Raw genomic sequence first — 72,089 nt, 5'->3', positions numbered from 1 at the left:
TTTTTGATAAAAACAATGACCAAATGAATGTATAAAGGCACTTACTCTTCAATTCTTTGTAAAATGACCTGTAAAATAGCAAGTGAACTCTATAAAACATGTGAATTCTAAAGAAGGTAATTTTTTTTAATAAAAAATAAAGATCCATCTATATAACCATCAAGAACCACTACTTTTATCTTTGAGCATTCTAATATATAGAATATATAAATCCATATCATTGCCATGGAAAGTATGATTCAAATAAAGCATTTTTTGAATCATAGAATATCTTTCAAATACAATAACAATATAATAAAAATAAAAATAAAAATAAATCAATTACATAATATAGCTTTTAGCTACAAAATAAGATAGGTAAAACCATGCCATTGTAACAAATAATATGCAAAAAAGTAATTAGTTTTATTCAAAGAATTATTTGATAAAATAATAATAAAATATTTAATTATATTAAAAAATTAAAAATTACATTAAAAAATTCAAATATTTATCAAATTTAATATATTAAAAAATATAAAATAAAATAATAATATTTATCTAATTAATTTTTTTGAAAAAATAATATTTAGCATGGAATTTAAATATATTTTTTTTAAAAAATATATCAATAGAATAGGAGGAAGTGGATTAAAAAAGTGCTACATAAACTTGACTATGGAAAAAAATAGGTTGTCATAGATCCAAACTAATGTACTTTACCAATTTTTGAGTGTAAATTTTACTCCTCAACCTTAATTATAAGATGACCTCAATTAAGAGTTTCTTGTAATTGGTGGTATGAAGTGAAGTAAGAAATTGGTAAAAACCAAGAAGAACAACTACAATACAAGTGAAAGAAATGAAATCAAGTAAACACAACACCAAAAACTAAGTCACAGTTTGTTCATTTGATTTTCATCTAAAAAAAATAAAAGTAAAACATAAAAAATAAAATATTATATTTTTAGATAGATAATGTTTTATCTTTCCAATGACATAAAAATAATATAATTCTAAGTTAATATGAATAAGTTATGTTAGATTAAAGATAAAATATAAATAATAGAAAAGTTAAGTGAATAATTTTTACCTCAAGAGTAACTTGCTTAAGAAATCACGAATTCGAGCCTCACCAAGGCTCACAAGTAGTGTATATTGATTGTCCAAAGAGGCCTTAAGGCCTTAGTCTTATCTTCCTACCTATACCCAAGGTGCTACAATCCATATGGGAATTGTGCACCTCTCTTCTTACAAGGACTATACTAGCTGCTGATCCTCCTATTTTCTACTAGTAAAACTACTTTTTTTTCATTTTTGACTTCACCATGGTATTCAAAAACACCCAATTAGCCTAGAAACCTGATATAGTCTTCAAATCTTGCTTCATTTCTTCATAGTGGTCTCAACGTTGTAAAACTCAATTTTACCAAGGTCTTGAAATTTTCTCTAAATATTCATAAAAAAATCCTATAATATTTCTATAATACTAATATCTATATAGAGCTATATTTTTCTATCTTTGTGATTTTTTATAGTAATCAAATTAATTTAAATCCACTAAAAATCTTATTTTCTACATACATAACTTAAAAGACATGAAGTTCTTTTTTATGCTTCTTTTAACTATTAACTGATCATTGATAGGATTTTTGTAAGTAATACATATAGATATGAGGCCAATATAAAAAAAATCTCAATTACTAATCATTAATACTTAATAATGAGTGAAAATACTAAATCAACTAAGATAATTGCCTCCAAGATTTACTAAGACTCCATTTTTATAACTTTTCTTTTAATAAGACTTTTATACTTATAAATACTTCTAAATTCTAATAAATAATCAAAAAGACTCTCTAACCTTAATATTTATCTCATTAAATGATTCAATACTATATTTTTAACCAATCCACCAACTAAGATCCATTGGTGGGACTCACACAATTGTCCTTAGAAATTTATTTATCATTATTGTAAATATAAGACAAATTATAAATTACTTTTTATTTAGCATGAATAGAAGTTCTTTTATTTAGGAAGTAAATTCAATTTAAAAAATAAATACTAAATTTCTAATAAATTTTTCTCTAAGTATTCTTGCTTCAAAAACTTAATCTATTAGTTATGTAATTACCAATCAAGTTCCATTGCAAATTCCTTGACAAAGAAAAATATTTCTTAGTAGCATCACCAAAGTCTCAATCTCAAGACAAAGCCTTGATTTGACTATTTTAGATGGATTAGGCGACTTGATGAATTGGAATAGATAAAAATTATTATTGGTGACACAATCTTCTACAAAAACTTCATCAATGCTTAGATATTCTTACTTTTCTTTGAAAAATATGGCTATAATCTTCTTATTAATATCCTCTATATTATCATTTTATTTAGATAAAATAATTTTATTTCTTGAGAAGCCATCATTTGCTACATTATCTTTTGCTAGCCTTGAATAAATAACATCAATTAAGAATATTAATTTTTGATCAACAATTATATGATTAAAAAGCATAATCACATTATTAGGCAATAAGTTTGTACCATTTTCAATTTGACAAGTGGCAAATAGAAATATTAGTTAATAATAATATAATTATAAAGAATTCAAATGCACTACTATTAATATATATATATATATATATATATATATATATAGAATATGTATGTATTCTATACCTAATAAATCAATTTCCATTAGTTGTAGCATTCCAATTGTTTCTTAATAATGGCATTAGAGGAAACTATGTAAGTATTTTGTTAGAGTCTTGCAAAAACTTATTCATCAAAGGAAGTCTAAAATCCTTAATTTTTTCTTCCATTGGATTACAAATTTCATGTTCTCTTTGCAAATAAGCATTGAAATCATTCAATGTACTTTTTCAAAATCTTTTCTATAAGTTTAATGGATTTATCAGATTTTTGTGTAATAAAAAAATATCAAATAATGCCTTCATTTGAGTTTCAACTAATATTCTTGATGCCTCTTTCAAACATTATTGCTACTTTCTATCATCTTTAAAAAATCTTAAAATTTCACATGCATTTTTAAATGTTAGATGGAAATTCCATAAATAATCTTTAACTACTCAAATAATTATATACTTTTAATATAAATTAATTGAAGCCTCAAATAATATCTTTCTTTCATTGCCAAATTTATAAAATATAATCTTTCAATAGAAAATCCATATTTTTTTTAATATCCACGTCCTTCTTATCTTATGCCAAATAAAATGTTATAAAAACTATTGGTATATATATTATCTTATCACTGCCATAGTTGCATATTTTTTAAAAAATAAAGTTAATATTGTCTTTTTTCTTTTAGTATGTTTTAAAACTATAGTTGCTTTTTTATTTTAATCATATATCACTTAATGAATTTTTAGAAGATAAACATCTAAATAAATAATATTTGATATTTCTTCATGGATCTGTATGCAAAAAAATTTCTATGGAGTCTCTCAAGCTTTAATATATCTTACATCCAAATATTATTTGATCTCATCTTATTGATTTTAAAATTATATTATAATGTGATTATAGCCTTTATAGATGTACTTGTAGATATATTTGATAATATGAATAGATGTACATATTTTAATATTAATATGAAAATTATACTTCTAAAATAGCTTGGGCAAAATATAACAACATTTCTAATGTCAACAATTATTTCTCAAACTTCTAATGTTCTTTTATCATTTCTTTATTGATATTAAGGATATCCATTAATATCTATTATTGTTTCTTCTACAAACATCTTTAAATACTTCTTTATACAACAATCATCTTCCATACAAGGTATTTGAAGATTTTACATTTCACATGGACCATATACTATACATTGTAAAATAACTTCAAATAGCTCTTGGTCCTTATAACATAAATACCATGAATGTGATTGTTTAATTATTATCTATCTGCCAACTATAAATTCTTGTAATAGCTTTCTTTTACGTAAAATTATAAAATACTCAATAGGCCTTGAAAAATATCGATAACCAAAATAATCCATTTATGTAAGACTATTGTGTCTCTTATCCACTCATCCAATATCTTTTTTTTTTCAACAATATCCATCACTATATTTTGTATCCTTAGGTGAGGATGCCATTCAAAGGTTCCATGTAAAAAAAGAGAATATAATGAAGAGACAAATAAGCAAAATGAACCTTATGAATCCTTTCTAATAGTCCATTACTACATAGGCAAATAATAATATCACAAAGTGTATTATGCTTTGATCCATCTTCAGCCAATATAATAAAAACTTCTTCAAAAATAGTAGGAAGATTATATAGGCATCTATTATTCTTATAAATGACATATAAAGAAACAATAAGATTTACTTCTACTACTCATTTATTCTATGCTTGAGATAATGAGATAAGATTGAATAGTAAGAGCAAAAGATGAAAATTACTCACTCAATGCCATCGACACTATGTCTTGGATTTAATACATGGAAGAATATTCATATTATATTTTATTTTTATGTATTTTTAATAAATGTGTGAATGCCCTATAAATCATATTATCTCGCTTAACTTCATAATATTAACATCTTTTCTTGGAACTATAAAGAAAAAGAAAAGAATAAGAGAAGAAGAAAAATTTGAGATATAATAAGAATATTATAAAAAGAGGCACTTAGTTGGTATTTCAGCTTTGTGGTTGCTAATAAATCTCCAATCAACCGTCTTTGAGGATTGATTAATATTGATCTTTTATAGCTTCCATTTTGCTCTCCAACATACTATTTGACATTAGAAAATATAATCCATAAAAGAATTTTGTTCCTATCGTCACACTTTGTATTCCTTACAACGTTCTTCTGTTGTTCATTTAGGAAATAATGAGCCATCTAAGGCCTTCAATTGTATAGAGTTGTTGGTGGAGACATCTACCACAATATAAGGGCCAGTACATATAACATCAAATTTTCCTAAGAATTCCATTTTTTGTGCATCTTGAAGCATGATCTACATACTAGGCTCCAATGTCCTCTTTTTAATCTTTTTATCAAAAATTACCTTTCTTTGGAATTGAATGGCCTCAATATTTTGGATTGCCATTTTTCTAAACTCATCCAAAGCTTCTAATTGCTCCATCCTATCTTTCACTGATCTCAACCACTCCAACCTTTCCTAGATTGCAATCCGTAGTAAAGGTATTTCAAGCTCAATGGATAAAATGGCTTCTATTCTATACATCAATGCAAATGGTGTTGTCCTTGTAGTTACCTTATATGTGGTTCTATATGCCCAAAGAGCTGCTGTGAGCTTCACATCCCAATCCCTCTTATTGTCTATTATAGTTTTGTGTAAAATCCTTACTAACGTTTGATTCACTCATTCTGCTACTCCATTAGTTTGAGGGTGATAAGGTGTAGTTTTCCGATGTTGGATGGTAAAGATAGATGTGATTTTTTTGACAGTCTCATTGAGGAAATGAGTTCCTCTATCACTTATTAAGATTTTTGGGCTTCCAAATCTTGCAATGATATTTTCATATAAAAAAATTACAGTTTGTTTGTTATCTGAACACTTCACTGCCTTGGCTTCAGTCCATTTGGTCAATTATTCTATAGCCACTATAATAAATTGGTTTCTCTTTGAAGAAGTGGGTACTATAGGTCCAATATAGTCAATTCTCCATTGTTCTAAAGGTGCTAATGGCAGTAGTGGATGTAAAGGCAATTGCATATGTAGATCATTACATGCATATCTTTGGCATTCATTACAACGTTGAGCATGGGCCTCTATATCTATAAAGAGAGTGGGCCAGAAATACCCTACTCTTAAGATTTTTTGTGAGGTGAGTCTTCCTAAAAAATGACCACCACAAGGATTATCATGGCAAGCTTCTAGCATAGCAAGGACTTCTTCATATGTCACGTATCTTCTTAGAATTCCATCAATGCCCCTCGTGTAAAGCTTTCCACCTAATAAGATGAAATGTGTACTGTTCACCCTAATCTTTCGCCTCTCTTCTTTGTCTAATCCTTCAGGATAAGTTTGAAATGATAAAAATTTTGCCAAGTGGTTGTACCATATAGAAATGGCCTTTATCATGAATAATTTACTATCTGGAAACTCATCATCTACATCCTTCATTCCCAATTTGTTAGAAATTCTTGTCAAATGATCCGCTTGGAGATGCATCTTTCCTGGCTTGTAATGAACTGTATAATCTAACTCTGCCAATAGTAGTACCCATCGTGCAAGTCTTCCGTTTAAGTCTGGCTTATTTACCAAATATTTGATAGCCATGTGGTCTACAAAAAAGACTACACAATTCATTAACAAGTAATGTCGAAATTTCTTTGCCAAGAATACCATTGCCAAACATTCTCATTCTATAGTAGTGTAATTTCTCTTTGCTGGTGATAATTGCCTACTAGCAAATGCTATGGGATAGTCTACCTTCCTTCCATTAGTTAGTTGACATAATATGCTTTCTAATGCTATTGCTGATGCATAACAGTATATATGAAATGGTTTGGATCAATCTGGAGGTCTCAGAACTAAAAAACTAGTGAGTTTATCCTTTAATTCATCAAATCTTCTTTGACACTCCTCTGTCCATTGGAATTTAGTCCCCTTCTTCATTAGGTTAGTGATGGGGGCTACTGAAGTTGCATAGTCCTTCATGGTATCTCTATACCAATCCATATGACCTAAAACCTTCCATACTCCACTCACATCTTTTGGTGGATGTAATTCTAATATCACCTTGACCTTCTCAAGGTCTAATTCTTTCCCTGCTTGAGATACAATATGACCAAGCAATGCACCCCGTCGTACTGCCAAATAATTTTTTTTAGGATTAATGGCTATATCAATTTGACGACATCGAGTTAATGCCTCTTTTATCCAACTTAAGTGGTCTATAGCCTTAGATTGAACACTAAAGTTATTAATAAACACCATCATTGATTTGTGTAAGAGGTTCGAGAATGCATATGTTATTGCTCGTTGAAATGCAGATGGTGCATTGCAAAGACCAAAAGGCACGACTACATAAATGAATGTTTCCCATGGCATGGTAAAGGTTGTTTTATGATAGTCTTCTAGTGCTATTGAAATTTGATTATAGCCTGAGTAGCCATCCATAAAAGTATAGAGCTCGTGTCTAGCCACTTCATCTAAAATGGTATTAATGAATGGGAGAGGAAAGTGATCTTTGTAAGTATACTTATTCAAGGCTCTATAATCAATGCATACACAGAGTTTTCTATTTTTCTTCTTTACCAATACCATTGGAGACACCCAATCCGTGATTTCCACTGGTTTAATGAATCCAACTTGCAAAAGTCACTCCAATTCTATTTTTACTATAAGTTACAACTTTGGATTCATCCTCTATTCTTTTTGTCTCATGGGAATAGTACCAGGAAGTAAAAGAATGTGATGTTGCACAATGTATACTGGAATCCCTCTTAGATCTAAATAAGACCATACAAAGACATCTTTAAATTCCATAATGAAATCTTTGTACTGAGACACCTCTTCATGTATTAAATGAGAGCCAATCTTAATTAATTTGGACTCTTCTTCTTTTAGTGCCACGTCTGTTTCTTGCTAATGAGAAGGATATACATGCATAGGATTTGTAGGTCTATGGTACCAATCTTTGGGTACCGAAGGATAGATTGAGAGATTATGGCCTACTTGGATGCTACTTGAAGTCTTTTTGAAGTGCAAAGGGGATTAAATATCTTCTTCTTGCATTAAAGCTTTAAACTCTTCTAATTGTGTACCATCTATTTCTAATCAGAAGGCTTTTTTTTCTTCCACCCCCTCAATCAACATGGCCATATTCCAACAAAAAGAATCTGAGGGCTCTTCTATGATTGGTATTGCTTCTAAAAAATGTATTGATTGTTCTTCTTCCAAATAGGGATTCTTTACCAACCATTGTGTAAAAGTTCTATCATCTTCATAATCATATAAACCCGGTGTCGTAATGTGTAAAGTCTTGCTTGAGAATGCTCTGGGCACCTGGTTGTAGAAGGAAGAATAAAAATTATGATAACAAAATCCTAAATAGAATACTAACAATGCTCTAATTAGACTATAATAATGGTAAACAAACGTAATCCAATTCAAAACAACTCAAAGAAATTTCAAACAAACAATAAAATTCTTAAAGAAATATTAGAATGATCACAAATTTTACTCAAATATATGTCAATTCAACCTTAATTTAATTCTAATTAAAACCCTATTGAATTTCACTCAACTTTAGACCAAACCTAATTAAATCTTAAACCCTAATAATTCCTAAATCTTAAGTCAAATCCTAAACAAATCTTAAATTAAACCCTATTCCAAACCCTAAACCCTAAACTAAACCCTAAATCAAACCCTAATCCAATCCTAAACCCTAAACCAAACCTTAAATCAAATCCTAATCAAATCCTAATTCAAATCCTAAATCAAACCCTAACCAAACCCTAAATCCTAATCCAAATCCTAATCCAAACCCTAATCCAAACCCTGAATTAAACCTAAATTAAATCCTAAATCCTAATCCAAATCCTAATCCAAATCCTAATCCAACCCTAAACTCTAATTCAAATCCTAAACCATAAACCAAACCTTAAATCAAACCCTAACCAAAATCTAATCCAAACCCTAAATCAAATCCTAACCAAACCCTAAATCCTAATCCAAATCCTAATCCAATCCTAAACTCTAATCCAAATCCTAAACTCTAAACCAAACCTTAAATCAAACTCTAACCAAATCCTAATCCAAACCCTAATCCAAACCCTAAACCAAACCCTAGCCAAATCCTAATTCAAATCCTAGTAATTCTTATGACAGATTTAAACCTCAATATCTAATGAATAAACCGTCGATCTCAATTCAAAATTTGCACACTTCTTAAAAATCAAGTTCAAAACAAGCAAAAAAATTTTGAAAAAGATCGGAGTTACTAAATTGACGAAAACCTCAAAAATGTGTTTGGATGTTAGCCAGCCTCCTTCTCCAATCTTGTTGCCAACCTTCCAGAGCCAATTTCTCTTCTTTGCACTGTTCGATTGGTTTCAAATTTCTCATGGACATAGGAAAACAAGTCTAATATCCTCTCACATAAGTTTTACTCCAATCCAACCAGTTGATTGCATGAAATCTTAAAAACCCTCACTGGACCTAAAATTCTACTTTCTGAGACCTTGACTCACTTAAACCTCAATATCTCTCAGTTCAACCGTTAGATCAAGCTCAAATTCACAACATGTATTCAACACAACTATAACCATGAATCCAAAAAAATTCACCTAAGTCTGTAACAAAACTCTCAAAATCACTCAAAATATAAACCCTATTTTATTTCATAAAATCCAAGTCATCCGAAAAAAACCTCCACTTTGCAAAGCTCTTACAAATTCATATCAACTCCAAATCACCCAAAATCAATGCCTTTAAAAACCCTATCCAATCTTCTCTCAAACACCACTTTCCGATCTGCCAAAGAATCCCGAAGTCGTCGTCAAGACTCGGTTTTGTGCCTCAGGGTCTGATTTCGATCCTGGTTCATAACTGGCCCTCTCCGAGTATCAATGTCTAGTTTTTCTAAGTAATTTTTTTCTAGAATTTACTTTTAAATTTCTTTTAAAGATTCTTATATCATTTATTTTCCCAATCTACTTTGATTTGCCTTACTTATGGTACTACAAAGTAAGTAGAAGTCACCTTTCTAAAAGGCAGCATTGATACCTTTTAATTTTTCTACCCCTTTAGCTATTAACTATATTTCTAAGATAATTTGTTCTAATACTTTGAACTAAGATCTCTTAAATTATAATAATCTCCACACTCTTTTACCTATTAATTGTGTTACATCATGACACCGGTCCAATGCAATTAATAAGTCCTAGGTCTATGGAAGATCCCACCAACAAAGATCCAGAGCCTTTTTGTCTTACTACCTTTTCTTCACCACTCTTTATGAAGAATGTAGGCTTAAGAACCTTCGGCCTAATAATAGTAGATAACTGCCTTCTTTTTCTTTCATCCTCACTACTTCAAAATTGAGGATATAATCAACTCCACCAGTCCTAATCCTTAAGTTCTTAATCATACCGAGTGGCTTGCAACTTCCTTGGTTTGCAGTCTTTAGATTGAAAATGGAAGGGTGTGTGACTTGGAATCCCAACTACTATATTGTAGATAGGGGCATGATATTGACGTTACTACCATCATCTATAATAGTACTTGATCTGAATTTATTTGTAATCTCCACTTCTATTTCAACTGCATCATAATTCTCTTTTGAATTAAGCCAATCCAACTCTTCTTCTTCAATCCTTTAAGATTCTCCAAACTTCTTAGATTGCCTTGGCACTGTGGCACCTTCCTTCAATTATTTTTGCAATAAAGGCATTAGTTGGATGAGTTGTCCAAAAGATATATTTACCTTTACATAGGTTAGATCTTTCCACAAATCATAAGGGTCTGCTGGATTGTTTACCTTGGATTTCTTGGCTTTAGTCTTTGATTGGAGGGATGCTTGAAAATCATTGTTATTTACAAATTGAAATTCATCATGATGAGATAGCTCCATCTCATATACATCTTCAAATTGCACCTCTTTTGTTGTTTCTTTAGTGGTCTTATTGAATTCTTGGAACTGAAGCGATTCTTCTAATGAAAATGGGGATTCCACGTCTTCTACTTCTTCTTCCCTCAGTTCTAAGGGAGTGGTTCTAGTACCTCCTTGTGTAACCACCAAAATTGATAAGTACAACTTGGATAATAAGTTCTCAATTGATACTGCATATATCAAATTGGCACCTTGTACTGACAATTTTTGAGGCTCCATATAACAATTATCTTGAGAGTTTTGTCCATGTGATAAAGGGACCACACCTTGTAAAGTTTACACAACCATTGGTAGATGATATATTTGTTTATCACTCTCTCTATCATAATATAGATTAGGTGGTCCTTTTGGTTGTAATTCAGGCCCGAATTGCCTTATAACCTGTAAATTTTCTTTCGCTTGCCTTACATAGTCTCTCACTGGTAGTTGCAATAGAATGACCTTATCAAGTCTTGTACATTGGTCTGATGGATGAATTCCTCGACAATTAGAATACTTAACTCCATTTTCTATCTAGCATGTATCAGGAATATGGAATTTTTCACAAGTTCTACATGGTGGATATCTTCGTTTTTGTAGTTGAGAAGCCTCTTTGCCTTAGTGAAGATGTGGAGGCCTATAAGGTGGTAGTAATTAACTAGCTTACCTTACATCTTAAGATTGTTGAGTATAGGGACAATTTTACATTAAATGACCTTGTTGTCTACAACTTGGATACCATAATCCTGTTGTATGAGCTCCCGATTCATATTGAAATGATAGAGGCCTTCTTCCATCCTTCATCAAGCATAAAATCTGTTCTTCCAAAGTTTCTATGGCCTTAAGTATTCTATCTTCTCGTGCTTCCGTAGCCTTGTTAATATATGATCTCTCCAAAGTTACTACAGGATTATAAGCAGTAGGTGCTAAAAGAGGAGATTTTCTTGAAGCCAAAGGTTGCACAAAATTAAGCTGTGGTACTTGTGGATATGCATATTGACCATATCTTGAATCTTTCATAGGATTTTGTGCATAGACTGGATGAGGATCATATCTTATTGGAAGGTAGCTAGGGATTGGATCTTGTCTTTGACCCCTAGTCCTTTCATTTTCTTGTTCAGTCTCTTCAATGAATAGAGCAACTCGGATTGCATGATTCAATGTTTATGGCCTATGCATCCAAATTTCTCGAGATACTGAGGACCGATCTAGTCCTTTAAAAAAGTAATCTCTAATAGTAGTATCATAGAGCAAATCATCCACAAATCTACTACAAACTTCTTTAAAACGTCTTACATATGCCAAAATTTTCTTTGTGGGATGCTGGCATATACTGGTTAAAGCAGCAACTGCTTATTGTTGTCCTGTTCGAGGTTGGAATCGACCTAAAAATGACATTAATAATTCATCCCATGTCTTGAATGTTTGTGCATTGTAGGACCTATACCATGCATATACACCTTCTACTAATGTAGTAGGAAACCACATCAAATAATAACCATCGTTAGACACCATATAAGAGGTCATTAATTCCAAAAATCTTTTTACATGGACTGCAGGATCTTCATCTCTAGAGCATGTGAATTGTAATAAATTAAAAGGCATTGTCTTCTCAGGAAGTCCTCAAGGCACTACTATAGGTAGTCCTTGTGGTAGCATCTTTAGTTGAGAAGGTCGAGATGGTATAGTAGTCGACACCATTGGTAGAGAATCTAAAGCTTGCCCCGAGTTAATTACTACATTCACAGGTGGAATTGTAGATATATGTGATGGTCCAGCTTGTTGTATAAAAGTTGGGATAGGTAGTTGAGTAGATATATGAGGCTAAACTTCTCCACTTGCCATTCTCGATGAATCTACTCCAAGTCCTTGTTCTAATTCCATTAAGTCTTTATTTTCTTATTGTAAACTTGCTCTTGATCTAGTGAGCCTTCCTATTGATCTAATTGCCAAAGTAGCTGGATTTGTCTTTGGTATCTGAGGCCTATCGGTTCATCAAGGTTGCACTTTGATGAAATTGAGATAAAATAAAAGATGGTGAAGAATAAGGCCTTGCTTGATCTTTAGTAATAAACAACTGTAGAAGGAAAAGAAGACTCAACTTGTTTGATACATAATCAATTAAGCCTTTTCCATTACCTACTTGATAATGTCCAAAGAATAAAAGAAGCTCACTAAGGACTTTATACTAGTCTACTTGATGATGGAATATTTGCACTTTCTTGATTTTCCCACTCTCATAGGCGTAATAAAATGAAAAATTAATTAAATAAGTTTTTTTTTTTTTTTTTTTTTTTTTTTAATGAAATATAAAATCAAACATCTATAAGTGAATTAAATAAAAAAGAATTAATTGAAACGTACCTTGACAAAGATCAAGGACCACCATTTCTCCACTTCAATGCACCTTGACAACAACAAAAATGCAACGCAAGACATCCAATGGAACTAGAACAAGAACAACTAGAACAAGGACAACTAAAACAACCACATGGACTAATGTGTATCACTTACAATAAGTCAAAACCAACGACCATTGACTTAAGAAAACTTTACACATAAAAATCAATCAAGATAAAATAAGTAAAATAAAAAAATAAAATAAAAAATAAAATAAAATAAAATAAATAAAAAAATAAAAATAACACAATCGTCACCTCCCGACAAACGCACCAAAATATGAGCCTAAAATCCACCACTCTATGGATTTAGTACTACACAACGAGCTCAAGAGGTAGAATGGAAGAACTCTCAATTGTGAAATTGTTAGGTTAATTAAAATGTGGGTGTTTGTAATTCAATTAAAATTAATGCCTTCCAAGCAATGGTTACCGATATTAAATTAAATATCAAATGAAATTCACCACACAAAAAAAAATGATAAAAGTAATTAATTAAGTTTTTCTTATTAATTCACAATAAGAATAAAAACTTAAGTTTAAATTAAAAGTTAAAAGTTAAAGTTAAAAGTTAAAAATTAAAGTTAAATATTAAATTCAAAAGTTTAAGTTCAAAGTTTAAAAATTTAAGTGAGAATATTAAAGGTTAAAAGTTAAAAGTTAAAATTTATTAGTCAAAAGTTGAAATGTGGAGATTATGAGTTATTGTGAAGATAAAAGTAAAAATAAAATAAGAGGGGTAAAAGCCAAGGTACCTTGGCAATGCCAAGGATTGAAGGCAGCGACCCCCTTCTACTCCAAAATTCGCCAAAACTTTTAATTAGCTCCAAATTGAATGATTCAGAAGTTGTTGCAAGGTTAACTTAAAGACGCTCCTGCCCCAACAAATCTCATTGCAATCTAGTGATCCAATCGTGAGAATTGCTCCTGTGAAGTTGAGTGATCCAAACTGCCGCGGCGACCAACCCCCTTCACTTAGAAATTCGCTAAAAATTCAAATTGTCTTCAAATCCAGCGAAACTTGTTCCCTTCAAAGCTTAGCTTACAAATCTCGATGCTCCCAAAATTTCGAACGAATCCAGTTATCAGGCACTGAGAAATGCCTTCCCAAACTCGATTAATCCAAACTGCGAAGGCAGTCGACCCCCTCACACTCAAAATTTCACCAAAAATTCAGTTCAACTCCAAATGGAGCAAGCCTTACCTTGTTGGAAAGCTAACGACAAAAGCTACAACCAAAAAACAAATCACATTGGAACTAAAACAATTGAATGACTGATGGAGGGAAATCTGAGGCTCTTGAAACCCTTGGAGTAATTGGGAGGCCAAGGGAGCTATTCACCACAATGAAACGTGTTTTAAGACCCAATGACTATCATTCACAACTCGAAATCCATGCACATCCACCCACAAAATTCACAATGAGATTTAAAATCTAAATAAAATTAAAGTTAGGGTTTTTGGCCAAATTTTAACATGGCTTCGCCCTTCACCAAAAGAAGAGAGAGAGAGGGCTTGGAAAACCAAGCCTCTCTTATACAATTGAGTGGAGGCTCGTAGAAGGGTGACTACATCTCCACCCTTGATTTTTCAGATCCCTAATCTAGATCTACGACCTTCATTCATCCAAGAGCCAATCTCGTTATCAAGGCTGATGGCCCTTGTAAGTGGTCAAGAAGGCATTTTTTTGTAAATCTAACTTCACTATTGTGTTCAAAACACCTTTTTAAGCTAAGATCGACTACTCACATGCCCCAATCCATGTTCAATTATAATTTCCATGGAAGTTTTTACTTACAAGGATCTTGGCAATTTTTTTTGTGAAATTCTTCAAAATGAGAATTTCATTGTTTTTCTTGTATTTTAAAGGAGAGGTTGCTGATCTTGTTTTCTTCACTCCACGAGGTAAATCCGGTGCCACCATTGCATTAAAGAGACTCCCATTAAGTAGAAGAACCACCATGCCGCTTAAATTTGCCGAATTTGGAGGAAAAATCCAAAATTATCATTACTAACTTCCCTAAATCTTTAAGAGAATTATAATTCCAACCCCTAAATCATGTGAATGATTATAGATGTACTCATTGGCTTTTAGTCAACCCTTATAGTAATGATTAACAACCTCTAAATTATTAAACTAACTAAGTTGCTATTCTAATTTTCTAACTCTTGTCACTTTAGTCCTAATTAACCTAATTCAAGGAATTAGGCTATGATTTATACCATGAGGGGTTGTAATCCTAAAAACTCTATAAAACTGAATTCTACTTATATAAATCCTAATCTAACATGTTTAATTATCATAAAATAGAAAAATAATAAAAATTAAAATTTTACAATATAATTGAGAGCTGACTCATAGATCAATCAATATTTATACTTGAGGATGTAAATACATGTGTAATATTTTATTAATGGATATTTTCTTAAAACTCTGTTGCTCTTATATCATGGTCCTCAAATGAGCATCTCAAAAAGAAAGGCACAGAAAGTAAAGATGGTAGAGAAACTTTTCTTCATAAAAATTTTGTCCAAATAATGACAATTTTCTTGGCAATTGGACTAAATATTCACCAAATTAATAGAGTGCATTACAATGAAGAAACAAAACATTCATTCTTTGTGGATTATGTATGGCTTCAAGACTAATAACTATTTTAGCTTCTTTTTAGGCTCTTTCATGTTTCCTAAGCTGTCGTTAAGCAATTTCTCTCTGATTCATCATTAAAGCTCGATCATTTAGAATAGCACAGGTTCTATTACATAATTGGAATAAGCTCGTAAGTTCTAAAATTATACCTCTATAAAATTCTAATAAAATCTTGTTATTTTAATATTTTAATAAAATTATATAATATTAATAAAATAAAAATAAATATGTATATTTTAATTATTTTAATTATAATACCATAGTACTTCAATAAATATATTCTAAATTTATATATCTCTATTGATCATGATTATAAATAATTTTACAACAACTTGCAACAACAAAAATCTCAATTTTTTCAAAATGAATAAATAAAATTTATAAATTTATAAATTTATATTTATTAACCAATACTTATAAAATAATATATTTATATAAATATATATATAAATAAATTAATATATGTATATACATATGAATTTGAATATAAAAAAATTCATATAAAAGTAGAAAATAAAATTTGTATAATTAAATTTTTATATAGAAATTCTTGTTGTAATTGAAAATACTTCTAAAATTTCAATAAAGATTTTTTGATTAAATTTTTTTTTTACAATGAAAATATAATATGAAATATAATATAATCAATGTAATATAAAAAATATAAAAATTATAGATTTAACTATAACGATAAAAATTATTAATATAAAACTATAATAAAAAGTTAAGTATAAAATTCTTATATTTATGGTTATTTTATAGAATTCTTGAAAAAAGTTATCATTCTTCTTTTTTAGTCTTTATGCCCAAACTCCAAAGTACTAAAAAATAATAATTTCTCAAATTTTCCTTTTAATTGGCTATGCAATTTAATTAATATTTCCATTATCAAAAGATTGTTATTTATAAAGTATAAATTTGATATGAATAAAATTAAATTTGATGTATTATAAAAATATTACAAATAAATTTATTTGCTTACTCTAGAGTAAGATGGCCCAAAATATCCAACCTATAATAAAACTTGATATGGATTATAATAAAGACAAAGCCTAAGTTTAGGCTCAATTATTGCCTATGAAATCTTTGCTACCATGATCTTTACTCATGGTAGAATTGTTGCCTCCAAATACCAATTTTTGAAGAAAAAAAGAATTAAAAAAAAAAAAAAAATTGACAAACTTTGGTGCTTTCTAATTCTAAAATAAAAAATATCTATGCTCAAGTCGAGTAGACTTATAATGTGACTGTAAGTCTAGTTTTGAAATTTTGAAATACAAAGCATAATGATAATTTTTAATTTATTACCATCATATATAACATAAATTTAACAAACTATGTAACATTCAAAGAAAAGAAAAGAATAAAAAATAAAATAAAAATTGATAAACTTTAGTACTATCCAAAAGATTATAATTTATATATAGCATAAATTCAAACAACTTGCTAAACCTTCCTTGATGTATTTACCTTCATTGTATCTATATTCAAACAAATTGATACAATATGCTTACAATATAAAGCAAATAAATCCAAAGAAGAAAAAATTAATACATCCAAATGAATACACTTTCAATATATTCTAATGCTAAGTAGAGCTTGTAAAAAATATGATGGTAATTATATTAATTATAGTAATTATTGAATTTTTAATAAATCTATTATACTTATATAGATTAGATATGATTTAGAAATTATCAAGAAATACATAAAATACATTGCTCTTACTTAAAATACAAAACTTAAACATATTATGAATCTACTTTACTTCATTCTTTGCAACTCAAACTTTGATGATGTTCAGCCAACTATTACCTTAGTAGCTCTTCTTCCATATTATTTATTAATAAGAGACTTAAAAATTTTGCTGATTGTAACCATGCTTATCTACTTGCAATCAAATTTGGCTATTGTGGTTTATTGGCATGTGCTCTAAATGGTGTCTACTTCAGAGCACTCTTGAGTAAGTTTTGAACTTATTTTCAATGATAGACATAGTTAACAATTACACATGTATCTTACTATCTACAATGTTTAAATGCTGAAATAGAGTCATGGAATTGTTCTTCTTTCATAGACATCCAAAAAAACAATGCCAAAGTGCATTGAAGTAGAAATCAAGCATTGTTTCACTTGCAATTGTAACCACTCAAATAGTCTTTGATAATTGATGTAGTCAAACAATCAAGTAATCAAGTAATCATTGACTATCAATGCTTAATATAATGTTATTTTAGTCTATTATGAATTCAAGTATTAGTATCATAAAATATCATAAAATATTTGTTGGTTTGTTGGATAGAATGAATATTCCAGCTTCCTTAAATACATATGCATGTATCTTAATTTATTGATTATAATTCTTGATGTCCAATATTTTAGTCCAATAAGATTGTAAGTTTATGTTGTTGCTTCTTCTTCACCATAAGTCTTTGGTGGGATATCAAAGAAACTTTAGTCCATAATCAAAACCTTTTAAAAGTATTGCTTTTCTTTGTATTGCGTGCAATAAGATGAATTCAATTGTTGTATTGCATGTTATGGAAGTAAAGTAGATAATACAAGCCAAAATTATGCTTCTTTGCATGAAGTTCTTGCTAATACCAAAGTAGAATATAATTCATTATTTTTCACTCTTGAAGAGCCTACACTTAGTTAGCAAATAAATATGTCTATACATACCAAAATAAATGATATATTTGATAATATGGTATAGCGAGAAAATCAGATAGGAAGTAAAAGTAAAGTGTGATAGTTTCATAGATAATATCCATGTCAACAAGCAAATCTTATGCTCTACTATGAATGTGAGCTTTTTCCTGCCTCAATCAAATGGCAATGCTATTGAAATTTTTTTAAAGAACTCTGCATCACCAAATACTCAAAATTTGGTACAAATTCAAAAAACATTAAGTACTTTGAAGACAAAATTCAAGTATCTGTAAGCCATTCTTGTCTATAAAGACAGATAATAGAAATATTTGCTTCTTCTTAGCTGATAAACTAAAAACTTGTGAGAGTTAAATCCATAGCTGAGTATGTTCACAAAAAAAAATTGTTTACATCAAGTTTTTAATCAAATATTATTATTTTAGAAATAACTTACTAGTTTTAGAAAGATCATAAGTCATATTCTAAGATGGTGTAAATACAATGTAATTAGTATAATATAATAAATAATTTAGATTTTTTATTACAACAATTATATATAGAATATAGAATGCATGTAACATCTTAACACAATATATTAACATAAAAAAATAACAAGTTAATATCTTAAAATGTAGGAGTCAATATTTTAGTCAATTTGAATTTTGATTCAATTTTGGTTTAGTTTTTTGATGAAAATATTCATGCATACAATCAATAGAAGAAGGTTTTTATCTGCTCTTCTTTATCCTTTGTATTTATTTCTAATGAGCTTTCTTATATAATAGATATATCCTTAAAACAAAGACTTGATCAGTATACATGAACCTTTTTAATGAACTCAACAAAAACATGAATTCTATAAAGCATGAATCTTTTTGATGAAAACAAAGACCTATCCATGTGGTGAATGAGAGCCACTACTTGTTTCCTTGAGCAATCTTAATATATAGACTAGATGAACCCATATTATTGTCACAGAAAGTGTGACTCAAATGAAGCATTTTTTGAGCCATAGAATATTTTTTAGATATATATATATATATATATATATATATATATATATAATATAAATAGAAAGAAATAGAATACACAATAGAACTTTCAACTATAAATTAGAATAGATAAATCCATGCCATTTGTGAGCCAATTTTTTTGACTCACAATATGATCAGAAAAAAATTAAAATAAATCAATAGAATTAGAAAGAGAAAAGTTTGGATGTAGTTAAGTATGATAAATCATCAAAGAAAAGGCTCATTTAGATGTTAAGAACAAAGTAAAATTATAATGGTCGATAAAACAATTGTAGTTGAAAATTAGATTTAGTAGGAACAATGGTATCATGTTGATAAAGCGGTGAAGAAAAAAATAAGTGGTAAAAAATATATTAAAATAATAAAAAAAATTAGACATATTATTTCTAAGTGAAAATAGAATAGAAAAGACTTCTAGAAGGGCCCCTAACAATCTCTCATAAGGGTGTATTGGGGACTTAATCCTCAGATTGGCAACCTACTTTGTTAGACTAGGCTACACAAGATCCTATCTAGATGGTTCCAAACTAGATATGTTATGTCAACCACTTTAGATGGATGAAGTTAAGAGCACCAAAATTTGAACGTGGTGGAATTAATAAGGGCAATAACACAAGGTGGCATAAAGAGGTGGTTTGCAGTAGACGAGAAAGTTGAGCAAGTGGGAGATTTGGTTGGAGATATGTATTTTGCTTAGAGAATTTGTACGAAGATTGCATGGAAGATTGAATTGTAATCTAGTTTTATAAGATGAGTAAGAGAATCTAAGAAGAAAAAAGTGAGGATTACAACAAAAAGAAGTTGTTGATTGTTAAGCATAGAAGTATATCCGGATTAATAGAGAGAATTATAGATAAGGATAAGAAGAGAGTATAGATTATAGAAGAGCTCAAGGTGAGTGAAAGAGAAGCAATAGTAGTACTGCATTGAATTAGTCTTGATAGATTTAAGCTATATGGCCATTTTAGAAGAGGGAACAAAGTGAAGGCATTTCTATTAGACGAAATCAAAGTGGTGGTATTGCAAAGATGTGTAGACAGTCTAGTAGTGATAAGGACAAGAGTTAAAAAATAATGTTAAATAATTAAAAAAGAAAAAATAAATAAGTAAATAAATAAAACTTAAATAAATATATAAATAAAAAAATAAGTAAATATATAAAACTTTGATAAATTAAAACTATAAATAAATAATAGTTAAGAAAGAGATGACATTTAATCTTATGTAAATGAAGTTATTCCACCAGACTATCAAACATAATTAAAATGGATTGATTTTTTTGACATCACTGTTATACATAATATGCAAAAAATAGTTAATTTTATTTAAAGAACTACCTATAAAAAAATAAAACATTGAATTCTCTTAAAAACTCATAGAAGTGTGTTAAGAAATTTAAAGATGTATTAAAGTCAATAAATAAATACAAATAGATATACATACCTCAACATTAATATGATAATCATACTTCTAAGATAGTTTTAGATAAAATGGAATAACATCCATATTGTCAACAACCATTCTTCAAACTTCAAATATTCTTTTATCATTTCTTCATTAATATTAATGATATCTATTGACATCTATTTTTATTTCTTCTTCAAACATCTTTGAATATCTTTTTATATAATAAATATCTTTCATGCAAAGTACTTGAAGATTTTACATTTTACATGGACCATATACCATATATTTTAGAATAACTTCAAGAGCTCTCAGTTATTGATTTTATTTGAAAATTTTGCAAAAACCATATGATCTACATCTCTAGTACATCTAATCTTACTTTTTCTATCCAAAGAAATAAAAATGTACATATGAAATAAACATTTCTTTTAAAATTTAATAGTATAAATATGTGCAAAAATATGGCTAATAATAATTCTCTTATTTATATCTTTCATAATTTCATGTCTTTTAAGATCAAATATATAGACAATCAAATTTGGCCAATCACTTGCTTATTGTCCTTGAAGCAATTCATTTTGGATTTTGGACCATTGTGAGTGTGAAATTCACTCTTCAATCTAATTATAAGATGGACTCAATTAAGAGTTGCTTGTAATAAGTAAAGTGAAGTAGAAGTAGTAAGAATAAGAATAAAAGAAGCAAAATACAAAACAAGTGGAAAAAGTAAAATCAAGCAATTGTATACTACAAAACTAATTACAGTTTGTTCACTAATTTTTATCTAGTAAAAAATAAAAAATAAAAATAAAAATATTTTTTTAAAAATTTAATTTTTTTATCTTTTCAATGGTATAAGAAACATATTAATCCGAATTACTATGAGTAAGTTATAAAATATTGAAAAATAATAAATAAATAAATAAAAAATTAAGTAAATAATTTTTACCTCAAGGATAACTTGCTTAAGAGATCAAGACTTTGAGCCTCACCAAGGCTCACAAATAGTGTATATAAATTCTTAAGAGAGGCTGCAAGGCCTTAGTCTTATCTTCCTAATTGCCTTCAAGGTACTACAACCCATATGAGACTTGTACACTTCCCTTCTTATAAGGACTACACTAGCTGCTGGTCCTCCTACTTTTTACTAGTAAAATTCATAATTTTGTATTTTTGACTTCACCATAGTATTTAAAAATACCAAATTAGCTTGAGAACTCCTAGTGGCCTTCAAATCTTGCTCCATTTCTTCATAATAGCTCCTGAAGTGGTAAAACTCAATTTTACCAAAATCTTAGAAATTACTCTAAAAATTCCAAAAAAATTCTAAATAAATTTTAAGTAAATTATAAAAATTCCTATACTGGTTCTATAATAATATCAGTTGAAGGATATAGTTTTCTACCTTGATGATTTTTATAGTAATAAAATCAATTTAAAACTACTATAAATCCTACTTTCTATATAACTAACTAAAAAGACATGAGGTTCTTTCTCATGCTTCTTCTAACTACTAACTAACATTTATAGTTTTTCTTATAAATAATATGTATAGATAGAAGGACAATATAAATATTGACCTTAATAAATATCCCTCAATATTCAATAATAAATAAAAAAAATACTAAATTAATTAAGATAATTACCTCCAAGACTTACTAAGACTTCAATTCTACAAATAACACTCTAATTTTTTGTTTGTCTAAATATTTATATATTATTCACTATATATTGTGGTTTTAAGTATTCTAAATTCATCTTTTTGTCCTAAAACAACTAGTGAGTGAATTTGATGATTCACAATTATCTTCAATTTGTCGTCATTATCATAAAAATATCAGGTTGTTGATAAAACCTTGTAATTGTGATAGAATCTTAAAGTATTTCTATCATATATCTTATATTTCTAATATGTGATAATCAAAGTAAGATTATGTGTCCTAAATTATTTAATTAATATTACCTTTCTTAAGGCCTAATATTTTCATGACTTACAATAGCATCCATCAATCTTTGGTACAAATGAAGACATAGATTTCTTTGATTTTAATATAGATATTACAAATGTAATTGTTCAATTGCTGCCCATCTATTAACCATAAATTCTTATAATAGCTTTTTTCTATGTAAAATTGTAGAATATTTGGTAGGCTTTAAAAAACATTGATAAGCAAAGTGATCGATTTATGTAAATTTATTGCGTCTTCAATCTTCTTTTCTACTATTTATTTATTTATTTATTTATTTATTTTGTTTTAAATAATATCTATTACTATATTTTGTATCTTTAAATCAGGATGCCATCCAAGAGTTCTATATGAAAAAAAAAACATAATAAAGGAGAAAATAAATACGTTGAACCTCATAAATCCTTTCTAATAGCTTATTATTACAAAGACAAATAATAATATTATAAAAAATATTATGCTCCAATCCATCTCTGGACAATATAATAGAATTTTTTTTAAAAGTAGTATGAGAATTTTATCAATGTGTATTGCTTTTATTCATGAATTACAAAAAAAAAAAAAATCTATTTCCATGATTCCTTCATTTCTTACTTAAGATAGTATTTCATATGCTTATCTATATAATTCAATAAATAGACCATTTTTTATTAAATCTTTATAATTTTTCACATAATTTGGCTCAATAAACTACAATTATATCTCATTTTTCTATCTTATGTAAATGATGCATTGTAGATATAGAGTTATATATAAGTTGGGTCAATACCTTCTTCTAGTAACAATACTCTTACTAAATGGTACAACTTTCTATTTATTCTAAAATTATAAGGAGCATTTATTTCAAGCATAGATTAATCAATATTTGTACCTAAGGATGTAAACACATGTGTAATATAATATTAATGGATATTTTTTTGGAACTTCTTTACTTTTGTATCTTAGACCTTGAATAAGTATTTCAAAAGCAAAGGTGGAGAAAGTAAAGATGGTAGAGAAACTTTTCCTTGACAATAACATTGTCTAAATAGTATAAAACTTCCTTGGAAATTGGGCTAAATGTTCATTAAACTCATGTAGCACATTACAATGAGGATACAAAACATTCATCCTCCCTAGAATATGTATGGCTTGAAGACTTGTAATTATTTGAGCTTCTCTTTGTACTCTTTGATGTTTCCTATGTTGTCATTGAGCAATTACTCTCTAATTTATTGTTAAAATAAGACCTTCAAAATAATAAAAATTCCACTATACAATTGAAATAAGCTTATAAGTGTCAAAATTGTACCTCAATAAAATTTAAATAATTTTTTTTTCTTCAAGTATTTTAGCAAAATTATATATTACCTATATAATAAAAATAAGCATGTACAGCTTAATTAATCAAATTATAATGCCATAGTGCTTCAACTAAAATATTCTACATTTATGCATCCCTATTGATCACAATTATATATAATTTTACAACAACTTGCTACAACAAAAAGCTTAATTTTTCCAAAATTTTATATTTTAAAAATCAAAATAAATAAATAAAATTTATAAATATTTAATTTTTATTTATTAAAAAACAATTATATATATATATATATATATATAAAGTTGAGTATAAAAAATTTCATATAAAAGTAGGAAATGAAATTCTTACAATTAAATTTTTATATACCAATTCTTCTTATAGTTGACAATACTTCTAAAATTCCAATAAAACTTTGTTGCTTAGAATTTTTTTTTAAAGTAAAGATATAGTATGAAATTCAATATAATGAATATAATTTGAAAACTATAAAAATATAAATATAACTATAGAAATAAATATTATTAATAAAACTATAAAATGATAAAATAACTTTATTTCTTATAATTGTTTATATAAATTGGTATCTTATAATCATATTCTAGCTTCTATTAAAGAAGAGAGAAAGATGATTGTTAAAGGATGTGAAATGTATTTAATGTAAAATAAAAAATTAAATATAAAATTCTTTTATTTATGATTTTTTTATAAAAGGTTTGAGAATAGTTATTATTCTCTCTTTTTAGTCTTCATGCCTATACTTTAGAGTATTAAAAAATAATAATTGTTCAAATTCACCTTCCAATTGGCTATGAAATTTAATTAATATTCTTTTATCAACAGTTTATTATTTATAAAGTATAATTTCAATGTGAATAAAAGTGAATTTGATGTAACATAAAAATTGCAAGTAAATAAATTCATTTGCTTGCTTTAAAGCAAGACTGCTCAAAATACCTAATTCATAATAAAACTTGATGTCGATTGACTTTAGTTACCTTGATTTTGAATTTTGGAAAAAATTTGAACATTTGACAAAGAGTACATCTATAAATAAATTTTTTTTAATAAAATAATTTTAAATATTATAATAAATATTGACATCAAATGATTATAATAAATGAAATTTTTTACTTACTCCTATCTAATAAATTAGATTTTTTTTGTAATTTTATTATAATATACTATGAAGTAGAATAAAAATTCAGTTAACTTTATATTTTTCATATAACTTTTACATGGGAAGTAAAACATATAAAATTATAATATTTTATATTATAATATAAAATATAAAAAAAAGATTAGAAGTCACTTTTTGTACTAGAACTAAAATCCTTCCAATCTTAAAATATTTTTTTTTTATTATATACTCATTGAGGACATCTTTTGATAATCTAATTAATAATTTTTTCTTTTTCTTTTTCTTTATGATAAATGACTACTTAGCTATCCAACAACATTGAATATATTCAATATTTGGTGATTAAAAATTGACCTAAAGTAGTTGTACTTATTATTTTAGCTCCCTAATTTTCAATCTCCAATCTTTAAGATGAATTAAAATATCAAATTTAATTGAATTAAATTTAATTAGTTATTATAGGATGAATTGAATTATTGTAATGTATGCTACAAATATAAAGTAGATAACAATGCTAGCTAAAATTACTAATATTATAAAATATCATAAAATATTTATTGATTTATTAGATAGAATTAAAATTCTAGCCTCAAAAAAATATGCATGTATCTTAACTTATTGATTATAATTCTTAATCTTGAATATTTTAGAGCAACAAGGTTGTAAGTCCATTCTATTGTTTCTTCCTTGTTATACTATGTAAATTGCATGTTGTACTACTATACTACCAAACATTTGTCATCAATTACTAACATTGTTACCCACTCTCAAATCTTGATTAATCCAATGATTCTATGGAAACCACTTTGTCTCAACTTTGTAGGTTAGATATAATGCATTTCAAAGAGTTTGAGTCTCATTTCATAAGCATCAAAAAATAAAAGGATGTAATAGATCTACACCTGAAATTGATCTTTTTACTCATGATAGCAACCTAGATTCCTTCTTCTTTCCATTACAATACATTAGATTCTGATGAGAATCCATTGTTGAATGTAGTAGCTATATATTTTTAAAATATAAATATAATTATTCTTTAATATGCCAAGCATACTCCATAACAATACTAAATATTAAATCAATGTAAGAATAGTATCTTAAAAGCTTTCTTAAATACTTTTGATCTATCTAAAAAAATTAGTAATATAATGGTTAAAAAAAGCATACTTGAATTACACTTGAAGAATAGAGAAAGAAGTCTCATAGAAATATTGATAGTAATTCTTAATGCACACAAAAAAAAACCTTTACCATTGACATTTTGTTAACGCCGCTTAAAGTTGGCAATCGACTTGAGAGCAAGGCATTAGTTTTGATCAATAATAAAGACAAGGTTGCCTTTCTGCAATTCAATATTTTACCAAAATGTAAGAAATTATACTTCTTGTAAGGTCACAAGAAGCTTGCCATCATTGTCTCAGCTATCTAAGTCACATCTTACATTTTTGAAATTCCACACTCAAAACAACCTCAAAAGCTACAACCTACAAAGCTTTAATCTCCACAATTTCTACAAAATATCTCTACCTAATGCACTCATCTCTATATCAAGTGCTAACTACTACCACCACCATTATGAAATTATAGATCTTAAAAAGTCCATGTAACAATTGCAACATCTTGACAAAACATATTAACATTCAAAAATAACAAGTTGACATCTCAAAACGTAATAGCCAATATCTAAGTGAATCTAAGTTTAAGTCCAATTTTGGTTTAATTTTTTGATGAAAATAATAAGATATGCAGTCAATGGAAGAAGGTATTTATCTTTGACGAGCTTCTTTATATCTTTTTAATCAATTCTATAAAAACATGAACTTCACAAAACATGAACTCTACAAAATATGAACCTTTTTGATGAAAATAAAGGCCCATCAATGCAGTGAATGAAAGCCACTACTTATCTTCTTGAGTAATTTCAATATATAGATTAGTTCAACTTGTGCCATTTTCATGGATTTTTTAAATGGATTTCCAATAATTTTATATTATCAATATTAAGATCTTAGCTTCTTAAGTATTTCATCTTGCATATGTAATATAATTCAATCTGTTTTATTTATTTATTTACATATTTTTAATAAATAATATGTTATTATTGATGATCTATAAAAATTAATTAATAAATCTATATCCTTTTCGGTATAATATAATATTAGATTTTATTATTATTACAATTAGAGATAATAAGTGAAAACAGACAAATTGTATTTAAAATATTTAGATGAATAAAAAATCAAGTCATGATGTAGCAAATGCAAGCTTCAAAAATAGAAAAAGCAAAAATAAATCAATTAATCAATACAATATATATAAGAAAATTTATAATAATAATTTTATAATAATTTAAAATATAAAAAAAGTAATTTAAAAAAAATATAATATGTAGTTGGAAATTAAATAAACTATCATCTATCTTTATATATATAGATTTTATTATAATAATATGTATTGATTTTGATTTTATTTGTAACATTGTATCTTTTGATATTATTATAATTGAAAATATTTACTTGATTTTTTTAATTACCTATTATAATTAAAATTATTCATCTTGAAATTAAAAATTATGAAAAATCAGCATCAATTCATTTTATAAAATTCATTAAAATTATATTTTTTGTACTACAATTATAAATATTTTTTAAAAAATTATAGCATATAATAATAATTAAGCTAATCTTATATTGAAAATAAAATTAAAAAAAAAACTTAAACTCAATATGGTTCAAAAATACATTCATACAATAAATAATTCTTATGTGACTTTTTATTTATTGTGCTAAAAAAATAATTAAAAAATTAATATTATAATTTCTATAAATTATCAATAAACTATAGAATAATTTATATATGAATTTTTTTGCACAAACATAACAACTTGTTAAATTATTATTTAAGTTTTACTTCTAAACCAAGACCTCATCACATATTGTTCTTTCTCCTCACTTTTTTTTTATTTTAATTTATACCATTTTCTTGGCAATATCATCCTTTGTATTAGCACAACTTGAATGCCAATCCATCTCCAACAAGCAATCTCCAACCTTGATTCAAATTCTACTCTTCAATCTACCAAAGAACCCGAAAGTCATCGTAGGTATATAATTTTGTGCTTTGGAGTTTGATTTTGATTTGAGTTAACAACCAATCCTTTTTAGGTATCAAATCTTGGCTTTTTGAGGTAAATTTTACTAAAATCTATTCTTAACTTCTTCTTACATATGTTTATATCATTTTATTTTCTAATCTACTTAATTTTGTTTTATTTATTGTCTTATAAAATAAATAGAAGCCTATTTTATAGAAAGGTAGCAATGGTATCCTTTAATTTTACTATCTTTCAACTATTTCCTTTATTTTAAGATATTTTTCTATAATATTTTAAAATAATATATTTTATAATATAATATTTTTTTTCTTTCATTCATTAGTCATGTTACATCATGACAACATGGAATATAAGATGGATCTTTATAGACTCTAGTATACGTAATTGATAAGCAAAAAGATTGACTTATTTACAAATAGAAAAAGGTCTAAGTCTATAGAAGTTCAACTTATTTGAAGGACAAGCAGTCTTAATATTATGGTGAAATAATCATACCTTATCATCTATGTTGAATTATATTTTTTTCTTGTAATAGGAATCCACATTAAACTTTTGTTATTCTTGAGCTTCTTTTAATTACGCTTTTATTGTTGTATGTAGCTCTGATAATGATTTACCAAATCTTCTATCATAGGATTATTAACTTTAAAAATTTCAAAAGTATCAAATTATAGATGATAACCATAATTAGTAAAAAAAAAAATTATTAAATAGAAGAATGTATTGAATTATTATATGTAAATTTTTCCAATGGCAAAAGAATTGTCCAATCAACTGAATGATAATTCAAAATATACCTTAAATATTACTCCAAAACTTAATTCACCAATTTTTTTTGCCTATCAGTTTGAAGATGAAAAGTTGAAGAGAGCTTTATATCTATTTTTAAAATTCTAAAAAAAATTCTTTAAAATTTTGATATAAATTGAATCTTCGTATTTAATATAATATTCTTAAATAATGCATGATAGCAATAAATGTTGTAAAAACAAATTAGCTATTTTTTTATTTGTAATAGATTTTATACATAATAAAAAATATGCCATTTTGATAAAACAATCTACTATCATGAATATAAAATCATATAAACTTGAGATTATAAGATCTATCATAAAATTTATAGAAACATAAGACCATGGTTGTTTGAAATAAGTAATGGCTAAAGAAGTCTATAAGGTTGATGATAAGAAGTTTTAGATCTTGAACAAATATCACATGATTGTACAAAGTCTTTGACTACCTTTCACATTTAAAGCCACTAAATTATTTTAGATATTAGCTCCAAAGTCTTGTTGTATCTAAAATATCCAGCTATTGGAAAGTCATGATGATGTTGTACTATAATTGCGTATAGTATGTAAAAATTAGTTAGAACATATAATATATTCATAAGTTTTGGTGTATCTTAGAATGGTTAATAGATTAATTTAAAAAGAATGGATTTAAGAAACTTTATTCTGAGTTTTATCTTTTTTAATTATAGCATTTTAAAAAAATTATAGGACCTAAATGTTTAGTATGAAGCCTTGAGAAAAGATTAGAGCCTAAAGAAGAAATTCATAATTAGTAGGAGGCTTATTGGAAGGGATGAAAGCAAGGCATGGTTGGATGAAGGCAACGAATGGGGATCTTCATTCCTATTGGTCGAAGGCCATGCCCAATGGACTTCAAGGAGGCTGCCCGAGGCCTTATTAGGGATTAAGGTTTCTCTTTCGAAGTCATTTGAGCTTTGAATGCTAGGATCACCAAGTTCAGGGTTTTGTGTATAATTTGGATGAAGAGTTTGTGTAATTTCGAGTATTTGTGAAGGAGATATAGGTGTTCAAAGTTAAGGTATCAAATTTGTACCTACTATCACTCTCTGAAGCATAACATATGCATATAGAAAGCAATGAAAGATCGGCAACTAGATTTGGAGAGAGAACTTTCTTGGCTACAATTTATATATATTTTTTGATGAATTCCAAGTCTAGATGAAGGATTTATAGGGCATTGAAGACAGCACATGTAATTCAAAGGCAGTAAGTGAGACATTTTGTTGATAGTAATGGTTGGAGCCATATCTTAAATTTCTGAATGAATTTTTGGCTCAAAATTTCTGTAAGTGTAAGTTATTAGGTTAAAAAGCTATAGATCAAAGTTTCATGGTATTTGAGTGCTTATTTTGTGAGATATGAAGAAAATAGTATGCGGGTGTTTAAAGCTACTGTTAGGGTTTTGGTGATATCTCAAGATCCATAATGAATTTGAAGTTGAATTTTTTTGTGGTAGTTTTTGAAAATATGTCAGTACTCCATGTAAAATTTAGGGTTGTTTGGATGGTCCAATTGTGAGATATGAACTATTAAAGTTTGAAAAACATTTCTCATAAGGATATATAAGGTTTTAAGATACTTTATTATACATTTGGATGTTTTCTTGGTACTTGGACTTATATATTGATGTAATTGCCCTAAAAGGGAATATATTATATATATATATATATATATATATATATAAACTTGGTACTTTTATATCTTAGACTTGATTGAGCATTTAGTAGCAGCCAAAAGCCCAGCATTTTTTTGAGGCAAACTCTTTCTATCCTGACAACGAGCTTAAAAAATACATAATTATATTTGCCTTCTAGAATATATAATTGTCTCTCAAAGTAGAGTAAATTATTTTTGAACTTAAACTTGAAAGTATCAAGAGACTTAGAAAAATTAATCTTAATAATATGAATAAGAGACTCAAAAGACATACTTGATTGAATTTGCTTGATAAAGGTTGAATCAATGATAAATGTTGTTTTTATTGCTTGAAGATGAAAATGCTCTAATTTCAAGAGAATCATTTTTTATTGATCAAAGCTATAACTCCTTCTTTTACTGCAAGATAAGAATATCTAGGCCGTTTTAGATAAGAACCATCTAAACATTCAATAGTTGAAAAATATCTAATAGTTGAGCAACCATGATATTTTTCTTTAATTTGTTAAGATCATTCTATAAGTTGTAAGTTTTTATAGTAAATTTTTCTTCATCCTTGTATTGTTGAAGAATTTTAACTATAGAGATTTTAAGACCCTCTCAACTATGATTATCTGGATTAATACTTGACTCATATTCAACCTCAAGATTTTGAAAGGATAATTTGTCTATTAAGAAATTAAATCTCATAAGTTTAGTTGCATTATTTTTAATTGCCTTAATTATATCTATTGTGACTTATTCTAAATCTGAGAAGCAAAATTAACTCTCTAAGGTATTATTTTCTTTTTCATAGTAGATAAGTAAAGATGTAGCCATAGATTTAATTATTACTACTAAAATTGGTACCATAAGTAGGTTCCTTTTCTTTAATTGATTTTTTTCAAAGATTCTTAAATTCAATTCTAAAAGAAAGACTTAATTGATATTAAATTGGATAGAATTTTGAATAGGTTCCAATTCTCCTATGGGCTAAGATACAAATCTTCCATCTTAAGACCTTTGACTATGACTTGGTTGATTAAAAGAATTTTGACCTTCATTAGGATTTAGTGGAATATATTAAGAATTAATTTGAAGTCCATTAGGTACATTTTGATTTTGTTTATTTTTTTCATAGTCATAATATAAGTTTAAAGGTGTCAAGTTGTTATTTGTTAGAGGTTGTCTTCCTGTGCTTTCATTGTTAAATGATTGTTAAGGATAATTACCACATAGAGGTTGTAAGGAAATCAATCTATCTGGTTTTCTACAAAATGTTTTGGAATGGTCACCACCATAATTTTGCACTTCACTTGATTTTTAATCCAACATTGATTATGTAGGTGTCTTTTCCTATAAAATGCATGAAATTCTACTTTTTATTTTGCATAATTTTTAGGACCTTGATTCCTAATATTAAACCTTTATTGCCTCATATTATATCATTGAAAAATTTGATTTTTGTGTTGAAGAATATATGGTTGAAAATGATGGTTTTGTGAAAGAATGGAATTACAAAATTGAACCAAATTCCATAATTGTCTATATTAAATATACCATAATCTTATTGTATGTCTTCTTAATTCAATAGGGGGTAGGAAAGAATTAAGGTTGGAATTTCTAACTAGTCCAGGTATTTGTTCTATCATCAATTTTATTTGATGAGAGATTTGGATTTGGAATTCTAATAGATATACCTTTGTCTCTTTTTATAAATCTTCCTTCTATCTATTATCTTTAATAGGATAGGTCAAAGCAAATGAAGGATGTGAAGGTCTAATGTTTAAAAGTACTTGATAGGCCCTTGTCAAACTGTCAAGGACATGAATCTCAAAGAAAGGGAATCCTCAATACACTCTTCTATCACTGAAGAGAATTAGAAAGTCACTCAAAAGGTGATGTAATATTAACTAGAATGGCTATTGCCTAAAACAAGAAGACTAGAAAGTCTTGAAACAAGACTAAGTCTAGAAAGGCATAGACAACAGTGAAAAAGGCTTCACTCTTACCTACATATATACTATCTAACTAAGAGCCACATGGCAATGTCCTATAAGACCTCCAAGATGTATTGACTTTGCTAGCCACATGTCTTATCTTGCAAGGCAAATTATCTATGTATGCGCAACGTAGTTGGCTTGTTCCACAAGCTACTACATGGAGGTAACTTATTCCAAAAGCTATAGCCAACACTATAGATGTCCTCTCAACCATCTATAATATCCCATACGAGGGTGAGAAGACCACCCTATTATTTGGTCATTGTTAAGGCCTTCATACCTTTCTTCAAATAAAACATTTGGAATATTTTCAGGAGTAGTTCCTACCTCTAATAAAATCACTAAACATCGAGATTCTCTTCCAAAGTCGTGATATTAAACACGTTGTCTCTCGCCATCTATTCAAGGAAGGACATGTCGTTCTTGAAGATCTTCATGTCGATTCCGTCATCTTGAAGGTTGTGACAATTACAATATCTCGTTTGGTAAGTTTGCAAATAAAAGCTCTTGAGTTGAATCTGCTGGTAGTTGGTACTCCATCTCATCACAAATACACACAAGCTACAATGAAAGATAGAAGGTAGAATGTTATTTTCCTTTGATCTTGTTTCTTTTATAGCAAAGGTTTGCTATTCTTCATCTTGGTTTTGATGGATGTCGTTGATGAAAGACTTCAACTTTCTTTGCTTCATTTGTAAGATTCTTTGATGGCTCTCATGTGCATTCACTAATATCATATCCACGCCAATGAATAAGATATTCCAACCTATTTCAGTATCACCTTGAGTCTAAGACTTCTTCTACCTCAAACTCTTGGTTATTATCCACTTCTATAGGAGGAGGTGGCATTTGTCTTCTTCCCAAGATATTCACTATCTTATACAGCTCCATAAGAGACATGTGAAATACAAGGTGGATCTTCATAGGCTCCGATAGATGTAATCGATAGGCAATAGAATTGATTTGTTCACAAATAGGAAAAGGTCCAAGCCTATGATAATCTAATTTATCACAAGAACGAGTAGTCTTAATATTACGACAAAGTAACCATACCTTGTCGCCCATATTATATTGTGGTTGCTCCTTGCGATAGGCATCCGCATTGGTCTTTTGTCGTTCTTGAGCTTCTTTTAGTTATATCTTCATTGTTGTATGTAGCTTTGACAAGCGATTTTCTAAATCTTCCATCGAAGGATTATCAACTTTAAAAAAATCAAAAGTATCAAGACATAAATGATAATCATAATTGGCAAAGAAAGATATTTATTGAGTGGAAGAATGTATCGAATTATTATATGCAGACTTTGCCAATGGTAAAAGAGTTGTCCAATCTTGATGATAGTTGATGGTACATCTCAAATACTGCTCTAAAACTTGATTTATCCATTCTATTTGTCCAATGAGTTTGAGGATGAAAAGCTGAAGAAAGCTTTATATCTACTTTTAGAATCTTGAATAGAGTTCTCCAAAATCTTGATACAAATTGAGTCTCCCTATCTGATATAATATCCTTTGGCAATCTATGATAGCGATAGGTAATGAAAAGCTTAGCTGTTTCTTCACATGTAATAGATTTTGTACATGGTATAAAATGTGCCATCTTGATAAAATGATCTACTATCACGAATATACTCATAAAAACTTGAGATTAGAAGATTCGTGATGAAATCCATAGAAATAGAAGACCATGGTTGTTCTAGAATAGGTAACGGCTGAAGAAGTTCGTAAAGTCGATGATGAGGAGTTTTTGATCTTGAGCATACATCACAAGATTGTACAAAATCTTTCATTGCCTTCTACAATTGTGGCCACCAAAAATCCCTAGATATTAGTTTTCAAGTTTTATTGTATCCAAAGTATCATACTGCTGGAAAGTCATGACGAACTCGAAGAACACGTAATCAGGCTTCACCTTTTGGAAAATATAGGCATCTTTCAAAATATAATAGATTATTCTTGAATTCAAACTTAGAAGTATCATAGAATTTAGAGGAAGTATCCTTGATATCTTGAACAAGAGGATCAGAGGACATGCTTGATTGAATTTGCTTCACAAATATTGAATCAACAGTCAATGTTGATTTTATAGCTCGAAGATGAAAATACTCAAGCTTCAAGAGAATTGATCTTTATTGATCAAAAGATGCATCTCCTTCTTTTGGTACAAGATAAGAATGTCTAAAAAGAGCATTTGATAGACCTTGTTGTTTTTTGGGTCGATAAGTGACCTTGAAATTGAATCTAGATAAAGACATGTTCCAATAAGTTTGAGGACAATTCAAGACACGTACTGACATGAAGTACTCGAGGTTCTTATAGTCTGGATATACGGTAACTGGACTTGAGGTGCCTTCTAGGTAATGATGCTATTCTTGAAATGAATCCATGATTGTAAGGAGTTCTTTGTCATAGATCTCATAATTAATCTCGGTTACTAAAAATTTCCTCGAATGGAAAGCTATTGGATGGAGTTTGTCATCTGTTCCCGTTTGTAACAACATGACATCTATAGCAAAATCTGATGTGTTTGTTTCCATAAAAAATACCTTGAAAAAGTCAACGAAATATAAGATTGGTGTAAAAATAAATTCTTTCTTTAAAGCATCAAATGATGCTTCTACTTCTTTATTCCACTGAAGTTTGTCTTTATAAGTCAAACGTATAAGTGGAGCTGCAATTTGAGAAAAATCTTTGATGAAGATTTGATAGTAATTAGCAAAGCCAAATAAGCATTACACATCTCGTACTATTCTTGGAATCTTTCAATTTATGATAGTTTGAACCTTCTTGGGATCCATCATAAGGCCTTCTTTGGAAATGATGTATCCTAAGAAGTCAACTTGAGTTTTGTGGAATACATACTTTTCTAATTTGGCATATAATCATGCATTTCTAAGTTTCTGTAACATGCGACAAACATGAAGTTCATGTTCTTCTGTGTTCTTAAAGTAGATTAGAATGTCGTCTAAATAATAAACAAAAAAATCATCTAAAAACTCACAAAAATATCATTCATAAGATATTGAAAAGCGGCTGGTGCATTTGTGAGTCCAAAAGGCGTGACATTATATTCAAAATATCCATACCTAGCTCGAAAAGCAATCTTCCATTCATCTCTTTCTTTGATACAAACTATGTTGTATGCTCCTCATAGATCTATTTTGGTATAGATCTTTGCTTGATTGAGTTGGTGAAGAAGTCATGAAATCAAAGACAAAGGATACCTATTTTTGATGGTGATCTTGTTGAGTCCTTGATAATCCACACATATTCATAGAGATCCATCTTTCTTCTTCATAAATAAGATAGGAGCCATGGCTGGAGATTTAGAATGGCGTTTGAAGTTCTTTGCCAAATTCTCATCAATGTACTCTTTTAATGCAGCCAACTCATTCCGCGATAAGCTATAGATTGGTCCAAATGGTGGTTGAGCTCCTTCTTGCAGATCAATTGAACAATCATAAGGTCAATGCTCAGGAAGAATATTTGCATTCTTCTTTTCAAAAATGTCTTGGAATTCTTGATATTGCTTAAGAATATCACTTGATGTTGATTCACCATTAGAAATGGGTGTATTATATATAGCAAAAGATGATCCTTCTTTTGCAGCATGTATGAAAGCTTTTGTACCTACTAGTAAAGGTTTGGACGTATTAGACCTACATACTCCTACTTTGCTAACAAGATCTTTGATTATACTATTAAGAAAATTAAGATTACGAGAAATCTAATCTATTTGAGGGTTATATTTTTTTAGCCATGATAATCCTAAAATAACCGGATTAGAGGAAGATTTTATTACATTAAATACTACTACACTGTTATAATCTTTAATTGCTATATCTAAAGGAATAGTTTCATCGGTAACATTTTCAAAAGACAACGAATAACCATCTATGACTTCTACATGTATGGATTTAACTTTCTTCACTAAAGATATTTTTTGATTTTTGGCAAAATCTTCATCTATAAAATATGCTGAGGCTTCTGAATCTAACAAGACAAAGACTTTGTGATTATTAGGTCCTAAATATACTTCTATTATAAAACAAGGTGAGGGGTTTGAGGAGAGGATAGGACCTTTACTAGGTATTACACATGATTCCAGCTGCACGGTCCCTATTGTAGTTGGAGAAACTCATTTTTCAACATACTATCTTTTTTGGTAATTGTGCTCTTCATTTTGTAATTGTATTGCTTCTTTGGACAATATTGAGCAATTTACTTAGCTTCTCCATAATATAAACATAATCCTTCTTGGCGACGTCAAGTCTTTTCTTGCTTTGTGAGAGATTTAAAATGTATCATATCAATTTGCATTGGTTCTAGCTTTAACAAATTTGTTTCGGAAAACTTGGGAGCTGCCGCTATTACTTGACTTATTCCTCTCCAACTAAATCTTTGTTCTTGGTACCTTTCAAATAAACGATTGTCGCATACAATGGCTTGAGTAATAAATTGTTCCAAAGATTCTACTTTTAGCATTATTAATAACAAATCTTTGACGCTATCCTTCAATCTATATTGAAATTGGTTGATAAGTACTTTATCGTTCTAGTCCACATCGCAAGCAAGATTTTAGAATTCGGCAGCATATGTAGTGGCTGATCGTGATTCTTGTTGTAAAAATAGAAGCTTGGTCTCTGTTACTCATTCTTGATTACTTTCTTTGAATGTGGCCGTAAACACTTCTAGAAATGAATTCAAATCATAAAGGAGTCATGAATCTTTTTCCATTAAAGGTACATACAAAGAGAGAGCACTTCTTGATAGTAGTGTGCCTATAAATCCGACTTCGATAAATCCATCAGGATATTAGAAAGGGTGCAATTTTAGATAGAACTTGATTTATTGCAAAAATCTTCAAAATTTTGATCTTATTCCATCAAACTTCTTAGGCATACTAATCCGTGTCCTTATCATACTTATAGAAGCAAAACTCCCTAGATTTGGTTGTGACATTGATCTACTTGTTTCTTTCAACTACACAACTTCTTATCGCAGACTCTGAACTTCTTCTATAGGCATAGGCATAGTACTTCCATGATTCATATTGGAAATACGTGAGATTTTTTTTCTTAGAATATTGACAAGCTCATGAAGATATGCTATAGTTGCAAATCTATTCTTACTTCTATTGAAAGTAGTATCCATAATCTTTCTTTTTATAGACAACTCAAACGAATTCAAAAGTTAAATTAGAGGAGGATAATCTACAACCTCTAAAAATAAATCCTACAAAGAGGTATAATCTACTCTCTTTAAAAAAAAGATCAGTGTTAGAAACAAGATTTTTTGTTTAAAGGTGGGTAGTTCGCAACCTTCAAAATACAATAATAGAAGTGGGGTAATCCACTCACTTCTAGAATAAGAAACAAACAATATATTAGCACCCTTGTCAAACTGTCAAGGACATGAATCTCGAAGACAGGGAATCCTGAATATACTCTTCTATCACTGAAGAGAACTAGAAAGTCACTCAAAAGGTGACGTAATATTTACTAAAATGGCTATTGCCAAAAACAAGAAAATAAGAAAGACTTGAAACAAGACCAAGACTAGAAATATGTTGACAACAATGAAGAAGGCTTCACTCTTGCCTCTATATATACTATCTAACTAAGAGCCACATGGCGATGTCCTATAGGACTTCCAACATGTGTTGACTTTGTTAGCCACATGTCTTATCTTGCAAGGTAAGTTATCTATGTATGCACAACGTAGTTAGCTTGTTCCACAAGCTATTACATGGAGGTAACTTGTTCCACAAGCTACCAATATATGGTTAGCTTTTTGGCCAAGTTTCTAACCTATGAACACATCTAAAGTCAAAACCGCATCTATGAAGCTTCTAGGAAGCTTCTCTAAAAGACTTTATGAAATTATTCTATTTTACCTACTTCTACTTAATCATGTAAGTAACTATTGAGGTAAATATATATGTCTGTGACAGATTGTAGGAATTAATGGTGATTGTTCATGCATATGAGAGCTTGATGCATAAAGATTTCTAACATATATAGGTATGAAGGTAGGAATATTGTAGTCTTCTTTATACCATAGCCTTTTATGCTCCTTGTTTATTTATTCTACTTTCTTTGCTATATGTTTGGCCTCTATAAGGTCCTTAAGGCATGCTTGAAGGATTTTTTTAATGATTTCTTCTTTAGCAAATGCTTGAATGAAAAAATACTTTAATGTATTGTTAGTGAGTAAGGTTCCTACAAACCTTATCACTTTTAATTCAAAAAATCAAATGTATAATGTAATATCTTCATCTTTTTCTTGTCTAAGGGATGATAAAATAATTAGGATTGTATTTTGTCGTACTTCAGGCCAAAATTGTTCTAAAAAGGTACATTTGATCATATTCCAACTTAAGAAGATGTTAAGAGAGTGGTTGTGATACCACTTATATGCTTCCTCTTTTAATGTGGTTGAAATTTATATTAAATAATAACAGCCATTTATTATCAAATATATAATGAGTGTTTCTATAAAATGCTCTATGTAGACCAAAGGGTCTTCATCTCTTATATCTTTAAAGATGGAAAGGTTAAGAGGTATAGGTATAATATTAAGTTCCTTTGGAACTCAAATAGATTAATCCTTTGATTGAACTAAGGAATTAATTAATATAGGTCATGGTTCTTTTTTTTCTGCTCTATTTGGATCTATTGTCTTTGGTGGTTGAAAAAAATAAATATTCCGTTAATCCAAATTACTTATGTTATCTATTAAAGATTTTGAAAAAAAAAATTCTAGATTTTCTTTAAGATCTTCTAATGAAAGGTCTTCAAACTCTTCAAAGAGGTTTCTAGGTGTATTTAAATTAAGTTTAGGAGTCAAAGTCCTAATTTGTGGCAAAAGAGGTCTGATAGTTCTTAAGTATTCTAGTTTTTCTAAAGGTTGTACTAATACGAGTTTATGGAACCTACTAGAGTGGTGCATTAAACTTCTACAATCACAATATTATCTTTAAAAAGTAAAAATTAAAAAATTTGAATAAGCCAAACAAGTAACTTGTAGAATTTAATTTTTTATTATTTTTTGCTCATCAACTTGCATCCCACTTAAATACTTTTTTCGACAAAAAAGGCAACATAACAAAAATAATCTAAAAAAAAAAAAAAAAAAAAAAAAATGCTTACTTAGACACCATCCCATGTAAGTTTTTTTTTTTTTTTTTTTTTTTTTTTTTTTTTTTTCTCTCTTAAATTACTATACAATCTTATGTGGAGGTGATCCTAAGCAACATTTAATGCAAAGACATTCCATTGCCAAAAAAGTTAGAAAGTAAAAAAATCATTTAGATTTTTTCAATCCACAACCTATATTAGTTTAATAGGAATTTAAATACTCAAGTGATTATTTCAAGAGAACTTACTTTAGAAAATAGCTTTTGAACTTGAGTTTTTTTTTTTGTATACTACACTTGTAAATCTTTGTATACTACACTTGTAAATATGAGGGATATAGTGGGTAGAAGGATGATTAAATTCCTCTACCACTAAAAAATTGTTGCCAACAAGGAATTTACAATTAGATGAAAAGAAAGGATAAGAAGAGTGGAAAGGGTGATTAAATCCCTTCAACTACTAGAAATGGGCCCTTAAGAAGGAATTAACAAAGAGAGAAAGTAATGACCAACTTTGAAGATGAGCTCCACCTTTGATGAAGATCTTTGTTTAATTCTAATTTAATTCTAGTCCTTAAATTAATTCTAAATCCTTATCTAAGCTTTGTTCTACTTTATTCTAAAATTCTTCAAGCTCCCTCTTCAATTTGAGTTCTTATACAACAATAATCCACAACAATACCAAAAAATTATTTTAACACATGATAAAATAATTTAGAAGCATACAACAAATAAATAATTACTTTCCAAGCAATCTTAAGATTTATAAGATCTCCCTTCTGGCAAACGCACCAAAATATGAGATAAAATAAACCTCCACTATTTGAAAATTTATTTTTGTGCACAACAAATGAATTAATTATGTAAATTTTTAGAAGCTTTAGTCATTAATTAAATCTTAGTTACATCATTCTTTATCTTCTTAAAAAACTCAAGTTATTTAGTACCCTTCTACTACTCATTCACACTTATAATAATAATTCTTTTATAAAATGAATTTACCAAATTCCCTCGTTTAATTCTTAATTCATTTAATTTGTAATTGTTAATTTAATTTAATTTAATTTTTTATCTTCTTTTTTATTTTTATTAATTTTTATCCATCAACAAAAAGTCATCCAAGTATAAATTATCACGTCCACGTTAGTTGCGGCTACTACTTCATTCATGATTGATTGTACCCAAGGTGACCCATCATGGCTAGTGCCTTTGTGCTCCGACATCTAATTGTTTCAACATGATTGATCTTCAATTGTTTTATTTTCAAGTTTAATATGTATTGTAAGGTGGTTGTCTCTTTTGTAAACTGTAGCATCGCTTGGACCCCTACATGACACGCTTACTCACAACTTCATAAGAGACTACCAGACCTAGTCAAACATTGTTTCCATCTTTCTATCCATACAACTAGCAAAGCTCACTGTACATGCGGTCTCGATGATTCAATAACTATAATGCGCAGCTGTGAATCACGTTGGATGACACAATCACCGAGCTATAACTTCTATCTTGGCTCCTAATCAAACTTTGCTCCGCCTTGCTTGAGTTTGTATGAACCGACTCACAATCTCCTCGAATCCAGACAATTCGAAGTGTGCATTTTGTCAACAACATAGAACTGCGGCACCACCGCAAGGAATCTTCTCGAACTATTGGCGTGCAGCTTGCCACAATCAATCATTTCAAGTCTTATCCCAACTTCTGTCTACGTCTTAGACCCCGCCGCCACTGTTGTCCCATCCACAGCTTCTCCTTACAGTTGTTCATGGGCAGCACACTGCTTGAGGTCTTTGAAGCTGTTGGGTTGCCAGATTGTGCACTCGGTTGTAGGCTCTACATCCTTCACTTCGTACATAACTAACAAGAGGCCATGTCCTCCTTTAGGGGCGAATGCAGCTCGCCATCGAACTAAACTTCCGTGTCCTTATATTCTACTCCAGCGTGTCATTCTTCTTCCGTGGAAGTGATAACCTTGTGAGACCGCATGCCGGTGACGAGTGAATTGTCAAAACCTTCGCCTTGTTGTGTGCTGCTTGCTTGCTGCAATATTATCACGGGTGCTTACTACCTACACTAACAACCTACAAGCCTCACACCACACGGCCATGCACTCAACTAGCACAAGTCCACTGTAATTCGAATCACAGTCAAATTCCAGCAGTTGCAACAATGCACGCAAGAGGGAAAAAAAAAATATACACCATATATATATATATATATATATATATGGTGGCACTGCGATACCATTGCTGTACTCTAATCGAAACTCGCACGCAGCCCAAACCCCAGCGTCCACACTGATCAAAAAACAAAAAAAACTTGCTCCGCAGCATCTCAACAGACAAAGAACACGGGTAAAAAATGAAGGCGCAAGCGCATTTAGCAACACAATCGCTGCACGACCATCTCCGTCGCTCCTACAAACGAAGAGTCTGCACAACCCAAAGAGATCCTTTTGGTCTCTCCCGTATCATCGACACACCTCCAGCGCCAATGCCCTTTCCAGAAACCTAGATCAGCAACAACAACGACGCCCTTCACTCTCGCCGCGCCAACCGCAGCACCACTGCTACCACAACTTAGCGTAGGAAGAAAACCACAGCTGTAGAACACCGCATGTAAAATCTACTACCTTGGCTACCTAGGCTCAACACCTGCTCAACTCCGTATCAAGGCCGACAGCAATGGATTCTAGACTTTGTCGATGCACCTCTGCGCAACGCACGCACAATGCCGCACACATATTCCAGTGCGAGAAGATACCTCGCTTCCGTTACAACACCAGAATCCTTAGATCACAAAAAAATTAAACTCTATGTTGGAAACATCGTATATATTAATATGATCAATTCTCACACAATATATTATACACATAATATATTGTACACATAATATATTGTGTACAAGTGTGACACCAAGAGTCACAATTCTTGGTGTAAGGTCACAATTAGATCTTAAGTAGATAGTATTTTACACTAAAAACTACTGTACTATATTGAATATTTCTCCCAACACTAGTATTGAATTAAATTTTATCCATTGTAGATGTTCATCCATTTTAAAACAGATATATGTGAAAAATTTAGAGTTTCAATCTCCTTTTTGGTGTAACAATGTTGGAGAATTCTCTTGTAGTTCTCCCACTACTTCTTCAAGTTTGAGAAGGTATGTGATATCTTCTCTTGATTTGGGTGTGTTTGTTGTTTTGATTTTCTTTGTTTGATGTTTCAATTTTGTTTGTTTGCTTTGTTTGATATAGGGCTGTGGAGGTGCGACACTGTTGTGGTCAGCCGTCCATACATAAGCTACTGCAGGCTAAGGCAGAGGCACAAAGACGTGCGTCTCTATGCACTCTGTAATAGGTTAGGTGGTGAGCTTGCTTGCTACACTCTATAATAGGCTAGGTATTGTGGTGACTTGCTCCACAACTGTTTCAACAGGATGTACTACTGTAGGCTCAGTAGCATACTCTGTGGCGGACTTTGCAGCAAGCCCAATTGTAGAGTACAACAAACTTTGCTACAGCAAGCTTGGCTGTAACAAGCTGGACTGCAGCAAGCTTGGTTGCAGCACATTGAATAAATAGGATTTGTATTTTGAAATGTCATGGATTTGGAGTAAGTTTTCTTATCAGATTGTCTTCCACTCCATGATGTATCAAAATATGAAGGTTGTGGAATTTCTTATTATTTTGAATAGACTAGCAAGGCTTAAATGGTGGTTGAACAATTAGTTTGTTTTGGAATTAGAGGAATTTGATACATTTCAAGTTGAGATAGGCATTGAAAATATTTCTCTTTGAAAAGAGATTTTATAAATATATTTGTTGTCATATATGTGGTTGATACATATTGCAGTTTGATTACTTCGGCAAAGATCTTTTCTCTGATGATATGATATTGTGTATCCACAAGTTTGCTTTTAGAGTGATATTTTGGATTTTCATTAAGAGCAATGGTACTTTGACTATCTGAATATATGGTAGTTAGTATATATTGAAGAAATTGAAGTTCATGTAATAACTTTCTTATTCATATGGCTTCAATTGTAGCTTTTATTAAAGCCAAGTATTTTGATTCTGTGGATGATAAAATTACAAATTGTTGTTTCTTGCTGCCTCAAGAGATAACTCCTCCAACTAGTAAGAAGCAAAATCCAAAGGCAGAACAATGGATGTCCTTGTCACCTGTCCAATCAACATTAGAATAATCATATAGAATATTACTTTGACGTAAGTGTTGATATTTGATTCCAAACTTTAATGTGCCCTTTATATATCTCATAGTTCTTTTTAAAATTTGAATGTGTGTAGAGCCTGATTAAAAGAGATATTATGCTAAACTACTGATAGTATAAGCACAATCTGATCTAGAATTAACAATGGCATGCATTAAATTACCAACAACTTGAGAATAGGAATAATCTTGGAAAGTAATGTGGTCTTTATTACTTAAATAAATTCTTGGTTGAATTGAAATACTTCATGGATTAACATTCAACATATTAAATTTATGAAGTTTATTTGTTAAATATTTTGCTTGATAGAAGATTATCCATTCTTCTTCTTGATTTCTTAGAATGACATTGCCAAAAATGTAATGGATTTCTCTTTCATCTGACATATCAAATTCTTATTGTAAAATATCTTTTACTTGTTGATTTAAGGAAATCTTGTTGTTGATAATGATACACTAATCAACATAGATTATAACTATGATAAAATCTTTTTTATTTTTTCTTTTGATATAAATATTTGCATTTGATTCTTGACATTGATATTTATGAAGAAGTAAGTATTGATCTTATCTTTGATACCATGCTCTAGAGGATTCTTTAAGACCATATAAGGATTTATTTAACTTATATACCTTATTAGTATGTATAGGAGGTAATCCTTTTGGAACAATCATATAGATAACTTCTTCTATTAAACCATTTAAAAATGTTGTTTTAACCTCTAATTGATGTATTTTCAAATTATGTTGAGTGGCTAAGGCAAGAACTTTGATGGAGTTAAGTTTGATTACAAAAGAAAATGTTTCCATGTAATTAATGCCTTGAACTTGACTAAAAACTCTTGCAATTAGCCTTGCTTTATACTTGTCAATACTTCCATTAGCTTTAGTTTTGATTTTAAAAATCTATTTTGAATTGATTAATTTTCTATTAGGTGGTAAATTTGTTATTTGTCATATATTGTTTTTGTTTAACAATGAAATTTCAGCATTGATTGTTTTTTGCCATTCTCAAGCATCATCCCTCTCCATTGCTTCTTGAATGGAATTTAGAGCTTCTATGATAGTAGAAACAAGGTGGGCTTGGTGATGTCTATGATAATAGTCTTTATACTCTTTTCTTCATTGTATAGATTCTAACAACCATGTGGTTGGTTTAATAATTCTTCTTGGTCAAGAACTTAAAAGGAGTTTTAGAACTTGCAATGTGGAATGGGCTTCATCATGTTTAAGATGTAATATCTTATTATCATTGGATAATAATAGCTTAGAGAAGTCATCGATGATATCAATGTAAAAAGGAAGTTGTTCTCTCACATTTTGAGAAGTACTATATAGTGAATGTTGATCAAATACATGGATGTCTTGGAGGTGTAGAATTGGTGGTGAAGACATTCTTCGAACATGTTGGATGTTTTGTTCATTGGTCCTTACAGTTGTTGTAGGATGCTTAAATAATTCTAAGTCTAATAAGAGCTCTTCATTTTTCTTTTGCAAGTATGTTGTTTTTAGATCATATAAATTCTCATTGAAGAAAACATCTCTAGAAATGAAAATTTTCTGATTTTTTATATTCACAAGTCTACAGGCTTTAGATTCTTTATTATAGCCTAGAAAAATAGCTTTTTATAAAAGAGAGTCTAATTTCTTTTTTATTTCTTTAGAAATGAATACATGAGCTTTGTAACCAAATATTCTAAGGTAAGATAAATTTGATTAGTATTTGTACCATAATTTAAATGGTATTTTGGTATCTTATATAGATTTAGTAGGACTCCTATTTTGGAGGTAATTGGAAATTTGGAGTACTTTATTTCAAAAACATTTAGATAAATTTGAATAAGATAGTATTAGAAGAACTACTTCTATCAATGTTTTATTTTTCTTTCAAAAACATCATTTTATTGTAGTATATAAGCTACAGTATATTCTTATTTTATTCTTTTTTTGTTAATTAAATCTTTAAATTCATTTGATTTAAATTCACCTCCATGATCAAATCTTAAGGTTTTGATTTTGAAACTTGTTTGTTTTTCTACAAATTTTTTGTATAAGGTAAATTTTTCAAATGCTTCAGATTTATGTTTCATCAAATATACTTAGCAATATCTTATTATATCATGAATAAATATAATGAAATAAGTACATTCTAAATGTGTGCTTACTTGCATAGGATCACAAATGTCAAAATATACAAGTTCTAATGATTGGATAGCTCTTTCTGTATCTTATGTAGAAAACTTCTCCTTATGTTTTTTACCTTCTATGCAAGGTTGACATTAGGTAATTTTCTTTTCATCAAAGAGGTCAATCCCTTTTACCATTGTTTGTATTTATTTGAGTCTTTATTGATTTATGTATCTTATTCTTAGGTGCCACAAATCACCTTTATTGAATTGTGTTGTTGCTGGAATTGCAATTTGAGGCTTATTTAAAAGTATTATTATACCTAATTCATATAAATCAAGGTTTATTTTGCAGATTGCAATGGTGTCACTAAATTTATTGATAAATGTAGTTGTTTGAACTCTTATGCAAATTTCTCCTCTTGTCTTATCCAATTATCTGGTAGAGAATAAATTCTTAGAAAGTTTTGGTATATATAATATATCAGATATGATCTTCTCATCACTATTTATGAGTTTGATATTTATATCATCATGTCCTTCTATGATGTATGTTGTAGTATTGTTTCCTAAGTAGATAATTTGTTTGACTTCATTTTTGATGTATTTGACAAATCCTACTAACTTATGATAAATATGTTGAGTTGCTCTCAAGTCTACATACCATATTGAATTTGAATTTTCTTTAACTATAAATGTTGCCACATATAGTTTATTTGATTTTAGAAAAATATTTTTTTTCTATTATTATAATTTTTACTTGCTATTCTTGTTCTACAATCTTTGATTAAATAACCAATTTTCTTACAAAAAAAGCACTTCTTGTCAATGGCAAAATTGCTCTTTTCATGTGGCTTGGAGGTACTACTCTCTCCTTGTGGATTCCTTCTAAAATTCTTATTAAAATAAGATTTCTTATCATTATTCTAAAATTACTTATCTGTATATAGGGCTAAATTATTATCAAATGTTAAATTCATTTTTTTCATGAGTATTTCTTCTTAGATCAAATTTTTTATCAAAAATGGTAATGTGATCCCAGGCTGCCTTCTCAAAGAGCTAATAAAGGATCTATAACTTAAAGGCAAACTTCTCATTAAGGTGAGAATTACTTCATCATCTGGAATTGTTGATCTTGTACATCTTAGTTACTACATCATGTGATTCAAATATTTTTACTACTTCTTGTCATGTTGAATTTTTTGATGTATAAGATTGTATATATAAAAAAATGTTGTTTTTTAGGCAATTGTTGATTATAATAAAAGACAGGGTATCCTTATCTATCCATGTGCTTATACTCCTTACTCTTATGGTAGATAATGCTAGGATTCCAACAGCAACTTCAACTATCATTGGTTCCATTGATGAGCATTCTTCACCTCTTACTATGGATCATATCTTTTCAACCTTAAAAACTAGTGCTAATGTATGTTTTTATATATTAAAATAAGAACCATCAAATTTTGGAACATGATTGATGTCCACTTTCTATGTAATCTTCAATATTCTTAATTTGAAGTTGAATTAAAATTATTTATTGATTCATTCTTCATTAATTTAATTTAATTTTTAATATTTTTAGGTTTAGAATTTCTTTTCATGGTTTGAAGAACTTCAAGTTCTTCATCAACCTTTCCTATTACAATAGATTGTATTATTGTTGTCATTACAATCTGATTTGTATTTCCAGCAATTCTTTTTTAGATAAAGTATTTTTTAAAGCTTTCTAAGGATCAAACATTTCTATTGTTCTCATACCATGTTTAAAACATCTTACATATTAATATGATAAATTTTCACACAATATATTATGTGTACAAGTGTAACACTAGGAGTGACAATTCTCGGTATAAGGTTACAATTAAGTAGATAGTATTTTATATTGAAAACCAGTGTACTATTCTAAATACTTCTTTCAATATTTTAGCATTACTAGATCTACTATTGCCTCACTTAAAGACCCTTTCAGCACTGCAACAATAACCTTAAGATCGAATACAAGGAATACTCCTATTGGCCATCATTTAATGTTAGCTATGAAAAGCCTATTTATTGTAGAAATTTATCTTAATAAATTCTATCATAGATTGCAAATCCCTTATTAGCAATTTATTTTCTATTTTTTTCAAAAATTCTACTACTAACTCACAAAATCTATGATTTTAAGTATCATAAGTATGTTTTTTTACATTAAATATCCAAGTGAGTCAATTCAGTGACTTACATCTGCCTTGAGCATTTCATGTTGTAAAAATAAATAAACAAATAAAATACCATGAACTACTGTATTACATAAGATTTATTTTTTGTTTGTAAGTATGGTATAATAGCATATCTAATGCTATAATAAATATGTTTTTTTATGCAATGATTATGTGATTAGATACTAAAAGATATGATCGAATCATCTTTCTAATGCAATTACAAACAAAGTTATAGCTTTATGTCAAAATTTCTAAGTCTTGAATTATTCTTTCTCATTTGTCAATAGCTCTGTCCAATAGATAAATTTAAATAATTGAAACCAAACTTATCCAAATGTCTCTCATCTTGCATATCTTTCAATGATTTAATACTATAAATTCATTATATTTCTATGAAAAATCTCTTGCAATCTTTAATCTCCTTATTACGCTCAAGTTGAATTATATGAAAAAATATTCTTTCAAAATGCAAATTAAATCCACTATTTCTGTGCAAAATGATAATCTAACTATAAAATTCAAAATTCAATATAAAAATTCAAAATATAAATTTAAAATATTTAGTTGAACAAATCAAAACTTGTATTGTTAAAAAATTTAAAATTTACTTTTAACTTGCACATTCTTTGTTTGAATTCCAAAGTTTCTTTGCAATACTCGTTTAGTATAAGTTCAAAGTAAACTTATAGATTCTTACAAATTTCACTATTTTTAAGCTACCACATATGCAAGGTGAAAAAGATGGGTGTTGAAGGTCTTTGTAAATTTCCAACTAACTAATTCCATAAAGATGTCCATCTTTAATAAAAAAAAAAACAAGAAAATGTTCAAAAACAGATTTCAAAAATCAATAATTATAAAAAAAAAAAAAAAATAAATAAATAATTGTGATAATAAAATCAAAATTCTTAATTTTGTAAAAGTAAATATTTAAAATTTTGTATCTGCTTATAAACACCGCTGCCATTAGGTGCCTCTTGATGCAACCCCTTTCTAAGGTTGTTTCGACTCGCATAACTATCACTTGATTTGCCATTGAATTGCACTCTAGCAACAGCCTCAATACCACCATCTCTCATTTGCCTACTATTCAAATTACCTAAAAAAAATCAAATGGCATCTTAATATATCAAACAAAATAAATGTTGACTATTAAAGTCATACATTCCATCTGTAGAGATTTTTTGTACACTGTCAATTCTTATACCTGAATACAAATATTCTTAGGGTTAATGCTAAGATTCTCAAGATTGGAGAGATTAAACAAAAAAATTGTAATCAAAGAGACTTTCAATGAAATTAACTTGTTAGCTACTTTTCAAATTCACGGAGTTTGTTAATGTTTTATTTTTATTTTTATTTTAGGAGTGTGTGTGTGTGTGTGTGTGTGTGTATTTTAGGGTTTATAATAATAATACTAGTAGTAGTAATTGCTTTCAAGAGTAAAGTAATTCTTTGATAAGTTTTTTTACTCACCATAGTCTTCGCCATTATGGAATAGTTCCAGGAATGCGTTGGTCATGTTTACGATGACAATGTCGGATCTGGGTTCAACATTGTTGAGTAACTGCACTCGGTCTTGATGGAGTGCAGTTACTCAACACATTGTGGAGGATGGTCTTGTTGCTAGTTATGTCGTTCTCGATGCAGGCTGTGGAGTTGTTAACCCAATAGGTGCTGTATGGCATGCATGTTCCAGGAATTGGGGTAGCGACCATGATATGCCGAATTCCAAGCATTTGTATTCGGATTATGCTGAGTGCAATTCCATCCACCACCGTTGGTGCGAGCGCTGAGTCACCCTGCTTCACCTCATACAACAGGAATGGCACTATTGAGGTGAAAATCATACAACCTTAGTCATTTATCCCAATTGAAACTAATGCAACGGAATGTTTGAGATGTCCCGTCGTCCGTAAACCTTATTTAACGAGTTTCTCGAACGCATCCACCTGAGCAGCGAGGGGGCGGTATCCTAAACCGTATGTGATGACAGCACCTCCTACCCCAAAATTAATGCCTCCGTTGTTTGTGTTATTACTGTCTGAATGCTCCCATGGTGTCAGTGTTGGAACACCGAAAAGAATTGCTGCAGTTCAAAGCAAGCAACACACTCAAGGGGTGCAGAATCTGAATACTTTCTAAATTTAGATCAAAGCATTTCCAGATCAGGGAGGAGACGATATTCCAGGTACGCTGCGTTGCTTATACTATCTCCTCAGAGATTTTGAAAGATCTGGAAGACCTGATTCTGGACTAATTGAGAACTGGGATATGATGAACCCTCTCAAACAGTCAATAATCGAACGTCTGCAATAAAACACGAATTCATGTGTTGGTTGTTTGCTGAGTGGTGGTGGTAGTGTTTTTTTCTTACCCAGGTAGTCAACTTCATTGCGTCTATCACAAGATCGATTTCCTGGAACGCCCGGCCACGTCATTCCGTAAGGAACACCTATGGTTTCACCCGAATCTGTGTAGGAATCTCCGAATACATACAACCCTTTTGCTCCATGAACGCCATCTGGATGAGCCTCATTGAAACTGTCACAAAGAATGCGTTGGTGGAATTGATTATCCAAATTCAGAGGCAGCGCGATGCAGCAGCTGACGAGCAGTATGTGATATTGTTGCAGGCTTGCAGGTCAGGAACATGCCTATATTGCTGGCTGTATGGAGGAGAATGGAGAAGATTGTCAAAATTGCCGTAACTCCCATCAGGTACAGCATTGATTTTCTTCACGATTCTTCAAGGGATCTCAGAACCTGCACAAGCACTACTTTTTGAAATTATGTTAACTGCCTCGGAGCAGTAGTAGCTTCACTATACCCGATTTTAGAGTGTTTCTCTTGTTTGTTTTGAGACCATTTTATCTGTTAAATAAAACATACGTATTTCTAGAAATTCAGCCCTTTCTTGCTTGAAATTCAATGGAAGATTCCTGCTCCCGACTTTGATCTGCAATGATGATACAACCACTTCCTCAGGTTTTTCTACTTGCGTATGATTTGGATTTGCAATCGCAGGGAAGAGAACGTACGTGACCAATCGCTCTGAAATCTGGGTTGGTCCTGGAAAATACATGCAATGGTTTCACGTCTTGGGACCTACTCATTTGTGGCCTTTCTAATCTTGAGACATGAATTCAATTCCTTGTTCACGAAAGACTCTCTATAGATATTCTTAGCATCACATATTCTAACGCTCTTTGTACAGCAACGGAGGCAAGTTTCAGAGTGCCATCGATCTCTATTGCAGCTCTATAATCCGACTGATGAGCAATGACTAGTAAGGAACTGAACACAGTGCAATCTGCATCCCCACGGTGAATCAAGCCAATTGACAGATGTCACCGCCCACTTTGAAATAGTTTCCGAAAAGGCCACAGTATTGTGAAAGTCGATTCTAAAGTCTGAATGGATCGCAGTTACTTCAAGACTTCCTCATCGGACCTTCAATTATACTGCACGCTTCCCAAGCTCTACCTTCCCTTCCAAACGACGTATGACCAATGCGAGACTAGAGGGGGAACATAAACAAACAGAGCTGCTCAATCGGTGCCCACTTGACGCTGGTCCTCGATCGCAAGTAAGTGCAACTGGACAAATGTACTAGTGGTTATATTGCGATGTTGAAAGACTTTTTTGATACAGTGACAGTAACTTGAAGCCATCCGCCCAATAAGTGCTCTCCATGTTGATCGTGTACTACAGCTGTCCTCGACGCAACACAGCGTGAAATTGCAGCGTTGTCACGAATTTGCAGAATAAAATCGTTGGACGCTTCAGCCTCTTCATTATTAAGACGATCTGCTAGACACTCGCAACTAGCATTGCATGATGGTAACGAGGAGGAGGAAGATTTAGTCCAGCATGAAGTATACACAGTTGTGGCCCCCTTCTTACTTCCTCATGTTCTTCAAGTTGCTCTTGGGGAAAATGATTTAACTGCATTTCAGGACTGACAAACATCAGCATTACGACGTAATTCAACGTCAACAACCCTCAAAGCCCACCGAGCCCCCAATCGTCTTTAGAAGTCGGCGCATTTGAAGAATTTGGCGCTGCTTATTTGTGAAGACAAGCTCAATCTAGAATTGTTCCTTTGAAGTGAAAGTTGGACGGATGTGAGAGCTTGGTCATTATGAGCTTGGTCATGCACTCAGAATCGATCTTTTTAAAGCTCATGTACGAGAACTGGGAGATTGCAAGGTGGTCATGACATACGGATGGCGATGGCAAATTATGAGCTCTGACTTTTCCATGTGCGTAGCATGACGTACACGCACGAGGATTTATTAAAAGAACATCTCAATTGATTTCTGACTACTACAGAATTTGAGTTCTCTACAGTTTCTTTTTCACAAAATTGAGAATTTAGCTTCGAGCATCTAAGATTTCATGGTTCAGGCTTGTAATAATCAAGGATTGTTGTCTCTTTCATGTCAATCTGAGCTAACAAGTCCAAAAATTTCCCATCCAAGAGCTTTCATCTGACGTTGCATGATTTGGTTCGAGGTACACTTTGGAAAGCCTGGCTCATGCAAGGCAGAGGGGAAGACAAGGACTTGTTCTGGGAGTAAAATTATTCACAGGAGACTGCACGTTTGTCGTTCTTTGATTTAGGTGTTAAGGAGAAATGGAGCAATCACGGTAGCTAAGAGAATGGCCTCAGGCTTAGTGATAATTGATATATTTTTTTCTTGGTCCACGGTAGTTGGCAAATCGAGGTTACCATGAGAAATGCTGCAAGAAATGCTGACTACGTGGTCAATAGGGTTTTGTCCATCTCAGGTGCAAAAATAGAACATTCCAGAGCTGCTCTTTATAGAATTGGGTTCATTCCAAACCTTTAGGTTGGACAAGTATTCCTGACTTTGCATCGATTACATGTCTTACTGACAAGATGCTGCAAGTCTGACTGAGCTTGACTGACTGAATCCTGACTGATTATCTGACTGATATTCGACGGCTGGCTAATTGTTTCCATTGGATTGACGCTGTCTCAGCCTGTAGGCTGAGACGTAACTGGGACATAGTTACCAACATAACTGAGTCAGGATTGCGTCCTCCCAAAGCAGCAAAGTGATGCGACAACGGAGCACCATCATCTTGAAGTTTGAGATGTTGCGACCGACGTGAAGCTTCACACAGGTACTTTCAGGAGGCTTCTGCATCCCCATTTACCTCATATTACTGGATGTTTTATTTAGGTGATATTTAAGTGATTATTTTTACCGCTTAGGAAACAGGACAGGAAATTAGTAGTTTTTTAATCTTTTCATCGAAGTTTCATGGTAGATGTGTAGTTTCATCTTGCCCTTTTGAAACATTTAATTTATCAGATTTCGTAGAAGGACTAGAGCCAATCGTATTCTCTTGATCGGAACTGCACATGCGCATATGATTTGAGATATTTAGTTGCAACCTCGAACCAAACATAAAGTAAAAAACTTCTTTTCATATTGCACTGACTATTCGCTTTAACTGCCCGCAAAGTTGGCGTATATTGGCTGCTTCTGACTGCAGTACCAATCAGACATGGCATGTGACTATAGCTCGATCTGCCACACAACTTGGACGAGGCATGCATGCTGAAAGTAATATACATAACGTTGAGTGGATTGGTGCCAGCGAGTTGATGCCAGTTTCGTAGCCATGTCTTCATTTCAAGGGCCAAAACTTGTCCGGACATTCCCATATAAGCAATGGTCACAGTCTGACCTCAGTCGCAACAAGGGGACTAAAGGATTCGTGGAATGGATACCCTGCTGAACATAGAGGAGAGTCAGAGCTATCGCGAGGACAAACAAACAAACAAACGAACAAAGTTACATGAAAATGTTAAAGCTGCTCAAGGAAAGAGCACCATAGTGTTTAAGTGTACATAAAAATTTGACACTGGTATGATGGACAAGTGTTTCTCCACTCTCACAATCTGCATGGCGCTCATTGTGCCGCAGAGGACTCAAGCTGGTGTTCAAATGTTATGACACCCAATTGTCCACACATTTTCTCCAGAACCAAGGCACTCAGGCAGTGCTGAAATGATTACTCAAGACTGAAATCAAACCCCTCACTTATCTCCTACCTACTGTACAAAGAAATATAAGAACAGGGAAACCTCATCTTCTATGTGCCCTTCTTCGGGATTCGAAACATTCGGAAGCGCATGCGAACATGTGGAAAGCATTAGTACGTACAGGAGCTGGCTAAGCGCAACTCTGCAAGCCAAAATTGAGACCTACATCGGCGAGGAGATGTTCCCATTAACGTTATCGCCATGCTTGTCATTGTTACTGACGTGATTCTCGTTGTTGCTGAGCTTCTGGTTCTGCTGGTTGCCATTGAAGACCTTAGCTCTATCAGACGATTGCTGGGGCCAGAATGTGGTTCGCTTCTTGATCTTCTGAAGACGCATGAGCAATTTCTCCGGGGCTAAGCCGCTGGTGACGGTTACCTTCTGGTTCCATTGGTCACAAGCGACTCGTTGCACATCTGCAGCGAAATTTACGCTGCTGAGATCAAACCTGACTGCCACAAGATTCCTTGATCTAATGGGGACAGAGAGTTGAAGATCCATTCACTAGTACACAGTGGTAAACGAAGGAAACTTACCATCGAGATCCAGAAGCTGCTCCCTCACTCTGTCCTCACACTTGCAGCAGCACAACGGCATCATGAAATGTAGAGTCTGTTGAATTTACCATGAGGGCACCCAAGCAAAAACAGTCAATCGTTGGCATGTTAAAGGTAGTACCATAGGGATCCAAATTCGACAAAAACTCTGTTCATGTTCAGGGACGGCCGCTGCCAGATTTCTAACCTGGACACCGAAAACATTGCGCGTCTGCGATAGATTCTGGTTCTGGGATTCACCACCTAGATTGGTGTCAGGAGCTGGGGACATGGGTGAGAAGTTAGCTCCGTTGGCTGCATTCGTGCCGTGGGCAAGATACTGTGTCTGATATGGGTGCATCACCCCCTGGCCTGGCCTCAGAGCGGCGCCTTCTTGAGCTGCTGAGGCGGAAGGCACTGCGTTGCGTTGCGTGTAAGGGTTGCGTCTGTACGTGTAGGCATGGTCGGAGTAAATAGTGTAGGGATCGTAGTTGTTGGAGTAGCCATTCGATCGCTTGAACCCAGGGTAATGCGGGTGCACGATCCAAGTGGGCTCAACTGGACCGTAGAAAAGCTGCACCGCAAACAGCAAGGAATCCTTAGATGATCAACACCTCAAACTTGTGCACACATACAGCTCGAAGATGATCCGGAAGCGGTGAAATCAACAACAATTGCAACCACGTAGAAGTCTATTTACTACAAAATTCAAGATTGATCTCACATATTCCGCGCATGAAGCGTTACTGTATAACACAGGAACCAACCCACATTACAGAGCTCCCAATTCGAGTATCAGCTACTCCCAACGAACCAATTCACTCCGAGACGAATCACATACCTCAGTCATGGTCATCATCGCTGCTAAACAATCTCGAAACTGTAACACTAAGCTCTCCACCTCCAACGACCTGAAGCTACGCACACCGACACAATTGCCGAGGACCAAATGAAAAGGTGAGATAATTTTCACCAGGCATCAACCTCCAACTCATGTAGCTCAATGCCAGAAATCAATATGCAGTAGGCGAGTATGAGAAACATACGTCAGAAATCAGCAAACTGAACGCGGTGGTGAAGGAGAGATGGGGGCAGCAGAGTTATATAACCTCCCAAGAGGAAGCATCTTGTGAGCCCTAGAGAGAGCAGCGGAGTAGGCAAGGCAGTCTCAACACCTGAGAGCTCCAACGCCAGCCTTCTGGTCTTCTCCAACGGACATGACCCTTTGGAATATACAACAACAATAACAACAACAACCTCAACAGCAGCCCTTCCTAGCAACGGAACATCAAACACCTGTGGAATTAATCCATCACCACCATCTCATTTTCTCCTCCACCTCCCTCCTCGTCGTCGTCGTCTCTCAGTGAACAAGCCCCAACTGTTTACACAAATTTTATTAATTTTTATTTTTGCTATATTGCAATTCTGCTTTTATTTTGTAGTCCATCTCGAAGTTAAAACTTGGGATTGAAGAGGAGATGACATGTAAGCCCCTGGCGTTGCGCATCGCATCCGCACATGCGAAACCAGGATGTGGAGCTGGATTTCACTTGATTGCCTAATCACTTGAATGATCTCGTCGTCTTGTCTTGTCTTGCCCCAAGCCCTCTCTCTCTCTCTCTCTCTCTCTCTCTCTGCTGCTGCTGCACATCTGCTATCAATGAAGGCCTGCGGCGGTACTCTCATCCTCTTATTCACGCAGCGATTAGAAGACCACAGCTTAGGTACCCAGTGCTCTATTCTGTGTAAGTGTGGGTGTGTGGGAGCTGGGGAAGCTCTAGATTGTGAGCCGACTGTGCTGGGATCTGTGTGTGTGTGCGCTTCACCTTGTGCTTGTAAAGATACAAGCTTTGGACAAGCAGGCATTCGCAGCTCGGAGATGGAATGGAGCTCTCGTTCACTCTCTCTTTCGCTCTCTCTCTTTCTTTTTTTTTTTCTGTGGGTATCCAAAAAGTGGGCATACACACAATAAACTCATGGCAGCAGGATTTAGGACACACACTCACACTCCTGGCGGAGAGTACGAGGCCGGATGTTGTTCTGTTGGTTCTGTGGGTGTGTGTGTTTTCAAACTGTCGGCATCAGAGCGTCAACAAGAGTGCGCCACAAAGGAGGAGGGAGATTCTTGTAGTAGAATAAAGATACTAATATATAATAATAATATATTGTTATTCACCAAGTCCACAAATGATCCCCACCCCATCTCCCCCCACTAGGACAACTCTCTTCCTGTTGCCTGGTGCTGATTAATTAATTATTTACCTTTTCATCCGCAATTGGAACATATCCTACTCGTTTTTTTGGATATGAACCTTTTGGATAAGAGTGGTGGGTGTGTAATCTGGATTGGGTTGTATCCACAAGGACAGGAAAAATCTTTATTCCTCTCCAATGGGATATGCATTGTGGGTTGTTGAAATAGTAAATGTTGCTTTGAAGTTGGTGATAATTGTTGATCATTGTTTAAGTGGTGAAGATGTGTTAGACATTTGAACATCTTAATGTGTGTTTGAAATATTGGTGGGATGCACAAAAATTGTGTATAGTGATATAAATAGTTAAGGAAAGAATAAAGCATAGGAAGATAAGTTAGGTTGGTTGAGAGACTACTCAATGTGAAGCTCTCATGGAATTAAAATTAAGATTTTAATCTCTTTATGTTAAATTTGCATGTGAAAATATAAAATCTTTGTAGAAATTATTTTAAAGCAATAAATTTTAATTACTTACTTTAAAATGTTAACAATATTAAGGATGTCATTGATATAAAAATAGGTTATATACATATACACATATTTATATCTACACAAAACCAATAGATTGCAAAATTATTCCACTTGTGTTCTTTGTTTTGATTGGTCTATCATCTTATTTGTTCTTCTTTTGAAATAAGTTCATGACTTGTTGAAAAAATCCCTTAATACCAATTAGAATAAAAATTAAGAGATTTTTATTTTTATTTTTATTCTATACCCGTTATTATGTTTTCTAAATATTTTATTAGTCTTCTTTATTTTTCTTTATAATGTGCACAATCTTTTTTCTATTATTTGGTATATATTTTTATATTATAAAATAAAATTAAAGATTCAAAAATTGATAAGATTTTTTTATATATTACTTTATTAAGAATGTATATTTTATTAATAAAAAATATATAACTTATTTAATATTCAAAGTTCTACAAAAATTTTAAAAAGGTTTTATTTTATTTTTTTATTTTTTTATTACATCAAAGAAGTTTTTTGTACAATTGTATAATATATAGATATTTCTAGTATTTGGAATAGATTTGAAATACAGTACCATCATTTTCCAAAAGCTATTTATATATATAAAAGAAAAATAGAATTTTTAATAGAATCAATATTATTCTTTGTAGATGTTTTTGACAAAACTTTCTTGTAATTACAAAATAAAACTTTAAGATGTATTAGTCTTTTTTTTATTATTGAAAGTTTTAAAAACCAATTAAAGTATTTAATCTCCAAATATATACATATATTTCAATTCTTAGGAAAAAACTTCAATACATATACAAGACATTATATAAAGATAAATCAATAAACTTATTTTTATATATAATATCATCTTTAAATTACATATATTTCTTTAATATTTTTTAATTTTATTTAAGAAGTTAAAAATATAAATTAAAGATATTCTAAGCATAATTAATTTATTAAAAAATACTATATTATTTATTGAATTATATGACAATATAGATTAAATTTTAGAATCTTTTATTAAAATTATTTTTGTTAAATAAAAAATTATAAGAAAAATATATATATATATATATATATATATATATTATTTAAAAATTGATAATTTTTATTGATATTATTAAACAACTTGATTAATTAAAGATAATTTAAAAGAATCAACTTAGCATAATGCTATGAATATATATATATATATATATATATTTATCTAGATAAGAAGTAATAGGTAGAAGGTTAATATAAGTAGATTTGATATTATCTTTTGGCAGAGCTTCTTGGAAGCTTTATAGATGCATATTTGACTTTATACATGTTTATAGTTGATTGGTATATTAAAAACTTAATCTATAAGTTAGTCATGTATTATATGTATAGATAGCTTGTGGTAGAAGCTAATAATGTTTCATTCATATATATATTTATTCTAATAATTAAATATATGATTAAATAGAAGTAGATAAAAATAGATTAATTTCATAATAGCTACTAAAGAAGCTTCTTAGAAGCTACACAGATGTTGCTTTGAATTTACACGTATTTGTAGTTAATTAATAAGTAAGAAATTTGGTCAATAAGTAAGCCATGTGTCATACATGTTTGTAGCTTATAGAACAAGTTAACTATGTGGCACACATATAAAAAACTTGCCTTGTAAGTTAAGACATGTGTTTAGCAAAGTCAACACATGTTGGAGGTCCTATAGAACATGGCTATATAACTCTTAGTTAGATAGTATATAAGGAGATAAGAGTGAAGCCTTCTTTATTCTTATTAATTTCTTTCTAGTTCTCAGTCTTTTCTCAAGACTTTCTAGTCTTCTTGTCTTTGGTAAGAGCCATTCTAGATTAATTGTATGTTATCTTTGAATGATTATCTAGTCTTTTTGAGTGACATAAGAGTATTTTGATCTTTGAATTTTTTAAGATTCATGTCCTTGACAATTTTTCAAGAGTACTAACATGTTGTTTTCATCTTTTTTAGAAATGAGTGAATTATTCTACTTCTAATATTGTATTTTAAAGGTTGCAAAATATCTATCTATAAATAAATATTTTAATATTTTAATATTGATTTTTTCTTAAAAAGAGCAAATCATCCTTCTTTGTAAAAACTTTATTTGACATTAAAAGTTGTAGATTATCCTCCTCTAATTTGACTTGTGGATTTATTAAGTTATTTGAAATAGAAGAAAAAATCATAGATGCTATATTTGATAGAAGTAAGAATACATTTTCAACTATTATAGATCTTTACCAACTTATCAACATTCTTAGGATAGAAATTTCATATATTGTCAATGCCAATTATGGAAGCTATACTTGGCAAAAGTAAGAATAGATTTTTAACTATTGTAGATCTTCATCAGCTTATCAATGCTCTTAGAGTAGAATTTTTTTACATTATTAATGCTAATTACAGAAGCTATATTCCTATATCTATGGAAGAAGTCCAAAGTCTATGCCAAAAAGTTTTGCAATTGAAAGAAGCAAGTAGATCAACCTCACAATTAAATTCAAGAAATCTTATTTCTACAAGCATACAAGAGGCAAGAATTAGTACGCTTGAGAAATTTGAGGGAAAAAAAATTAAAATTTTGAGGTTTTTTGCAACAAGTTAAGCTATATTTAAGGTTTCATTTTTTTCAATACCTTGACATTAAGTAATAACATGACCATTAAGTGAAGAAAGAAAGAAAGTGTTTTATTATAAAAGATCCTAATTAAAAAGATATAATAAAAAAATATAGATAAAAGATAGGTAAGTAATAAAATCTTATAATATTAATTTTTTATTTATAAAATAGATTTTATTTATTTTGTATAACTATAAATAAAGAAAAAAATAAAATATTAAAAAAATAAAAGATATAAACATATATAAGAAGGAGTTAGAAATTGATTTTAGTAAAAAGTACCTCAAGAAAATAAGAATTGGTACTTGGAGAGGATTTGTTACCTACTAGAATTGAAATAAGTCTATGAGGCACAAAACCAAGCATTTATATTATTTTTAGGATTTTTTATCAATCAAAGAGTAGAAATTAAAAGCAAATTAGAAAAGAAATTTTTAAAAGTTAGTTTCATGTCATTTGAATTAATATTAAGGTTTTGAGAGATTTTTAAAATTATTGATGTACTTAGTGGTTTAAATATAAAGAAATAAAAATATGTTTATAAATTTGACAATTTTTTAAACTTTCGTAGCATATAAATAAGTAAAATTTTAGAAATTTATTGTTGTGCTTATTATAAATGTATATGAAAAATTTGAAATTAATTAAATAATTAGATTGAAGAATATAAGAATTTTATAGATTATGGTCTAAGATAATTGAGATTTAGGATCAATGAGGGAATTTGATTGAAAAAAAAATTCCCTCACTGATCCTAAATCTCAATTATCTTAGACCATAATCTGGCAATATCTTCCAATTTGGTTGAAAAAGAAATTAATAAAAAAATTCAAACTTGAATATTTACATCCAATTCAAATTTTGAAATAATTGAGTAGTTTATCAAGGAATAATCTTTATTAAAATATCAACATACAAGTTAGAGAAATAGGTGGCCAATAACCAAGAGGTTTTGGGAGCTTTTCTTGCAATTGGTATGTACAATCTTCTTCAAAATCTTTATGCTTGTTGCTAATTTAGTTGTTACAAAGTTAAAAAAAATTGAGTTAAAATCCATAGTTCAAGAATTAATTATTGGATTTTTAATTTGCAATGAAATTATTTAAGAATTTTTTTAAGATTAAAGATTCGATTTAAAATTAATTATGATTAAATTAGAATATAAGATTTGATTAGGATTTATTTAGGATTTGATTTAGGATTTAATTAAGAAATAGAATTTATAATTTAATTAGAATTAATCTAAGATTTAAGATTTGATTGAGATTTAGGATTTTTCTAGGATTTGATTAGGATTGGTCTAAGATTTAGGACTTGGTTAAGATTTAGGATTTGATTAGGATTTGGAATTTATTTAGGATTTGACTAAGATTTGATTATAATTTTTCTAAAATGTGATTAAGATTTGATTAGAATTTGATAAGGATTTAGATAGGATTTTATTAGAATTTTATTAGGATTTACTTTAAGATTTGGTTAGAATTGGTTTAGGATTTTAATAGAATTTGTTGAAGGTTACATTAGAATTTGATTAAGATGCAATTAGAATATTTATTTTTGATATTTCTTTAAGATTTTTATATTATATATATGTTTTATTAAGATTCATTTATTATTTTTATATTTTTTTATGAGTTCTTGAAACTTCTTTTTGATTTAATTAAAGTTTGATTAGTATTGTTATAATTTAATTGGAGTTTTTTTAGGATTCCATTAGAGTTTTTAAGATCATTTTGTTGCAAGTTCTATTTTTTCTTCCAAAGCCAAGTATCTAGTACATTTTCAAGTCGACTTTACATAATATAATACCAATGGATTTACACAAGTTGGGTTCATAGGCGCACTTCTTTTTGGAAGTGATCTTCCTTAGTTTGCATCTTTCATGGAAAAAGATTCATAATTCTTTTATGATTTAACTTTATCCTTAAAAGTGTTTATAGCCACATTTGAAAAAAGAGATAAAATAAAAAGTAATAGAGAACAAATTCTTATCTTTATGACAAGGATTATGATTAGCTACCATATATGCTACTGAATTCCTAAAGCTTGTATGCGATATGGATTGGAATGACAAAGCCTTTATCAATTAATTTTAATATGGATTTAAGAATAACATCAAAGATTTATTATTAATAATACTAAAAGTAGATTCTTTGAAATAATTTATTTCTCAAATCATTACATGGAATAATCAACTATTTGAAAGATATCAAGAAGAAAGATTTGGCTAAAGAAGAACAACTTAAATAATAGTAGCAGCTCCTAAGCTTTAAAAATCTATTTATCAAGGTAAAAACTAATACAAATTGATATAATTCATTTTAAATCTTTCATTAAGTAAAAAAAGATACAATGTTGTTAAGAAGATTTATACCTATACTATAGAAAAACAAAGTGCACTGCTCAACATTCTTCAAAGAAACAAAAAAATCACAAAATAAAAAGTAAAAATACCAAAAAAGACAATGTATTAAAAAAAAAAAAAAAAAATCTAGCTACAATAAGAACCATGTGACTGAAACCATGTACAACACCTAATTAAGGTCTTATTCTTTCCTTAGATCTATTACCTTGTTTTACAATAAATGTATATTTAAGACCTAAAAATTATAAATTCTTTGTCTTATTAGATTCAAGAGCCTTAGAAAGATTATTTTTTTTGTATCTTTAAATTTTCTTTTAGTTTAATCAAAATTTTTATTAATCAAATAGAAATATATAAGCCTAATATATCCAAATTCATTACGAATAGATAAAAAAACTTTTATACATGCAATAAAAAAAAAGTCATCTTTTCCTATATATGCTATGCCTATTTTTAATGGTAGAAAGACGTCAAGTAATGTTCTTAGCAAGTATGAAGATTTCTATAATATTTATATATATATATAAAATATAAATATTCTTCCAAAGCATTAATCCTATGATTATTCAATTGATTTATAAGAAGAAGCTTAACCACCATTTGGATCAATCTATAGCTTATTGTAGAATAAGTTGTTTATATTAAAGGAATACATTAACAAGAATTTGATGTTAGAGATAAGAACTTAACGAAAATAAATAAATAAATATAACAAAATAAAAATAAAGAAGTATGTATATTAAAAAAAAATAGGAATTGCTATTGCTAAAAGATAAAGAAACTAGAGACTCTTGCTATCTATTTAAAGAAAAACATGTTGTTCTTGAGGATCTTCATGTCAATTGTGCCATCTTAAAGGTTGTGATAATTGTAATGTCTCATTTGGCAAGTCAGAAACAAAGGCTCTTGAGTTCAATCCATTAGTTGTTGGTTTTCTATCTCTTTACTGTCATAAATATAAAGCAGCTACAACAAGGATAAAAAGTAGAATGTTATCTTGTCTAGATCTTGTTTTTTTTATAAAAAAGGTCTTTATCTTGGTTTTGATGGATGTTGTTGATGAAAAGCTTCCACCTTCTTCACTGTATTTGTAAGATTCTTTGTTGGCTCCCATGTACATTTACTAATATTATATCCATGCCAATGAATAACATATTTTAACTTATTTTAGCACTACCTTGAATCTAAGACTTCTTCCACTTTCAATTCTTTATTATTGTCTAATTCTATAGGAAGAAGTGGCACTTCTCTTCTTTTTAGCATGTTCACTATCTTGTATAGTTCAAGAAGAGATACATAGAATATAATATGAATCTTTATTAATCCCAATAGATATAATCAAAATGCAACTCGATTTATTTATTCAAAAATAGAAAAAAGTCCAAGCCTAAAATAGTCCAACTTATCTTAAGGACGAGTAGATTTGATATTGTGACAAAGTAACCATACCTTATCATCCACATGGAATTAAAGGTTGTTCTTTTTAATAGACATTTGCCTTGATCTTTTGTTGCTCTTGAGCTTTCTTTAATTGCACCTTCATTGTTGCATATAGCTCTAACAAACAATTTGCTAAATCTTTTGCCGCAAGATTATCAATTATTAAAAAGTCAAAAATATCAAGTCATGGATGATAATCATGATTGGTAAAAAAAAGGTGTTTATTATATAGAAGAATGTACTATATATTATAAGTAAACTCTATCAATTGGAACAAAAATTTTCAATCATCGTATTAGTAATTAATTATATACCTTAAATACTATTCTAAAATTTAGTTTATACGCTCTCTCTCTCCATCAATTTAAGTATGAAAGGCCAAAGTTAACTTTAAGTCTACCTTAAATATCTTAAAAAAGATTTTTCAAAATCTTAATATGAATTGAATCCTCCTATCTAATATAATATCTTGGAGCAATCTATAATATTGATAGATATTGTCAAAAAAAAAGCTTGGTTATTCCTTCACCTATGATAGATTTTATACATAGTACAAAATGTGTCATCTTTGTAATATGATCTACTATCACAAATATAGAATCATACAAATTTAAGACTGGAAGATTCATGATAAAATCTATAGAAAAAAAAGACCATAGTTGTTCTAGAATAAATAATGGCTGAAGAAGTCCAAAAGGTCAATGATGGAGAATTTTTGATCTTAAGTAAACATCACATCATTGAAGAAAATCTTTGATTTCCTTCTATATTTGCGGCCACCAAAAATCTCTAAGTATTAGCTCTAAAGTCTTATTGTATCTAAAATGTCCAAGTATTGGAAAATTATGGCATGCTTGAAGAACATATAAACATGCTTTTCTTTTTGAAATATATAGGCATCCTTTGAAATAGAGTAGGTTATTTTTGAATTCAAATTTGGAAGTATCATGAGAATTGGAAGAAGGATTCTTGATATCATGAATAAGAGGATTAGAAGTCAAATTTGATTGAATTTATTTGACAAAAATTGAATTAATAATCAATGTTGAATTCATTACTCGAAGGTGAAAATGATTGGACTTCAAAAGAATCATTCTTTGTTGATCAAAAGATGCATCTCTTTCTTTTGGTACAAGATAAGAACATCTAGAAAAGGCGTTTGACAAACCTTATTATTTTTCAAGTCAATATGTGATCTTGAAACCAAATCTTGATAAAGACATACTCCAATAAACTTGGCAATGATTCAATACACATGTTGATATGAAGTATTTGAGTTTCTTGTGATCTATATATAATGATGGAACTGGTAGTGCCTTCTACATAATGATGCCATTCTTAAAAAGAATCCACAATTGCAAAAAGTTCTTTGTCTTAGATCTCATAATTAATCTCAATTGTTGAAAATTTCTTGGAATAAAAAGCTACTAGATATAGTTTATTATTTATTTCTATTTGTGATAATATGACACTTAAAGCAAAGTTTGATGCATTTTTTTCCTTAAAAAATACCTTGAAGAAGTCAACGCAATATAAGATTGGTGTAAAAATAAAGGCTATTTTTAAAACTTCAAATATTGCTTCTGCTTCTTGATTCTATTGAAGTTTATCTTTATAAGTCAAACGTGTAAGTAGAGCTACAATTTGAGAGAAGTCTTTGATAAAGTTGCAATAATAGTTAGCAAATTCCAAAAAACATTAGACATCTTGGATTATTTTTGGAATCTTTCAATCTATAATAGTTTGAACTTTCTTCGGATCTATCATAAGTCCATCCTTTGAAATAATATAACCTAAGAAGTTAACTTGAATACTATGGAATACACACTTTTCTATCTTAGTATAGAGTCTCGCATCTCTTGATTTTTATAACACATGACAAATATGAAGTTTATATTCTTTTGTATTCTTAGAATAGATCAAGATGTTGTTTAGATAATAGACAACAAAATCATCCAAAAACTCTCAAAAAATATCATTCATAAGATATTAAAAAGTTACTAGTGAATTTATAAATCCAAAAGGCATGATATTATATTTAAAATGTTCATACCTAGTTCAAAACATAGTCTTCGATTCATCTCTTTTTTTGATACATATCAGATTGAATATTCTTCATAGATCTATTTTTATATAGATCTCAACTTGATTCAATTGATAGACAAGTCGAGATATTAAAGATAGTAGATAATTATTCTTAACAGTGATCTTGTTGAATCCTCGATAATCAACACAAATCTGCAATGATCCATATTTTTTCTTCATAAATAGAATTAGGACTCTTCTTGGAGATTTGAAATGGCATATGAAGTTCTTGATTAGATTCTTTTCAATATATTCCTTGAGTTTGGCCAACTCATTTTGTAATAAACTGTAGATTGGTCCAAATGGTAGTTGTACTCCTTCTTGAAGGTCAATTGAACAATCATAGGGACAATATTTTAGAAGAGTATCCACATTTTTTTTCTCAAATACATCTTAAAATTCTTCATATTGGCTTAGAATGCCACTTTAAGTCTTTATACTATTAGAAATAGATGTCGCATAAATGACACAAGGTGATCCTTCTTTTATAGCATGCAAGAAAGTTCTTATATCTGCAAATAGAGGTTTAATTGTACTAGACTTAAGATTTTCTACTTGATTAATTATACTCTTAATTATATTTTTAAAAAAGTTGAGAGTATGAAAAATCCAATTTATTCGAGGGTTATATTTTTCTAACCACAATAAGCTTCAAATGATTGGATTAGAGAGAGATCTAATGATATTAAATACTACAAAGCTATTATGACCATTGATTATTACTTCTATGAAAAATATTTTGTGAGTAACATCTCCAAAAGACAATAGGTGACCATCTATGACTTCTATGTGAACAAGTTTAGTTTTCCTTACTAAAGATATGTTAAATCTTTTAGCTAATTCTTCATCTAAGAAACATATTAAGGCTCTTGAATCTAATAAGTCAAAGGCTTTGTAATATATAGGTCCTAAAATAATATTTAATGTAAAATAAGGAGAGAGTTTTGAGAAGAAGATTAGACCTTCATTAGGTATTGTATAAGGTTTCAACTACATGATATCAAGGACATGAACTAAAAGATGATGTATAAACCAATAAAATCCGTATCAAAGAAAAAGTAACAAAATAGAAATAAGAAAGTACATATATTAAAAAAAAACTAGAATAGCTTATTGCCAAAAGATAAGAAAATTTGAAACTCTTGAAACTAGATTAGAAGCAAGAAAGGAATTGATAAAAATGAAGAAGGCTTCATTCTTGTCTCTATATATACTATCTAACTAGGAACTATGTGGCAAAGTTTTATAGGACCTTCAATCTGTGTTGACTTTATAAGACACATGCCTTGACTTATAAGGCAAGTTTTTCTATATATGGACCACATAGTTAGCTCAGTTTTCAAGCTAACAACATGTATGGCACATGGTCAACTTTTTGACCACTTTTCTAATCTAAATAGTCAATTATAAACACCTATAAAGTCAAATTAGTATCTATGAAGCTTCTAAAAAGCTTCTATAGAAGATATTATAGCATTAACTTACTTTTATCTACTTCTACTTACTTCTACTTGTTTATACAAATAATTACTGACTTACATGTACATGTCTGTCACATTACCTTCCCTTCTAGGAACAAATTCTACAAAAAGCAGTCATCATATATTGAAAAAATCTATGATGTGATGAATTATATTTACCACATATTCAAATCTTTGCTCTCTTTGAAGATGATTGATAGGGCCTCTCAACCATTGATAGTATTTCATATTAGGGTGGGAAGACCACCCTATTATTTGATCGTTTTTGAGGCCTTCATAACTTCTTTCAAATAAAATATTTGAAATACTATCAAGAATTGTTCTTACCTCTAATAAAATTATCAAACATCAGGAGTCCCTTTCAAGGTCATGATACCAAACGCGTTGTATCTCGCCATTTATTCAAGAAAAAACATGTTATTTTTTAGGATCTTCATCTCAATTGCGTCATCTTGAAGGTTGTCACAATCATAATATCTCATCTAGTAGGACAACAAACAAAGGCTTTTCAGTCAAATTCACTAATTATTCATTCTCCATCTCCTTAGCATCACAACTATAAAGAAACTACAAACAAGGATTGAAAGTATAATGTTATCTTGTCTAGAACTTATTTCTTTTATAGGAAAGGTTTTTGTCTTGATTATGATAGATGTTGTCGATAAAAAGCCTCCACTTTCATTGCTACATTTGCAAAAAAATTTATTGGCTCTCATGTACATTTACTAATATCATATCCATGCCAATGGATAAGAGATTCTAATTTATTTTGGTACCACCTTAAATCTAGAACTTCTTCTACTTCGAACTCTTCATTATTATCTACTTCAATAAGAGGAGGTACACCTTGTCTTCTTCTTGGTATGTCCACTATTTTATATGGTTTAAAAAGAGACATGTAAAATACTAGATGGATTTTCATTGACTCCAATAGGTATAAATGATATACAACTAGATTGATTTGTGTAGAAATAAGAAATGGTCTAAGCCTATGATTGTCCAATTTGTCACAAGGTCAAGTGGACTTGATATTATGATGGAATAACCATACCTTGTCAGCCATGTGGAATGGAGATTATTCCTTTTTGATAGAAATCCGCATTGATCTCTTATTGATTTGAGTTTCTTTTAACTGCGCCTTCATTGTTACATATAGCTCTACAAATGATTTGCCAAATCTTCCACCATAAGATTATCAACTTTTAAAAAGTCAAAAATATCAAGTCATGGATGATAAATATAATTGGCAAAGAAAGGTATTTATTTTATAGAAGAATATATTGTATTATTATAAGTAAATTTTATAAATGGTAAAAGAATTATCCAATCATTTTATTAGTAGTTGATAGTACATCTTAAATATTGTTCAAAAATTTGATTAACATGCTTTATTTGTCCATCAATTTGAGGATGGAATATCAAAGATATTTTAATATTCACTTTTAGAATCTTGAAAAGAGTCTGCCAAAATCTTAATACAAATTGAGTTCTCCTATCAAATATAATATCCTTGGATAATCCATGATAGTAATAGATGTTTTCAAGAAAGAATTTAATTATTTTTTCATGTGTGATAGATTTTGTATATAGTACAAAATATGCCATCTTAGTAAAACGATCTACTATCACAAATATAGAGTCATAAGAATCTGAGATTAGAAGATATGTGATAAAATTCATAGAAACAAAAGACCATAGTTGTTCTAAAATAGTTAATGGTTGAAGAAGTCTGTAAGTTTAATGATGAGGAGTTTTTGATTTGGAACAAACATTGCATGACTGAATAAAGTATTTCACATCCTTCTACATTTATAGCCACTAAAAATCTTTTGATATAAGCTCCAAAGTCTTATTGTATCCAAAATGTCCTACTGTTGGAAAGTCGTGACATGCTTGAAGAATACGTAATTGTGCTTCTCCTTTTCAAACATATAATTGACCTTTGAAATAGAGTAGGTTATTTTTAAACTCAAACTTAGAAGTATCTTTGAACTTAGAAGAAGGATTCTTGATATTGTAAACAAGAGGATCAATAGACATACTTGATTGAATTTTTTCATAAAGATCGAATCAACAATCAATGTTGATTTCATTACTCAAAGATGAAAATGCTCTAGCTTCAAGAAAATTCTTCTTTGTTGGTCAAAAGATGCATTTCTTTCTTTTGGTGCAAGATAAAAATGTATAGAAAGGGCGTTTGTAAACCTTGTTATTTTTCAGATTGATATGTGAGCTTAAAATCAAATCTTCATAAAAACATGCTCCAATGGGCTTAGCGACGATTTAAAATACATACTTATATGAAGTACTTGAGATTCTTGTAATCTATATATATGGTGACTAGATTAGAAGCACCTTTTAGATGATGACACTATTCTTGAAATGAATCCATGATTGCAAAAAAAAATTTGTCGTGGATTTCATAGTTAATCTTGGCTGCTAAAAATTTTTTGGAATAAAAAACTATTAGATAAAATTTATCATCTCTTTTCATTTATGATAATATAATACCCAAAGCAAAGTCTCATGTATTTTTTTCCATACAAAATGCCTTAAAAAAATTGATGCGATACAAGTTTGGTGCAAAAATAAAGGTTGACTTCAAAGTTTCAAAAAATGCTTCAACTTCTTTACTCCATATAAGTTTGTCTTTGCAAGTCAAACGTGTAAGAAGAGTTGTAATTCAAAAAAAGTCTTTGATGAAGATCCAATAATAGTTGACAAAGCCTTAAAAGCATTGGATATTTTTTATCATTTTTAAAATCTTTCAATCCATAATCATTTCAACTTTCTTAGGATCCATCATAAGTCCATCATTTAAAATGATGTATCTTAAGAAGTCAACTTGAGTATTATGGAATATATATTTTTCTATCTTGGCATCAAATCCCATATTTCTTAATTTTTGTAACATACAATGAACATGAAGTTCATGTTCATTTATATTCTTAAAATAAGTTAAGATGTCGTCCAGATCATAGACAACAAAATCATCTTAAAACTCTCAAAAAACATCATTCATTAGATGTTAAAAAGCTACTGGTGCATATGTAAGTCCAAAAGGCATGACGTTGTATTCAAAATGCCCATACCTAGTTTGAAATGCAGTCTTTCATTCATCTCCTTCTTTAATACCTACTAGATTATATACTCTCCATAGATCTATTTTTATGTAGATCTTAGCTTGATTCAATTGATCGAGAAGTCCAAATTTCAAAAGTAGAGGATATCTATTCTTGATGGTGATCTTCTTGAGTCCTTGATAATCAACATACAACTATAATGACCCATCTTTCTTCTTCACAAATAAGATTGGAGCTCCTACTAATAATTTGGAATAGCATATGAAATTCTTGTCCAAATTCTCTTTAATATATTTCTTAAGTTTAGCCAATTCATTTTGTGATAAGCTATAGATTGGTCCAAATGGCAGTTGTGCTCCTTAAAGGTCAATTGAAGAATCATAAGAATGATGTTATGAAAGAATATCTACATTCTTCTGCTGAAATACATCTTGAAATTCTTGATATTGGCTAAGAATTCCACTTGAAGTCTTTGCATCATCAAAAACAAGTGTGGCATAAATGACACAAGGTGATCTTTTTTTTGTAGCATACAAAAAAGCTCTTGCACTTACAAACATAGGTTTAATTGTACTACACTTATAACTTTCTATTGGATTAATTTCACTCTTAATTATATTTTTAAAAAAATCAAGGATACAAGAAATCCAATCCATACAAGGATTATATTTTTTTAACCATGATAAACCTAAAATGATTTAATTAGAGGGAGATCTAATTATATTAAAGATTATGCAACTATTATGACTATTTATTGCTATATCTAAAGAAGCATTTTATGAATAACATCTCCAAAAGATAACAAATGATCATCTATGACTTCTACATGAACAAGTTTGATTTTTTGTATTAATGATATTTTATGACTTTTAAGAAATTTTACATCTAAGAAACAAGTTGAGACTCTTGAATCTATCAAAGTAGAGGCTTTATAATTATTAGGTCCTAAATATACATCTATTATAAAATAAAGAGAGGGTTCTAAGGAGAAGATAGGACCTTCATTAAAAATTGTATAAGATTCTAGCCGCACGATCCTTATTATAGCTGGACAAATTTGTTTTTTGACACATTGTCTTCTTTAACAAATATACTCTTCATTTTGTAATTTTGTCGCTTCATTGGATATTGTTGAGTAGTGTGTTTAGATTCTCCATAATATAAGCACAATCCTTCTTGATGGCAGTGAATCTTTTCTTACTCGGTAAGAAGTATAAAATATACCACATCAATTTGCATATCATCTACTTC

The 72,089-nt window shown here is 29.9% G+C and overlaps 1 protein-coding gene and 2 long non-coding RNA genes across 11 annotated transcripts; 1 reads left to right on the top strand and 2 right to left on the bottom strand.

The window, feature by feature from the left end:
- Positions 1 to 46,246: 46,246 nt before the first annotated feature.
- Positions 46,247 to 54,495, top strand: LOC149986700 (uncharacterized). 6 transcript variants are annotated; one of them, XR_016499771.1, is made up of 8 exons: positions 50,472 to 50,596; positions 50,787 to 50,882; positions 51,042 to 51,126; positions 51,623 to 51,694; positions 51,834 to 51,994; positions 52,120 to 52,670; positions 53,415 to 53,559; positions 53,935 to 54,495. It is a non-coding gene; the product is annotated as an uncharacterized LOC149986700 (long non-coding RNA). The 6 variants fall into 6 exon arrangements; XR_016499770.1 differs by lacking the exons at positions 51,623 to 51,694; positions 51,834 to 51,994; positions 52,120 to 52,670; positions 53,415 to 53,559; positions 53,935 to 54,495 and adding exons at positions 46,247 to 47,059; positions 47,241 to 47,299; positions 47,518 to 49,403; positions 50,105 to 50,244 and having other exon boundaries at positions 50,787 to 50,849; positions 51,042 to 51,309; XR_016499769.1 differs by lacking the exons at positions 51,623 to 51,694; positions 51,834 to 51,994; positions 52,120 to 52,670; positions 53,415 to 53,559; positions 53,935 to 54,495 and adding exons at positions 50,092 to 50,244; positions 51,433 to 51,444 and having other exon boundaries at positions 50,787 to 50,849.
- Positions 49,244 to 50,015, bottom strand: LOC149986701 (uncharacterized). Its single transcript, XR_016499772.1, has 2 exons — positions 49,882 to 50,015; positions 49,244 to 49,504 (listed from the first exon to the last, which is right to left on the bottom strand). It is a non-coding gene; the product is annotated as an uncharacterized LOC149986701 (long non-coding RNA).
- On the bottom strand, positions 54,248 to 57,110 carry LOC112274007 (uncharacterized). Of its 4 annotated transcripts, none has more exons than XM_024503133.3 (5): positions 56,070 to 57,110; positions 55,865 to 55,940; positions 55,232 to 55,597; positions 55,024 to 55,099; positions 54,248 to 54,903 (listed from the first exon to the last, which is right to left on the bottom strand). In XM_024503133.3, exons 2-5 carry the CDS (start codon positions 55,880 to 55,882, stop codon positions 54,650 to 54,652), a joined length of 714 nt encoding a protein of 237 aa, XP_024358901.1. In that variant the 5' UTR covers positions 55,883 to 55,940; positions 56,070 to 57,110; the 3' UTR covers positions 54,248 to 54,649. The 4 variants fall into 4 exon arrangements, with proteins under 4 accessions (XP_024358901.1, XP_024358902.1, XP_024358899.1 ...); XM_024503134.3 differs by having other exon boundaries at positions 55,865 to 55,934; XM_024503131.3 differs by having other exon boundaries at positions 56,133 to 57,110.
- Positions 57,111 to 72,089: the final 14,979 nt, after the last annotated feature.

This window comes from Physcomitrium patens, chromosome 21 (genome assembly GCF_059467195.1).
Source record: "Physcomitrium patens ecotype Gransden chromosome 21, ASM5946719v1, whole genome shotgun sequence".
NCBI classification, from domain to species: domain Eukaryota; kingdom Viridiplantae; phylum Streptophyta; class Bryopsida; order Funariales; family Funariaceae; genus Physcomitrium; species Physcomitrium patens.
The sequence above is the reverse complement of the archived record's forward strand: the minus strand, read 5'-3'. Positions and strand labels throughout refer to the sequence as shown.

Bases quoted from the DNA above. Each gene is read 5' to 3' on its own strand.
- LOC112274007 (XM_024503131.3), bottom strand. The intron at 55,598-55,864 runs GTATGTGATTCG...TTTGCGGTGCAG, and splicing joins CGATGATGACCATGACTGAG to CTTTTCTACGGTCCAGTTGA. The intron at 54,904-55,023 runs GTAAGTTTCCTT...ATTTCGCTGCAG, and splicing joins GCAGCTTCTGGATCTCGATG to ATGTGCAACGAGTCGCTTGT.